Source organism: Anser brachyrhynchus, assembly GCF_964034855.1.
Source record: "Anser brachyrhynchus genome assembly, chromosome: 16".
Taxonomy (NCBI): Eukaryota; Metazoa; Chordata; class Aves; order Anseriformes; family Anatidae; genus Anser; species Anser brachyrhynchus.
In genome coordinates this window covers 12,901,952-12,972,373 of record NC_137734.1, presented here as the reverse complement: position 1 = coordinate 12,972,373, position 70,422 = coordinate 12,901,952, and the positions used below count along the sequence as shown (strand labels likewise).

The 70,422-nt window shown below is 49.4% G+C and overlaps 2 long non-coding RNA genes across 5 annotated transcripts; both read left to right on the top strand.

Moving 5' to 3' along the window:
• Positions 1-15,472: 15,472 nt before the first annotated feature.
• On the top strand, positions 15,473-69,535 carry LOC308178656. Of its 4 annotated transcripts, none has more exons than XR_013939879.1 (5): positions 15,473-15,608; positions 60,403-60,491; positions 64,912-65,059; positions 66,051-66,154; positions 67,137-69,535. It is a non-coding gene; the product is annotated as an uncharacterized lncRNA (long non-coding RNA). The 4 variants fall into 4 exon arrangements; XR_013939880.1 differs by lacking the exon at positions 15,473-15,608 and adding an exon at positions 57,231-57,520; XR_013939881.1 differs by lacking the exons at positions 15,473-15,608; positions 60,403-60,491 and adding an exon at positions 63,895-64,680.
• LOC308178657 lies at positions 37,899-50,202 on the top strand. Its single transcript, XR_013939883.1, has 3 exons — positions 37,899-38,039; positions 38,385-38,512; positions 46,582-50,202. It is a non-coding gene; the product is annotated as an uncharacterized lncRNA (long non-coding RNA).
• Positions 69,536-70,422: the final 887 nt, after the last annotated feature.

Below are 70,422 nucleotides of genomic sequence, written 5' to 3'. Positions count from 1 at the left end.
GGGATCTGTGGAGCTTGGGGATATGAGCACGAGCAGGTTTTCCTCCTTCCTTTTCACAGAGCCCTGCTTGAAAACCTTGTTCTTGTTTCCACTGCTCTGGCACGTTCACGACCACACAGGGCTGTGTGCTGTGGGGCTGAGGCACCTGGGGGGCTGCACGATGGGATGACGGACTGCAGGGATCACAGGCATGAGGAGGAAGGAGGAACATTTCCCATACAGGAGAAAACAGAGCTCGAGGGGAAAGGGGATTGCAAGTGGTCCATGAGCCCCATCCCGTCCCCTCCCTGCAGCATCCATGCCCCGAGAATCCTCCTCCCCTGCAGGGATGGAGATGTGCTTATCCCAAAGTGGGTCTGGCCTCTGGGGAGGACTTTATCATGAGACCCAGGCATCCAGGGTGCTGCAGGGACAGGGGCAAGGACCTGAGCAGCCGCTGCAGCACCGGAGCCCGGCGGGTTTGGCCGTGCCTCCCGCTGCCTCCCTGCCCCGCGAGGCTGCAGGACTGCTCCAGCCCGGGGGGATTACTGCTGCGATGGGAGATAAAGCCCCAAGGTCACCCGGGCTGACAGGCTGCTTACGCTCCCTCCTAGGAAATAATCCCAACACTTTCCGTAGGTTTTTGTCTGACCTTGTGGATAATAACGTGTGGGAATGGAGCTCAGTGACACCAGCATGCAGCAGAGCAGCTTCCCATGGGTTTGTTTGGGATCTATCGGGGTCCTGGGGGGCAAGGAGGGGTTACTGGCCTGTCCCAAGGTATTCATGGACAGGGGTTAGAAAACAGCTCTAATTAAATGCCTGCTGTTTTTGCTGGGCAGCTTGGAGTGTGAGGTGGGGAGGATATATTTGTATTCCTTAATATTTTCCAGCAAGCTGCCTAAAGGACACTGTGGCATTGTTTATGCATATTTTAAAAGACAAGCCAGGGGAGATTTCTGGGAAACTGGGGCTATTCCCCGTGCAGCAATGGAGGGAATACTCAATTCCCTCCTTTCTAGCACAAATTAGCAACTGCGTGGTGCCTGAGCAGGAGGGAATACAATTTGGATGGGAAAGTTTTATAAAGCAGGCGGCAGCTCTTCTCCCAGGGACTGCCGTCCTCATGGTCCCCGTTTTTTGGAGACGGATGTGTGCCTGGCTGCCTCACGGCGATGTGCCCCTGGAGCTGCTTCCCCAGCACCCCCGGGGCGAAGCGAACCCAAATCCCAAATTCTACCGTGGGCCATGGACAGGAGCGCAGGCGGGGTGTGGGATCTGCATTTGTGGGGTTATGTGAAAGCCTGCTGGGCTTCTCCCCCATCCCATGAGCTCTGGAAAAGTCTGATGGGCAGGCTTTTAACTCTTGGAACTCACCTCATTGCCTCCAGCAAGAAAGAATCACTGAAATGCACATTTTCAGAAAGGTTTGGGAAGGGGCACGGATGTCCTTCTAAGAAACACGGATGCTTTGCTTGGATGAGGGCTCATAAATTGTCTGGGGGATGGATGCATCTACTGGGAAGGAGGAATGTGGGTAAACCACTTGCACTATTTTCTGTTTTTCAGACTTATCGAGGACCCCAGAAACATTGCTGTTAGTATATGCAGTACGTATTTAACTCTTCCTTCGGCAAAGCTCAAAGGGAAGCTCAAAGGAAGGGAGCGGGCGCGCTGCGTGTCCCAGCACAGTCCTGTGGAGCTCAGGTCCCTGCTCTGGTCCCAGTAAGGTTCCTTCTGCTCTGCTGATTTCCTGCTCTGGATTTTTTTTTTTTTTTGCAAGGTCTTTCCCTATCTTGGAGATGTGAGGCCTCATGAGCTGCAGATGTTTTCCTTGCCACCCCGAGAGGTGTGTGTCCTCGGGTTGGTCCCACCACTCCTCTGGCAAGGCAGCAGCTGCCGAGTTATTTCCAGGGCAGGGTGTGAGAAGTGCCCTAAAATATCGGGTTAAAGCAGCCAATGGTTAATGGCTTGCTGGTAATTATGCAAAATAAAAATAAAGAAAAGAAAATAAAGCAGCAGAAGCAGCGGGTTTGCCAACCTGCCGCAGCAGTGGGAAGTTTTTGGGGCAGCATGGCAGTGACAGAGCTTTGCATGAAGGTTCAGTGCCCTGAGCTCACACAGGGAGAAAAAAATCCTGCAGCCACAGAGTGATAAACAGGAGGAAAACCAAACCGGAGTGTTTACATTGAATCGTAAATAAGCAAGCATGGGCGAGCTGTCTACACAGGTATGTAGCTTTGTCAAGAGACGCCGGTGACGTGCTGATAACGGCTTGCATGTAATAACAGGATTTAACAGCCACAGAAAGGGGGAAGGCAGTCCTCTGCTGTCAGGATGGCGAGGCAGGTTCTTCTTGCAGGTTCTTCTTGCATTACACCTTTACAAATCGCTTGTGAAAGGAGGTGCGGGGCAGGGCTGGCACCCTTGCAGCTGTGGGGCCGCTCCCTTGGGTGCACTCTCAGACCCATTCCCAGCTCGTACAACCCAAAATACCCGTCTCGGCCAAAGTGGGCGCTTGCTCGATATTTATCTCACTGCCCATGGGGATTTCAGACCTTCCCACCCTGCTATGCTATTGCAGGCTTCCCTCGAAGCTCTGCGTGCTCGGGATGTACAGACATCAGTAGCTCCCCCCTTCACAGGCCCTATCAAAGGGGTCTGAAGATATTGTGGTACCCACAGGGGTGAAACTTGATTAGCCAGGGCTGTGATCAATAATTAATGCTGGTTATTTATTATTTGTTAAGTGCCAACACTTGTGTTTGCTTCCAAATCCCCCGACGTATATATAGCCTTGTTCTGCATCCCTCGGTTGCATTTTTATACTGCTTGTGGGTCAGAAAAGATTTCACAGAAAGAATATTTAAAAAAAAAAAAAGGTAATCCTTTGTACAGAAAGAACAGACACATCCCACTACTGTAAAATGAGCTGTAAGCGGGGAGAAACGTTCTCTTCTTTTTCCTGGCAGTTGGATTTTAGAGCCAGCCCAAGATGGCCTAACCCGTGGCTCAGAAGTTGCTGCGGGAGCTGCACCAGTTCATCCCTGCCCTTCCCCTGCCTCACGTGAAGCCGGGGCTGGATGTGCCTCAGAGCAGGGCAGCGAGGGGTGTTACAGCTGGGTTTATAAGATGTGAGTCCTTTGGGTGCTGGGCAGAGCAGATCCGGTGCCTCTGAGGTCGTGCCAGTGCTGGGGGCTTGCGATTCTCCCTGGGTCAGGAGGTGCAGGAAGGATGAACAGGGCCAGCGCGTGATGGATGCAGCTCGCAGGTGCAGGACGAATGCGGGCTGGGCGTCAGAGATGTTTGTTACTGCCCGACTACGAACAAATCCCAATTTTAAGCAAACCCTCAGTGCTCCGTGGCCCTATTGTTATCTCGCTGGTGCTGGCGACTTGGACAAATCACTTAAGCTTTGTGCTTGTGGTTTATAGTTTGTGCCAGCGAGCTTTGTTAGCATCCCATCCGATCCGCGTGTCGCGCAGAGGCAAAGTTAATCTCCTCTCTGTAGAGAGAGCATTTGGTATGTACAGAGTATTATTTGGCACTGAAACACTCTATTTAATCCCTATTTTGCTGCAACAAGAGGGGGAATGAAGGGTTAATGAACCCTCTCCTGAGAGATTAGTCTGGCATTTTTAAGGCTTCATTAGTCCCGCAACATCTATTAAAGGCTCTTTTTTGTTTTATTGTTGTAATGCTCCATTCAAAGAAATCCCTCCTGGAGAATTCTTCCAATTTGATCTCCAGCACAGAAATAAACTAGCTTATCTGTGATCTTTTAATATCATATTCAGGGCTTTTAATAAATGTGAGTTTCATCGGTGCCTTTTTTTTGTTACATTCTTTTTACTTTTTTTTTCTTTCTTTCTTTCCTTTTTTTTTTTTTGGTGAGATAATTTAATATTAACACATCACACCTTATCACCCAATAACACTTAGTCCCTGTAATCTTATGACAGGCTAATTTCTGTAGCAACATCCCCTGTGTCAAATCTGCTCCGTTCCATTACTACCCCGGCTGCTCGCGGAGCCCGGGTTGGTAATGAATATTCTGGCTTCTAAGCTTTTATCTAAGGATTATGAAATGAATTTGGAGTTTAGCTTGAGGGAGTTACAGCTTCATCTTGCCTACTGGAGTTTGTTCGGATCGTTGGAACAAATGGCAGCTTTTAATGCTAAAAATATAAGATGGAGAACCAATAATATACATGCGCGAAATCCCCGGGACGGGCTGGGGCGTTGAGCGCAGGATTTGGGAAAAAGGGTTAATTGAAAAGAGAGCTGGGGAGGGGGCAGAAGGCGCTGCCTGGGTCCTGGGGAAGGTGAGCGCGGTGGCGTAGCCAAGCCGGGGGATGCAAGGTAAGGGTTTGGTGGGGGAAAGGAAGGGAAGAGGTTGATCCTGGCTCTTTCAGGCGGCTGTCACCCGTCTGGCAGTGGCTGCGTGCGGGCAGGGTGGTGGGGACCCCGCCAGTCCCGTCCCCATCCCACTGCGTGGTGGCTTGGTGCCGCTGCCCCGCTAACAGCTCCCACTTAATTTAATGCGTGCAGCTCAGAAGGCTGGGGCTGAGGTGAGCTCGTTTGGCATAATTAGCAGATGTGTCAGGGCTGTGAAATTCCAGGCGGCGTCACTGTCCTGGAGCCATCACACCTCCGCCAGCCTGTTGGCTGTTGATGCTGCGAGGATAGGAAATGCACCTGCTTCCTCAAGCAGAAAATAGACTGTTAAAAAAAAAAATTGGCGGAGGATAAACTGCCATCGTGTCTTTACATTCAGCATATGCTCCCCGCACGGCGCAGCGGTGCCACCACGAGCGGGAGGGGGGCTGTCCTTCCTGGCCTGGAGCTTGGGCAGGCACGGGGGTGCCCTTGCTGCTGTGCCGACTGGTGCTCTTCTTGGGACAGGGGAGAGGATTAAGCTGCTCCTGGTGTTTCTGTGGAACTTCTGGTTTTCCTGTCTGTGCCCCTCACCTCTTGTCTTGGCACTGGGAGCCACCCGGCTCCGTCCTCTCGCCTCCCTGTGGGTGTTAAGGGACATTTAAGACCCCCCCCCCCAGGTCTCGGTCTCAGGCTGAGCTGTCCCAGCTCTCCCAGCCTCCCCTCGGAGGAGTGCTCCAGCCCCTCAGTCAGCTTGGTGCCCTCCGCTGCCTGTCCCCACTGTGCCCAGTCCCTGTGGGCCTCCCCAGGACAAGAACTGGGCACGGGTCCGTGGTTTGTGGGGCAGAACGCCAGTGGCTGTGCGTGCTGGTGCGTGCCTCTTGGGGTTCTGTCGGTGGTGCCACTTCAGACCTCCCAAGCAGACCTTCCCAAGCTGGTGGATGTGCCTTCCCAATTCTTCCCATGCAAATACCCCACGGCGTGTCCCCATCCAGGTGCTCCCGGCCAAGGGCACCCATGGGTGCACGTTGGGGGTGAGCACAAGTGCTGCTGGGCACCCCTGCCTGGGAGCACCCACTGGCCGCCACAGGCAGGAGCAGCTCTGCGGGGAGATGAGGCTGAGAGACGGATGGGAATGGGATGTCCATGGCAGAACAGGGCAGGTTTTTGTCCCGTTTATGCCCAAGGTGCCAGAGGCATTAGCCAGCTCCGTCCCACTCATCCACACCGCGGAGTGCCCAAACCCACCGCTGCCTGCCTCTGCCTTCCCCAGTGAAGGCCGAATAATAAATTCAACAAAAAATAATTACCTTACCATAAATTAGGTATTAGCATATGAATTAGAGTTTAACATATGAAAGGGCTTTTGATGCCGGATAAAATTAATATAGAAAGCGACCGTGGCGGAATAAAAATCATGCCTTAAAAGCCAGCTCTGCCCAGCGCAGCCGGGGGCTGGGAGCGGGGGCATTGCCCCTGACCCCCCCCCGTGGGATGGTCTGGGGCTCGGTGCTGCTTTGGAGGTGGCCGTGGTGAGTGCATGGAGACACCCTCCTTAGGGCACAGCAGGCTGGAGATAATTCATGGAGATAATCCCCCCGTTGGTACTCTGGTGCTTGCTTCTCATTTATACGGCCACGCGGTGCTTTAGTTTTGGTCTGCAGCTTTTGTCCAGAGCAAACCAAGCTCTCGTTAGGCTCGGAAGGCACAGTGACCCGAGGTGGTTTGGGTATCGAGCAGTTTAACGCACTGCAGCGTGCTGGGCTGCACGTGGGCGCTGGGCTCGCTCCTAGCCTGACTCAGGTGGACGAGTTCTCCGCAGCTTCGGTTTCTGCTCTAAATTGCAGGAGAGGTCACCAGCTATTGACCACTTCCAGGCAAATCCCCACGTTTCTCAGTCCCTGCAGGGTTCTCCGCTGCATCTTCAGCTCCCTCGTAGAGTTTTGCAGTAGATACCAGCCTCCCTCCAGCTGTGAGCATCTCCTGGACATTATTCCCCCTCCGTGCTGGCCTGGGTCTTGTTCACATTGCAACAAGTTTGTGGCTTCATGGCTGTTCCTTTCCTCTCTCTTTATCTTCTTGTCTTTTGTTTTGGAGTCTGTGTGAGATCAGAAATCCCTTAGGCTGTACGTATGCCTAAGATAGTAACATAATTACACCTTCCCAGCCGCTGTCTCCAAGTGTGCTTGCCATGAGCATCCATTGAAATAAATGCAGATTTGGGGGAACTTAAAGGACAAACAAAGTGCTTTTTGTCTGGCTATCAGCCCGGGTGCCACATGCTGAGACCACGAAGGTGTTCTGCGTTTACGACCTGTATTGGTGCCCTTGGCAGGGAGAAAACCTCGGGGGCTTTGCTGGGATGGCTTTGAGAGGCTGGAGGGGGGTGTTTGCTGCCCTGCCCAGCCCCTCGCTTCACCTGGCGGGGCTGCCTGCTCTGGCGGCTCAGCATGAAGCAGGGATCTGAAGAGCTCACCTGAAAAATTCACGGCCAAGGCAGAGCAAGCCAAATAGAGACACCCGCCTTCTGCCCTCAGGGTTAACTGCCTGCCGCTGAAATACTAATTGCAGCGAGCTGTGTCTATCAGTTAGAGCAAAGAGGGCTCGCTTGCTGCAAGGATGAAGGCGGGGGAGAAGCTTGGATCCTCCGGTGAGATGCTGTGCAAAGGAGATTTCTGCTAATCAGCAGAGGGACAGCACGAGCGGGACCGAGCGTCCCTCATCTGCCTGCAACCAGCAGCTCCTCGGTCACCCAAAGCAGCCGGTGGTGGCCGGGGGCTCCGGTTCTTACCCGCAGGACCCTCGTCGTGGCTGCCACCAGCAATTTTAATTGCAGTAGGGTGATAGCAGTGGCAAAAAGTGGGACTTCACGCTCACGCCGGCTTTGGGGATCTGGTGTTCAGGCTGTTACCTCCCTTTTGTTCCAAGGAATGATTAATTGTCTCCTTGGACAAGGCTGTCCTCTAAATTATGCTAAATTGGTGGTAATTTTTGTTTGTCACTCTGTACAGCAGCAATTTGCTGTTTGCAGATGCTGCCGCCTGAGACTGCTTTCGGGGATGCTCGGCTCTGGCCGAGGGGTCCCCAGGGACCCCACCTGCATTTTTCTTTTGCAAGCAGGAAGGAACAGGTCTCTGCCAAGTTATCTTTTTGCTTTGTGCCTGCCTTGTTTCCCTAAACTCTTAAGTTACCCCTTACTGAAGTTACCAAAGCACTGTATAAGCACCGTGTGAAGTCACATCCCTGAGATACTTCTTGCCACCTGGTTAAATACTCCAGGATTGAATTTTTGCAGACTTTTACCCAAGCTCCTGGTCAACATATTTCATGGCAGTGTTGGGTGAGCATCACCTTGATGTGCACAGCCTGGTCTTCTGCTGGAAGGACTGTCACAACCACAAGACTGGGTCAGACATGGCTCTGTGCAGAGCATCCAACCTGACATTACATTGTATGTATTCGTATTTTCTTTCCTTATTTATTTTTTTTACTCTTCATTTTCTTGTTTGATCAAATATTCTCTGTGAAGGCTATAGGATGTTCTCTCTCCTTTGCTGCTCTGCTATTAAGGGTTTTGTTTTTAATTTCATTCAGTCCAGACTTTTTTCACCTAAACCAACAGGAGAAGTATCTTTGACTGGTGCTTGATTAGAGCGGCGTTGCAGTGAGACAAACCCTCTCTACCAAAATTCTCTGTCCACTGTAATTGTGTTTCATGCGGATGCGTGGCAGCCCTGTGTGTTCACACAGGCAGGCACATGAGCAGCCTGACTCTGCCCATGCAGGAGTTTCCCCAAATCCTCTTCATCCGATGGCAGAGGGTGTTTTTCTTTTCTTTGGCAGGGGATTTGTTTGTGTTTCCTCGTCCTCGTGGAGCTGTGACGGGGCTCACAGGTGAGTGATGGGTTGTGCTGTCCCCATTGTGCTGACCCCACGTTGGACATGCAGGTGTGTGGTTGTGTGGCAAAAAGGTACAATTACCTGGAGTTTAGGGCTACTGCAAAATATTGAGTTCTCCTATCTCTTGCCCCCTTTGGAAGCCACGGGCCACCCACAGGTCCGAGGTGGGACCTCAGCAATGCCATGGGGTGTTGGAGCTGCTGGGGGACTACCAACTCAACAGTCCAGGCACTGGTTGCTGCTCCTTTTGAAGACAGGGAAGTGGCACAGAGCGGGACTTGGCTGTGAAGCCTGGGGCGGTGCAGGGAGGTATTGAGGCTCTGGCACTACAGGACCTGCTTGTCCCTGTCGAGGAGGTGCAGCGTACCCGGGGGGCCTGCCAGGCACAGCCACCCCCCTCAAAGGCAGCCACCGGCTTTGACTCCACGACGAGGATGCTCTGCTATTTGTAATTCTTTTTCCTTTTATTTTTTTCCCCCTTTTCATTGGAGCCAGTTGCCCATGACGGCGTTTCTCCCGAGCCCCTTCCCACTGCCTCTCCCATCCTGCTTTTGCAGCCTTAATTCCTCATGGCCGAAAGCCGACGTTAGCAGCAGTCTCCTTTGATCAAAGGGAGCCTTATCTGCTCCCTGAGACAAGCGCATGCTGGGGAGATGACAGAAATTAGGTCAGCCCGCGTCGGGCGGCTGCGGCTGCCTCCTGCCTCGCCCGGGGCACGGGGCTGCTCTCCTCCACCCGTCGGCCTCCCCGGCTGCCTCCGGTGTCCTCGGGAGCTGGAGGCCAGCCCAGCTCTTTCCCTTTTCTCTCAGGGTTATCAAACGTCCTTGTTAAGGGCGATGCTGCGAGGTGGCGGGATGGGGCTCACTGGGCTGGCAGCCGGCAGTGGGCTGGGCTGGAGGAGGCTTGCGGGGGTTTAACGGGGAGGCTGCACGTCCCCCTGCCTCGCCCGTGGGGATTTCTGAGGCCCTGTGCTACATCACAGCTTTGACCTGAGCAAGCTGGGAAGGCCAGGGGTCTGATAGATACGGCTGTCTTACATCTGTGGGGTGGCCGTGTGCCTTTTGGGGTGCTGGGGCCTGCAGGGAGGAGGGAGCCAGGCCTCAGCTCCAGGAGCCCACCACAGCCCCTGACCTTCAGTGCAGCTCATTAACAGAGACTGCTAAAGAGAAGGAGGGCAGAGCCATTATGGAGCAATTTATATATAAATGCCTGAAGGATCAAATAAAAGCAAGCCCACTGGCATTGATTAGTGAAATAAAAAAAGGTCCATTATTGAATTTTCCTGTATGTATTTGTGGTTTCTGTTGTTTGTTTGTTTTTTCTCTGTCTTGGCAAGACAAAGCGTGCTGTCAAACCACCTGTACGGCTTCTTGATTCTCCAGCTGCATCCCGGCATGGTTTAGGGCCAGGATTTCCCCATGCTGGGTGCAGAGGGGAGGGTCCGGACTCTGGGCTCCCTCGTGTCCCCTGGGAGGGACATGCCACCTCTGCTGCCTTCCTGGGACACCAAGGCAAGTCCCCAGGGAGCTTTTGCTGGCCCTACACAGCACTGGGTGGGCACTGGCCTGGACCTCATGTCCCACTGGGAAGGGGTATGAAGCCTTCATCCCTGAGGGATTTCCAACCTGCGGTGTTTCTGCTGTGAGGTTTCACCTCGCAGCCGGGGTCTGTTCCTTCCAGCAGCGACACAAACGGGGTGACACACGTATGAGCTGTGAGTGAGACCATTTCGGTGATGGCCCCAAGTGGTACAGCTGGCGCCACTGCCGCTGGAGTAAGCACGCCTGTGTTGTGGTATACTTGATAAAGGAGCTGATTTTCTCCTCCCAGTGCTGCAGTATCTCTTGGCATGCTCAGGCCATGCACAGGTGAGTTTGGGGTCTCGAGCTTCAGCTGAGGGCCAGGGGAGTGCCTAGCTTGTGTCACAAGCCTGGATGCAGCTGGATTAGAGACAGAAAAACTCAGCAAAGACTATTTCTGGACTTGTACACAAGCAGAAAGAGCTTCCTACAGTAAAACACACCCGTAAGCAAATGCTTTTGCACCAGCAACTGTGTCAAAGCCCTAGATCCTTATTCATCCACCCCAGCTGCTTTGCGAAGCTGCCCAAACCCATGAACCCCCCCCACATCACCAGCACCGGCTGCAGCTGTGGTCTGGTGGAGCACAAGGACTGGCTGAGGAGGTTCGGGGAGGATTTTTGGCCTCCATCTCGCTGGTCTGGAGGAGGATGTCTGTCCAGCTGTGTGAATGCACTGCGGGCCATCCGCAGCCCTTCCCTCCCACAGCGCAGTGCCTGGGTTCAGCGGGGGAAGCAGCAACACAACTCCAGGCTTGGGACTGTGGGTAGCCTTATGCAAATTCATGTAAATGGAATGAGACCTGCCCCACTGGAACGGCGATGGGATCCGTGCCTTTGTCAAATGTTAGCTCCAACACGGTGTATTTCTATCACGCTTCTTGACACGGGGTGTCTGGAGGATTCTGAGGCAGACTTTCAGCAGCTGTGCGAGGGAAAGCTATTCAAATGGGAGTGCAGGAAAAATGGAAAAGCACTAACATTATAACATCACTATCAAATATGTAGGAACTGGAAGAGATGTGTTCATTATCTCTCAAACCATTCTCCCTGTATCAAACACAGGATCTTGCTCCAGGATTCTCATTCCCATGGCCAGGCACTGAACACCCCGAGCAGCCGTGGTGAGCAAATTCGTGACCTTGGCCCTCCCCATCCTGTCCCCCTAACAGCCAATTTACCTGTTTTTGTAGCTTGTACCAGAGCTAGAATTAATTCTCTGCCTCTCCAAGGGGTGTGCTGAGAGCGAAAGCGAAGCAGAGCCACTGTCCGGAGCTTCAGTTTGCTTCCAGGAGCCCCCACCTGCTAGGAAAAATAGTGAAGGGCAGGAAAAAAAGAATTTAAAACTTGCTTTTTGTGTGAATCTGGAGTGTGCAGAGCCCAGGGGTGTTGGCCTGAGCAGGAGGCAGGGCAGCATGCAGGGCTGGTGTGTTAATGAGCTGGGTAACAAGGAGCCAGATTTCTCGGGGGCTTGGGCACTTCTTCCCTGTGTACCTGCATTGAGCCTCAGAGATTAGCTAGAAAAAATCACAAGAATTCAAAGAACCCATCCCAGAGAGAGCATTCAGGGCAGAAGACTGAAATGATGACACATAATCATGTAAGGCAAGATGTCGATAAAGAATAACGCAACACAGATCTGGTGTGGTGAATCCATATCTGAGCACAAGCCTCCACTTTTATTGTGTTCTTAATATATCCCAATCGATACAAGACAGATATGATCATAACGTTTAATCCTAAGGAGATAAAATAATGCCTGTTGACAAAGTGGTGATCCTGCTGTGATTTCCGGCCGTCTGCCCATGGGAAGCGCTGCCCGATCCTGTCCTGGCACACTTTCTGATCCTAGAGCTTCCTCCTAGCTTAACTAAAGCTGAGCTCACCTCAGTGTTCGTGTAAGCTGAGTGACTGCTTGCATCCTGCTCTGTCTCCAGTGGTTACCTGACGCCACCTGCTTTATCACACCAAGTAAAAACCTTCGACTACAGACGTGGAGAGGATGAAATGCCCTCAGCATCCAGCTGAGGTTTGCTCCTGCCCTTGTTGTCCCTGGAGGGGTGGGGTGACCTGCTGCAGCATCCTCCTCTCCTTCATCCCCACCCCTCACCTCCCTGTCATCCCCCACGGTCTCCCCATTGTCCCCCCGTTGTCCCCGCCAGTGACAGGTGGCAGAGCCGTGGCAGGTCCCTGGGGCCACCCAGGTCCCAGGAGGGGATGAGGTGAGGGGAAGCTCCACGCTTTACTTCTCCCAGCTGATTTCCAGCCCACGGTGGGGGGACCTGGAGCGGTTCTTGTCCCCAGTGCGGTACCTCCTGGGGCACAACAATCAGTCAGTCCCCAGCTGCCATCTACCTGGGAATTAGCGTGTTTCCTGAGGATTAGCCTAATTGTCTAATTAAGTTATACTGTCTCTCCTCCTGCTCCGCATCCACTGTGAGATTGTTGTATTTGTAAAATAACTTCAATCTCTGGTATTTAAAGGCATTCAAGAGGCTTGTTTTGCTTTTACATCCATTCCTTTTCCAAGCAGTCCTTGCCGACACAAACCTCCCGAGATCCAGGGCTGGGGCTGTGGCCCTGGGGTTTTACCTCCCTCCCTGCCTAGGTGCCAGCCTCTGACCCCGTCTTATCTCCCTGCTCGCCTCGCCTGGCTGGCTTCAGAGAGAGAGCACAAAGGGGATGCTCCTCCAGAGAAGATGCTCTATGAAAATGCCTCGACAGGTGTTTTGGGGTTAGGGAAAATGCAATTTTCTCCTCCAGTGAGTGTTTAACACCTATATTTGCAGAATCCTATCCTGCAGGAGGCCGCAGCTGGCTTTTATCACATCTTATCTCTTATCTTATCTGGGAACTGCTCCGTGTTGGGATGGCAGTGTCCAGTTAAATGGGAGTTTAAATATGCGTCCTGGTGAAGACAGAGTGCTTGCTCTTTACTCTTGGCCGAGGACCTTTAGTGGTCGTGGTGACGTTGAGGTGGCAGCCTGGCAAAGCTGCCACTGTCACCCAGGCTGAATTGCTGCTGCTAATGATCTGTTATTGATTTTTGGTTTGTTTTTTAAAGTCATGTGAGATTTTTTCTCTAAGCAGAATGAGAAAATCTGACCCCCCAGAGGATTCTTCTCAGAAAAAAAAAAAAAAAGGCAGAAAAATTAAACCCATGAGCAAACCATAAATAATGGGGAGAGCTGGCAGAGAGGGCTTTGATGTTAAAATGCTCCAGATATTTGTGTTCCTTGCCTTGCAATTTTCCTGTGCTCCCTTTGCTAGCCTCTCCTGGGCAGGATTTCAGCACTGTGCATGGCTGGAGCGGGTGGTTGCATTTGTTAGGGGCGTGCTCCTGTTGGAGCCTTCTGGGACAGGCCAGTCCAGTAGGGCCTTACCTACGTTTTGACGAGTTCCCAAAATACATGTGTGTGTGCACGTGGCTGTGTTAGACTTGGATGTCAGGATGGATGGAGGCAGGGGGTTGTGAGTGCCCACCTGGTGGCTGTAACTCCGGCTTCTTGTGGAGCTAAAGGATTTCAGAGAAGGAACGAGTGTGTGCATGTGTGTGCGCGTGTCCACACACGTGGATGGGCTCTGCACAGCCTGTCTGAGTGCAGCCTCTGCATTGAGAGCCAATTCCAAGCTGTATTGGTGGTGTTCTGCTCCTCCGAGTTGGTCACGCAACTAAAAAGATGATGGCATTCAAAAGAAATAATTTATAAACAGCAGATATTTCATAAACTATGATAAAACAAACAAACAAACAAACAAACAAAAAACCACAAGCAGAACACCAGCCTTCCCAGCGTGTGCATGTGCCTCGACTTGGAAAAAGGTATCTAGACGGAGCAGCTGCTGAGCGAGCCAGGGGAGGTCGGCTCGGGACCAGCAGGGAGATGCTCACACGGTGCCAAACGCCTAATGAGAAACTTCCAAGTGATACAAAGAGGGCAGCTGAGGGAAATTAAATTCATGCTTTTTTTTTTTTTTAATAAGCAGTGGGGTGGTGGGAGGGGGGGATGATACGGAGTGGGGAGATGCACAGTGCAGAATGCGGAAGGATGAGGGAAACAAGAGCGAAGACCTTAATTTTCACTCCCCCTCTATGCATGCCCCGGGCCCGTTGCAGTTTTGTTCTGCAGGCTGTGCATTTGCAGGCTCTTTATTCACACTTGCTGCTTGCAGTTTCCTAGAAAGACAAAGGATTCCTACAAACCTGCTGCTGTCGTGCCCAGGGTCAGGGCAGAGAGCTCACGTTTGTATTCAGCACCGCTCCTGGGCTCCTGTTTTTATGGCTGAAGTGCAGATCGGAGGCTCTCCTTGGAGAGGTGCTGTGCGTCAGAGCTCTGTCAGGCAGGATTGGGGCTGTTGCTGTTACCCGCTGCTGCTTAGGATTCAAGCTTGGGCCTACATGGAAACGTATTTCTCCTGTTCTAAGGAAAACAGATTCCCAGCCTGAAGATATCTGTCATAACTCTGTCTGCTTGGGCACAGAAGGAATCCCTGCCTGCCTGCGACGCCCATGCGCGGGTTGCATTTTGCAGAGCTGCTGCAGGACCTGGAGCAGCTTCCCAAGTTGACAGATTTATTTATTTATCTATGCCCGTGGTTTTGTCTAATTGCTTTCTGAATTTCCGGATATCCATTTGTTAGCCTCAGCCAAGGAAAGGTTAATGAATTAGAGCCTTTATAAGCACCCAAAGGCCTTTAAAATAAAGTATTCTCTAACATTCGCTGGCCGTCATCAAGAGCTGCAGGGTTGCTTCGAGCCTGGTCCGTGAGAGTGTTGGGCTGCCAGCCCTGTCCCCTGCCGACCCCTTCCTGACCAGAGAAGTGGGGCAGGCTTCTCTGGATCTGCCCAAACCCTGCCATTCCCATGAAAGTCATTTTGTTCTGTGTCTGGAGCATTTCATTTCCTTTTATTTAGTTATTTTCTGTCAGACGAGAGGTTGGACTTTTTATTTATTTATTTTCCCCGCATATGCAGCCTGTAATATAACAGCTGCATATTATGGAAGAGTTTCACAGGGCCCAGAAAGCGAAGGGGAGAAGAAATCCAGAGTAGCAAAGCTTGGCAAGGGTGGGAGTGCTGAGCACGAAGGCAAGCCCACCGGAGGAGAGGGCTCCCGAGGGGATGCTTTCAGCCACATGGTGTCGAACACCAGAGGGGACAACTTACACAGGGAGCTCACGGGTGAGCAGTCAGCTCCCAGACCTGGAGGTTTGGGGTGTAATTGGGACGTTCTCCCGGAGCCCCCCATGATGGTGGTACCCTGGCTCCAGGGAGGAGGTATGGGCACACAGCCCTCCTGGTCTGTACAGCTGCAGGAACCTTAATTGCCTGTGCACATTTAAATCACCTTTAAATGCACTCTATGGCAAGGGCCATGGGTCGGGTGAGGTTCACGTTGCACAGCTCGTGCTCGGCTCTGTCAGCCTGGGCAGACAGCAGCGATGCCCCAGCACCACAGCGAAGGGGCACAAGCCCTCAGGACCACGAAGACGGCGTCTCCTGGAGCCCTGCGTGTCTCTCCAGGCTCTGCTCACCCTGATCAGCCTCACCTGGGCCTGCTGCCATCCACCCACCTTCAGCCCTTGGCCTGGGGCTGTATTTAAGCTCCCAGCTCTGCTCCTTGCCCTGGCTGGGTTGTGCTTGGTTGTGCTTTGTGGTTGCCTTTAGAGCTGCCTCATTGTGAGGGGTGCTCCTGGGGACTGTCACCATCCCAGAACCAGCCCTGCTTGGCTCCTGCCTTCCTGCAGCTGCTCCTTAGCATTTTATCCCCAGGTAGGTCAGGCCGGATTTTGTAACATCTGATTTTTGTTTGATACCTTTTAATGGAGCGACTGCTCGTGGTGCCCCTGCTCCCTGGAAGGAGGAAGCTGCCCAAGCAGGGAAAAGCTTTGGCTCAGGTTTCTTCCCCTTATTTTCCTGCTGCTGTTCCCAGCCTCTGAGGATGAAGGGGTTAGCTGCTCATTCCCATTCATGGCTAAAAATCCTAAATCAGGAGCTGATCTTCAGGGCTCAGAGAGAGATTGTGCCTCCTGACTCCAGCTGCTGGCAGAGTTTTAAAGCACCAGAGGCTGCTGGGACACACTCAGCAACATGGCTGCTGCTGGGGGCTGGGGCGCACCATGGGGAGAGAGCTGAAGAAGCACAGAATGTGACAATAAAGATGAGGAACAGAGGTACGGAGAGCTGGAAGCAGCTGGAGGAGAATTGCAATGAGGTGACAAGAAGCCAGCGCTCAGCAGCTGCTCTGTGCACCCAGTGGCCCAGCACGCTGCGTGAGGCGCTGTGTGCGTCTGGCTTGGTTACTTTAAATAAGTATTGTAATAATGTGGGGGACACTGCTCTGCAACGCACGGTTAGACATTCAGGTGGGACGCTGGTGTTCTAGCTGGGGTGCTGAGGTGCTGTTTGGGGAAACCTGCTGTGGTTTTCATGGCTGCACCAAGGCTGTGACCAGCCTTGAGAGTGGCCACAGTGGCTGTGCTCAGCGGCAGGCGACCCCTCTCCTGGGACACAACAGGCTTGGAGACCCCAGGGATCTTAAAGACAAGAGCTGGGGATAACGGCCAGGTGCCTGAAACCACAGGGGGAGGTTACGTGTCCCAGTAGCACAGCCACAATGAGAGGCAGGCCGGGTGCCTTGCTGCAGTACAAGTGTGGGATTGCTGCAGGCTTTATTGCTCCTCCGTGCCCCCTTGCAGGCTGCTGTCCTCCTCCTGAGCTCTGCCACCAGCTGCAAAACCACCTGCAGGGGTTGAGGGGAGCCCGGAGACCAGTGATGAGTTAACCACAGCTCCTGGGCCTCTGCCCATGAGCACAGCTCTGTAATTCTTCCCCTGCAAAGTACTTGTTTACAGCCTGATTTTTCACCACGTTATCTCTGGTGTCTGTGGCCAAATGCTCACAGGCTTTACTTCTCAGAGCATGGTCAAAGAGGTGATCCTCCTGTTTCTGCTCTCTCTTGCTAAGGTGACAATTTTCTTCTGTAGGAAGAATACAGGTTTCTGCTGCCAGGGATTTACTGGGAAACTGAGCTGTGGGTTGGCCTCCAAGAGCTGGGCAGGCACCATAAAATTCCTCCTTCACTGAAATCCCCATCTGATTCCTGCCAAATGCATCCAGAAGCTCGCCAAGCTTGCCTTACACTCCTTTCCATGCTGTGAGAGGTGTTTTGTTGCACAGAGCTCTGGATGCCCAGGGCCTGGGTAGGGATGCTGTAATGCCACCGGGGCTGAGGGGTGGCTTACCCTGTGACTTCAGATATTTCTCCTATGCCAGCTTTGGAAGTTCCATGCTACCAAGAAATAATGAGATACTATCCAAGTCCCTGGTGGAGGCAGGGGTTAAGGACTGTTCCTGCCCCAGCTGAGCCTGGAGGGAAGCAGGGCCCCCACCCAAACCCTTCTGTTCACTCCAAACCTGCCTCTGGGATGTGTTGTTCCACTCCTGAAGCTGTTTTGCCCCACTTCTTTCTGGCGCCTGGGCTCTGAGCTGGAGCCCTTGCTAGTGCAAGGGCCATGTTCTCCCCTGTACACCCCCATGGCTCTCTGCTGCCTTACCCAGGGCTTGGAGATGCGCCAGAGCAGCCTTAAAATAGAAGGTAAAAGAGAGAAGGTGCAAAAACTCTTTAAACCACTTCTGCGTAGCTTGATCTATTTTTAGTCACAATTTGATAAATGAATGTAGGTCAAAAAGTGGGGGTGTTCGCATCTTTCTTGCTTTGCACAAAATTCAAGAGAAGTGGAAGAGCTCAGGAAAGGACGAGATGCGCAGCAAGCACAGAGTCTGCTTCTGCTTGAGGAGCAGGTTCCTCATGTGGCAGGCAGGGATGTGTCAACTTGTATTTCCTTGGAAAATTTCTCCCTTGTACACTTGTGTATAAAGTGTTACCCAAACCACAGGTCTCTACCTCATTTATGGAGATGGTACAGTGGTGCAAAGGTAACTTTAGAGCAGGATTTGGGTCTGGTGCAGACCTGCGTTGCCTGTGGCCAGCAGCCCATTGCCTGACTTTTCTCTGAAAAGCAGACCAAGCTGCATGCACCAGGGTGGCAACCCCAGAAAGGGAGCTGAGGGTGGGATGTGGCCCTCAGCCACAGAGAGCTGCAGAAACCTCTCCTTGAGCCACCCCCTTCCAGCAGGACCAGGCGTTAGTTTGCACCAGCAATAGCTTAACTTGCAGAGTCAAAAATGAAGTTTCAAAATTGACCTGCGAGCAGCCAGACTGTCCCTCTGCAGCCTTGGGGTATGCATTTCAGTAAAATAAGGCAACCTAGAAGACGGAGTGCTCCTGCAAGGTTTGTGCCAGGCTGGTTCCCCACGCTGCTGCAGGAGTGCCCCCAGGTGGGGCTGGGACCCTCAGTCCTCTCCCGCAGGGCTGTGATGCTGCTGGAGGGACCTCAGCTAGTCCAGCCTGCGTCTGCTCAGCTATTAATGCAATTAACCATCTGGTGTCTGCGATGAGAGATCATGGGCTGTGTCCCTCTTGAGAGGGGAATGTCCTTTAGCAGACCAGGGGGGCTTTGTGTGCTCCTGGCTCTCCCCTGGGGGTGCAGGGCTTGGGCGGACGTTGCTCCTGGGTGCGAAGCCAGGCTGGGAGGGGGCTCAGTCCAAGCAGCTCTCCAGTGGCTAAGGAAGAACAGCAGCCTTCCCAGTACGCACAAGTGTTATGTTCTTTATTATACCTGTTAAAAGTTATAATTTAACCTGCACTTAAAAAAAAAAAAACAACTTCCTAGAACGGAGCTAGACTTGATCTCTTTTTTTCAACGTGTTATTACTTGAAGTATAGTGCTGTTTGCTGCAGAGTGTTGAGACACCGAGCAGAGCCCAAAACGTGCCGAGGAGCGTTCCTGGGGCAGGGAGGCACCAGAGCCTCACGGGGGGCGCTGCAGGGGGATGGATGGGGGGTACGGTCCTCTTCCTCTGGAGCACTGAAGGAGGGCCTCGGTGTGCACCAGGCTGGTGAGGGGCCTGCTGAATGCACATGGACATTCCCACCTGGTGGACACAGATATAAAACTGTCTGTTTTATTCCCCCGTTATATGTTTCTCTTCCCCAGGGAAGTGTTTGAGGGTTGAGTTTATGCTGAGGGGCAAGAAGTGGTAGAGGGAGCAGGAAGGTGAATTGCTTTGAAATGGACATGAGCTTGATCTAGCCTCAGCTGGGTATAGAGAAGGTTTTTCACCAGGTTTTCTTGGTCTTGGGGTCCTCTGGAGAGAAGGAAGAACAGCGGTATTGTGAGGGAGAGCAGCTGTATGAGGGACACCTGTGCCTCTTGGTCAAGAGGAGACCTGAGGATGGGTGTTCCCCTGAGAGGGCAGGGACCTGCCACGGGCTGCTGCAGGGGAACGAGCCCCGAGTGCTGCGTCCTGCAGTGATGCTCAGAGCTGTGTCCCTGAGCAGCCCTCATCCCATCGCCCCATCCTGCAAAGAAACACCTGATGAAATACCTCCTTTTAGCACTCCGTCGCCTTCAGGATGCTCGCTCGTTCCTCTGCTAGCTTTCAGGCGTATGCAAATGTAATTAATGTGCTCTAAATTAATCCTGAGCGCACACAGGAGTGAAAAGACACTACCTTCTCCCAGTTCTCCCCAGTCCCCTTCCACCTAATGACGGTGTGCAGTAACAGGGCTGCGGGAAGGAGCACCGACACCCAGCTGTGCCATTAGCAGGCGTGCTCGCAGCTCCCTGCGAGGCAGGGCAGTCGCTGCTCCGGCTGCTCTTGGACTCGGAAGTGGCTGGGACCTGCAGGAATCCTCCCGCCTTGCTCAGGCTCCAGCAAATGTCACCGCCGTGTGCCTGGGGAGCTGCGTGTCCCTTAGCACCTTCCCTGCTGGGGTTTCTCGGTTGATGAGGAGCCATCAAAGTGCTGAATGCCCCAGTCCAATGCACTCTGGCTGGGGATGCATGCCAGGAAACCAAAGAACAGATAGAACAGATCTTTTTTCATTTTCTTTTTTTTAAAAAAAAAAGACCATTTGATGGGGGCTGATGCAGTCCATTCCCAGCCAGCTCATGGCCACCTTTGCTGGTGGGCGCAGTGCCCAGGCGGTCACTGCAGATGTGTTCAGCCTGCCCTGAGCCTCCCTTCCCAGGTCAGTGCTGCTGCCTTGTGGTGCCCAGTTGTGGGGCCTCTTGTCCCCGCTCTCACAGTCGTGTCCCGAGCTGCCTGGTGGCTGTGGGACCGGGGAAGCACTGGGAAAGGCAGCAGCCACGTGAAGTTGGGCGGGAGGATTCAAGAGCAGCAGACTTCTGCTTTGTCTCATTTGTCTGTGGCCACTTAAAAATATTTACGTATTGGGGACATATATATGTCACGTTGTTGTTGTGTGTGCAAATTGCATGCTTAATTATGCATTAACCTGCAACAATGGCTTTCTATCTAGGAACATGAAAGCAGCTGGGGCGGGGAGGAGATGTGTGGCTGTAAGGGTGCAGGGTGGCACCGTGGGGACACGATGCCACACGGGGCGGCTGCTGGGGGCAGCCACCTCCTGCCCCCACGTGGCTGGGTGAAACCACTGCCCTCCGTGCATGCAGCAGCCTGGTGCTGGGTTGCACAGACCTGGCCACACAGCACAAGCGAGAGCCGGGGGCTTCCTCGCTAATCCCCCCCCTTCGAACACTCCCTCTTGCTCCCTCACAAGGTGTTTTTCCCCTTGAAGGGGCAAATACAGATGGCCCAGCCTGTGTGCAGCGCGGTCTCAATGCATCCTTACAGTGTTTTCTATAGATGCCCATACAACAAAAGCCTCTGCTCATGGATGCTCTGTGCAGGTGTTTGCAGACCGCTCGCTGGCCGCCGATGGCTAACAAAGGGCTCAGAGGTGTCACCAGCGATGGCACATGCCTGTCTGGTGGCAGGAGGTACTGCCTTGGTCTCTCTTTTAGACTCAGCTAAAGCAAGATGAATGAAAAATCAGTGTGTGTGCTGTAAATTCCATGTAGTTAATACGAACAATATTTAAAAAGTACCAAATAATAGAAAAGCAAGTAGGGTAAGAAGACAGTAATTGATGGATTGCTTTTGAGTTTTGTAGAGAGAATAATTGTGTGTGTGTGACTCCGAGATGAGGCACTTAACAAGCTGACATCATGTTCTGCAACTCTTCCATCCATTTAGTCATGAAAATCACTGTTTTCGGTGTACCTGGAAAGCTGCACCGGAGAACAGTGCAGCACATTCATTATCGAGCCTTGGAGGTGCTGCTGTGCACGAGAAGCAGCAGAGGAGGCTGCGGATGGGACTTGTAAAATGCTAACCCCGTGGTTTTTGGAGGCAGGTGCTTTGTCATGTCCTCGGGTGCTGGCTTTCTCCTGCTGCTACCAGTGCCTGCTAGGGGGTAGGGCTTGCTTCTCTTGGCGCTAGGAGATCATGCTGCCCTGGGCATCGTTTTCTTGAGGAAAGCGTGATGAAGAATGGTGTACTAGCTGCTAAATTCATGAAGTCTCGTGGGATCCGATGCTCTCTATGCTTAACGCTTTGAGCGTAGCCTACCGGGGAGTGCCTGCCCGTCCCAGCAGAGCCCTGCTGCGGGGTGAGGAGCATGATGCATCCCTTGTGTTGGGCTGTCTGCGGTGAGGGGAAACACCTCTGACCCTGACAGCCGGCAGTCTGGGTGAGCAACGGGGCGACGTGCAGGTGGTGTGGGGTGCTTTTATTGCCTGTGGTCCCAGGACCGAGCTGTCCTGAGCCAGGCAGCGATGCTCCCTGCAGGGATGGTGGTGTTGTGCTGAGTGCTTTGACGCCCAGACAGGGTAAGTGGCTGGCAGGGAGACTTTTATTTTATTTATTTTAGTTTTCCCCACCTCAGCTGTCCTCGTGATAGGGTGGTATTTACCAGCACAGGAGGACTTCGGACCTGCTGACACTCACATCCTCAGCCTCACTGAAGGAAGCACGGGCATACGTGCAGGCTCGCTGTGTAATGAATACTTAAATTTCAGGAAGAAGTTCCCCCTGGAGGCCCAATTTAGTCTCTAGGAGTTAGTGTACAAAATACCGTATTCTGTGATGGGTGGCAAATGAAGAGCTCTGACAGCTTGCGGAGCATGGAGGTCTATCAAGGGAAGACGCAGTACTCAATTTTCCCAACTTAAATGAGTTGCCAGACCTCCCGGGCAGTGATCTCGGTAACTGGAGCCACACGAGCATCCCTCAGAAGGCAGGGCCACGTCCTGCTGACCCCGCCTGAGATGGGCGGTGGGGTGAGGTCCCACCAGCACCTTCCCGTGGCAGAGGAGGGCTGGATGGGGGGGGGTCCTCCGAGCTGCCCTTCAACCTGGGCCTGGCTCCGTGGGAGCTGCTGGGACTTAGAAGTGCCGGCACATCGAGCCCTTGTAAGCGAGTGCAGGCAGGTGTGGGTGCTCAGAGGCCTCTCAGAGGTGTGGGAGCCAGGGCAGGGCCTGATCCACGTCTCTGTATAGGAGCCAGCAAGTTTGCATCTGTGGAGCAGGAGCATGGGATGAAGACCTGCTGAAAACTGCACTCCAAGGAGCTGCTTTTAGAAAAAAAAACAGGGCACTCTGAGAATTTCAGGCACAAGAGCAGCTACTGCACGGACACCGCTGCTCCTGGAAAGGCTTGTCTCTCTGCTTGAGATTGATTACCCCACCTCAGCAAGTGTTATTAAACACAAAAATACAAGGATGCGAGGGAATAAACTCTCGTGTAAAAAAAAAAAAAAAAACGAAGATTTATGCTTGAGCTTTTCCACCCAGCCTCCGTATTTGTTTTACTGCTTGCCTGAGAGGTTCAGTTATGGCCTGGGAGAGCGGGGCAGGAGGCAGAGGGTGGGGAAGGAAGCTGGCAGCGGTGTGACAAGGCACGGCGCTTCGCTGGGGCGATGCCTCCTGGCTGCCCTGGCAGCAGTGTGGGGCTGAGGGATGGCAGCAGCAGCCCTCCTAGGGCGTGTGGGGCAGAGGGTGAGGATCTAGGGCTGGGATTTGCATGCGGGGACACACGTGCCTTGTTACCTGGGTGCTCTGCTGTTCCAAAAAAAAAACCCAACCACCACCACCAAAAATAAAAACCCTTAAAGAACAAATATTAGCAATTCTTAATGGAAAAGAAGAAGAAGAATCTCTTAGAGTTTTTTTTTTAAGTAGAGAATTTGAACTTTGTAATAGAGCAGGTAATGGGGTCTGAGTTACAGACGTCCCCTGGACTCGGGATGTACCTTACTGCCTTAAAATCATCTCAGTCCTTCCTACAGCCGTAGGGGAAGGCGGTGTGCTCTTCCCATCGCAAAACAACCCCTCATGGCAGGAAGAAATGCTCTGAAGTAGCCAGGTCTGCGTGGGGAGGCGGCAGGAAGGGGCAGCTCCTGGCCGCTCTGCCCAGCCTCGGCCAGGGGCTGGGGGCCCTCAGGACGTGGCCCCACGGGGACGCATCCTGGGGCTGTGTCCCCCATTGCCAGAGCTGGGCTCTCTGTTCTCCCTTTCCCTTCCTCTGCATCAGGAGGAAATCTCTTTGGTGCAGCTTTGGGCTAGAGCATCATCTTGGAAGTAATATAGCCAGCCTAAGTGATAACGGGGAGGGGAAATATTTTTTAAAAAAAAAAAGCCAAAAACAAATGCTCAAGATAGGACTTTCTGCTGCTGTTTGTCTGCACAGCAGCTGCGTTTTGTTCTGCATCCTCCCGTTTCCCACCACCTTCATCCAACAGTAATTTTCCCGAGGTTAAAAAGGTGGTTGTTCCTGCTCTGTACAAATGTACTTCTGTCTTTCAGGCTTTCACTTTTTTAAAAAAATATATGTAATGGAAAAAGCACACGGAGTAATTTATTGCAGCTGTTTCTGTCCTGTCACCAGGGAGATGCTGTGAGAAGAGCAAGAGTGGAGCCGTGGGGAGGTGGGAAGGCTGGGGGAGAAGGAGAGGGAAGGAGTGGGTAAAGGGGGCCCAAAGCCCCCCACACCTGTGTGCGTGTGTACATACGTGTGTCTGGGGCTTGTCTGTGCCTACATCCACATACACGTGCGTGCTGTGTTGTATAACAAATATCTAAGCACGACAGGCCATCTCAGAGTGCGTTTATTATCACTGTTATTGGCAAGAACTTTTTCTTCCTCTGGTGCCTCTATAGCAAAGGGGGGAAAAAAATCTATATTATTGTTTCATGCCATGTTGTACAAGATGCCAGTACACAGGTTAATGAAAAACAGGCATGAGTTTGGATAGATAAATAAAGGTCCCTTGGGTGTTCAGTCATAAATCTTTGTAGCTGGCAGGCAGAGCAGATGTAAATAGGCCCGATATAACCAGCTGTTTTACATACAAATGAACGCTTGCCTTTTATTTAGGTGACAATATTATTATTTTGAATCCAGGAAGAATATTAAGTAAATTCTGTTACGCCGTCTCCATTAGGAGTGATCCTTGATCTCCAGACTGACTGTGGTGTTGCCTCTGGGCTCCGTGTAAGGCTGTACAGGGAGAGGGGGTGCGCAACGTGTGTGTGCGTTATCCCTGACAGCAGCAGGGAGCTTTTAAATATAAATAAATCCTCCCTCAACGCAAGCAGCGGGGAGTTGCTGGATGCTGGCATTCTGGTCTGCTTTTGGAGCCCCAGCCCTGCTCATCCCGCCATGGGGCTTCCCTGCGGTGCCACCCCGTTCCTTGTAGCTGCTGGGAGGCCCAGAAACAGAAGACGACCAGCTGTTTGCAAGTAAACCAGGTGTTTTTCTCATTGTCCCCTGACCCCAAAGCTAGGAAAATAATAATAATAAAGCACTTAGTGCGCTTCGCTGTGCGTGGACGCTCTAAATGTGTTTTACTGCAAAGGGTAAGCAAAGTGATAAGGCTTATTTAGCACGGCTTATTGTGTGAAACTGTGGCAATTACCAAGACAAGGGGAAAGTTTTTGTTTATTCGCTTTTTGTGGGTTGTTCTTTGAGCCATTTATGTATCTTTGCATAAGTGGTATTGAAATGACTCTAAACACTCTTTATTTTTTTAGTTTTTTGATAGCTCACTGACCACTGCTACTGGGGTTTTTTAATTGCAGGGCACAGCATCTCTGCGTGCTTTTCTGGGAGCTGGGGCTGGCCATTGCTCAACTTATTGTTTTAATGTGTTTGATGTTAGGTCACTCTAAGCACAGTCTGGCATTTTTGAGGCTATCTAATAAGGTCCATGGTCTAATATCTCTGAAAGATTGAATGTGTGGTTTCCTCACTGTCCTAGTCTTCATGCCCACGAAATCCATAGCAGGTAGAAAAGTTTAATTCTCTTTGCAAATAGCAAGAAGAAAAACTTGAGTGATGTGGTCGGGGCTGCCCAGAGGATCTGGGGCAAACTGAGGAGCTGAGCCCAGTTCCCCCCCATCCAGGGCTCAGTCCCTGCCCGTGAGCCATCCTCCACCTGCAGCAGTTTGTGTGATTTCATTTTCCCATCAAGCTGTCTTTGTCGGGATACCATGGTACCCAAAAGAACCCGTGCAAGGGACTGAGCAACCCAAGGAAAACTTTAAATCTAAGAATCTATTCTAAGCTATTGCTGTGTGCTGAGGGCGCTGCCATGTAGAAAGGATTTTGTTCATCCTGACTTGCTACTGCTCTGTTGGATAAAATAAAGTAAGCTGGGCTGCCTGAGACTCCTTGAATCCTCTCTTTCTGCCCCAGCAGTGCCTGCTGCAGTGAGCTGACTTTTTTTTTCCTCCTGCCCACACCTCTTCTTGCCCAGCTGATGCTGGGAGGTGGATGTTGTGCAGGAGATGCCCTCCCTGCTGCCTTTTTTCTATTAGCACTGCCAGACGCTGCTTTCCTTCCCCAAGCATAGTTCAGGCTATTTCTCACCTCTTCAGGTGCACAAAGCAAAGCCCAGCGTAGTTACTTTGCTATGGGACCTTGGGGTTATTTTTTGCTCTTGGCTCACCTGAGCCATAGAGATGTAGCTATTGAAATCTATATGAAGGAGAGCTTAAATTTAAAACAAAGACTTCAAACAGTCAGCCAGCTAGCTTAGGGGACTGTACTTTCAAAGGGGGGAGGGGGGGGGGGGGCGGAAAGCATTTGAAAGCAGGTCTCCCTGATTCTATATTAATCTGGAAAATCATGATAAAAAAATAATTCTGGAGAACTGCAGTATTCTGTCAGAGCTGAGGAGCTCAGAAGTGGAGAGTGCTCCTGAATCTAAAAGCCCTGGTACTTCTAATTTTTTCATTGGAATTTTGTCTGTTCAGACAGCACCAACCCGGAGGTGGGAGGCGGGCTGGGGGCTCGGCCATCGCATCCCTGCGTGAGCAGCTTTGTGCTGGGGCTGAGCCCCCTGCTAACAAATGCTGGGAGCTTTCCTTTCCTATTGCGTGGGGTCTGGGGATGCATCACCCACCGGTGGGGCTTGAAACCAACTGTGGGGCTTGGCCTCGGGGGGGTTGTCTGGTTTGGTTGTGCTTCGTTGGTGCAAGGGGAACACAAGCTGGTGATAAAAGGGCTGGCAGGAGGAGAGGATGGGGGAAGAAGGCTTCATATGGGTATGCCTAGCCTTGAACTAGTAGTAAAGTACAAATAAAGTAATGAATCAACCCTTCCTTCACCTCTTGCTGGATGCTCTTCCCACCTGTGCAGAAAGTTTGCAGAGCAGCTTCACTGAGCGTGCTGCAAGGGGTTGGTGGCCACAGCCAATGCTCTGTGTGTCCCTTGTGCAGTTTGGCAGCCGTCAACAAGGAAAACCCAACGGTGGGCAGCGTTGGCGCTGTGGCGTGTTTGCTAATGTGCAAAGTGATTATTTACACGGCTCGTGTTTGCAGCTCCGAAGGCAGAGGGAAGAGCCCCGGGAGCTGTGTGGTGCTGCAGGAGCCTTGGCGCTGTGCTGGGCAGTGCCCCCGAGGCCAGCACCACCTTCCTGGCACCGCCACTTATTCCTCCTTTATTTGCGTTTAATGTGCTATGGCTGAATAGAGATGTGAGTCTGCGTAATGAGCACAACTGCAATCTGTTTGTACTGCAAGCAGGAGGGGTATTTTTTTCCCTCTTATGGTGCCCCACGGCTTCATTGCACGGGGTGCTCCGGGACTCGGCTTCGCGGCTCCGCATCTTCTGCGGGTGCTTTTCTGTGTCTGTCGGCACTCTGGTGTGGTTTCAGCCCTGGGTTTCTTGCAGACTTCCCACAGTAGATTTCCCTTGGTGCCCAGAGTCCCGCCCCTGGGCATGTGGGGGGGAAGTCTGAGCATTGCTGGCGTGGAGCAGGCGGTAATTAAGGCATCGGGATCTGTGCAAGGGCTGCTGTCACTCTGCGGGGAGCATCTGCTGGCATCACTGGCTTCTGCTCTTCTCTATCACATACTCCCTGCTGCTGGCTTCATTTTTTTTTCATGAGGTGAAAAAAGCCCAAACACCACTTTTGGTGGTGACCCTTCTGTACCCCAGCAGAGCTCATCACTGCGGGAGCAGAGCCAGGATGGTGTCTGGGCGCTGTGTGAGTTATCTGCGGGTGTCCCCATGGAGGAGGAGGCAGGCAGGGCTCTCTGTGCCACGGGAGTTAAATGCTGCTCTCGTGCACGTCGCTGTGAGCACGTGGGGAAGTGGTGAAGGAGCTCCAGAAGCGAGAGCCTGCAAAGGGCTGCTGCAGAAGCCTGTAGCTGAACGGGAGCTGCTGGCATCAACACCTGCAAGTGGGTCAGATACATGGCTGGCTGATGGGAGGTGTCCCTGAAGGGAACAGCAATCAAAGCCTTTATCTGAGACTCAGAGGCAAGGGGAATCTCGATATCCTGCCCAGAAACGGTGAGAACTTCTGCAAGCTCCAGGAAGATCAGCAGGGCTCGCGCCACGCTGGGTGTCCGCACAGCCGGCGGGGGGCTCTGGGTGCAGCTCCCCTGCTGCCAAAGGGCCAGGACTTGGTTATCTCTGGCCGTGCTGCTGTTGGTTTGGCTGGGGTTGCCATCCATGCTCCAGAAGTGATGGGTGTGGATGAGTTCAGAAATTAGAAAACACACAATTCACTATTTAGTTTTTTGGGGAGTGGAAGAAGTCATATTTACTTGTGTGCTTTTCTCCGGCAGCAGCTTTTTTTGCACTGAAGATGGGCGCTCAGGGAAATGAGGGGCTCCTCCACAACCCCTGTCCTCCTCATAAGTGAATTTGGGTGATCTCTCCCGCATCCTGTGTTGCGGTGGTGCCTTTCACCAGGGAGTTCAGTGCCCTGATGAGAGGAGGGTGATGCTTGGCGTGTTTTGGTGGTACTGGAGCTTCCCTAGATGTGCACCAAGCCAAAGGGTCATTTGTGCCCCTGTGGGCTCAGGGGCTGAGTTAAGCAGGAGGGGAGGGAACACTGAAGTCACCAGAAATTAATTTTTATTTCTAGACCTATCTGGTCCCCAAGCTAGGTGACTTTTGGATGTTGTGCCAGGCTGCTCAGGACCTGGGTTGTAGGTTCTGCCTGAGCTCCCTTCCAGCCCTGTTTTTGTGGGTGTTACTTGAAAGGGCGCTATAAATTGAGCAGTTACTCATGTCCAAACCAATTTGCTGTACTGTCCATTTAATTTTCTCTTCCGAGATGATCAGCATTGATTTCTGAGGTCACCCTTCACTCCTCCAGTGCTGTGCACATGCACGTGCCTCCAGTGACTTCTGGAACAGGGTCTGAAGGAAGACTTCCTTCACAAAACCTTGGTTGCTTTTCTTTTTTTTTGATGCAAATTATTTTTCTGATAGATCTCAATGACCTGGCAAAAAAAGCTTCAGACTTCAATACCGTCGCTTAAAGGCAGCAACAGGCTGGTGCAGTAACAAGAGCAGAGTGCAGAGCAGGGCTTGCTGCCTGCCTTGGTTGCCCCTTGGTTTCCACCATTCTGCAAATTCAGATTCGGGCAGGCGGCTCAGCTGGCTGGAGGCCTCTTAAGAAAAATCTGGGGTTTTGCAAAAAAGTATCAGCAATTTGACACTGTTCCTCCTGGTCCAGTGTTGTAACGATGCATCAACAGTGTTGTTTTGTTTTGTGTTTGTATGAGGAAAGCAAAGCTCTTGCTCCTTGTGGTGTGAGAGGTGCTGTGGCTGTTTGCAGCAGTGGAGGCACAGGGCTGGGCATGTTTTTCCTCCCCTGCTCCAGCAATGGGCAAGCACCTGGCGGTGCTGCAGCAATAAAAACGAAACCTCTCCAACCTCCACTTCAAACAGGGAAAGGCACAACAAGGCTTTTGGTCACCTTTAAAGCACAAAGTGTGGGGTTGTCACCCTGTTGCTGCTGCCTGTGCAGGGCAGAGAGGTTGGGGACTTCCCGGTGCGCGGCGTCCACCCATCCTTGGTGTGATGCAGGAGAAACGTGGGGTGGGGGGATGAAGGTGGTGCTCTGCAAAGCGTTGCACTGCACAGAGGGAAGAAAGTTAAATTTAAATTAACTTTAAATTTAGCTATTAAAGTTTAATTTTCGTATATTAGGATTTCAGGTGCTTTTGCACCTTTGCCAGCCCTCTTGGCCTGGCTGGTAGAGTGGGCAAACACCCAAGGCATCCAGATCTGGGTGTTGGATTCTCTTTTCTTGACAGCCCCAAAGTGTGTTCTGTCTGCAAAGCAATCTTCATAGGAAATGTGGCAGATAAAAATAGATTACTATAATCAGATTAAAAAAATCTGAATTAAAAAAGTAAAAAAAAAAAACCACAACAAAATAAAACAAAAAATACACAAAAAAAACCCAACCAACCAAAAAACAACAACAACAAAAACCAAAACACACACACAAAAACAAATCCCTATTCCCCCAAACCAGGAACATGGTTTTCCTTCCACATTCTCTGAACAAAAACCTGGTGCAAGAAGATTTTAACTGTTAGCTCCAACATATTGGTAGTCTTAGCCCCACTTACTGGAAACAGTCAGCTCAATTTTACTGACTGCATATAATTATTCTTTCGTATAGTAAATCAGATTTAAATGCAAAGCATGTTTTAATAACAATATTTTTATTACCTAGCACACATGAAGAACCTCTAATAGAAAGTTATATGAAATGCTGATTTGTTCATTTGCATTCGGTTCCGGCTTCTGTCGAAATACAGTTTGACACAAGTGGGAAAAATAAAAATAAAAAATCATTTAGTAAATAGTAAAGGCATCAATTCGCATTGATTGTCATGGCAAAAAAAAAGGTAAATTCTGACTCTGCATGAATGCAGGTATCTTTGTTGGCTTAAATGCCTACAGGTGCAGCAGGCACTGCTGGCTAAGAAGCAGTGAATTGAGTGTAAAGGCAAGATTTAATTGCTGTTCATTTTAACGATTTCCCACCTATGAGAATAAGCCTTTCTGCTGAACAGTAACTCAAGAGTGCAAACAGAAAATGGTACTGAGACCAGTGATGCTTGCTGATTTGAAGCACTTTTATTTAAATCAACCCTCCCTGTCGGGAGGGAATAAAAGCTCTCTTGGTGATCGGTGCACGCCGAGGGCTCGGGACAGCCGCGGTGCCTCTGCGGGTCGGCAGGGGAGGGATGAGCCTCGGGGAGGATGCTCCTGTCCCCTCCATCCAGGGCTGGAAGTGCCACATTTTCCCCAGCTCCGGGACAGCAAAGAAGGGTTCCAGCCCTTCTGAGGGTAACCAGGGAGAGACAGCAACTAATCAAAGGGTGCGTGATAGATTGCTGCTAAAGGAATAGAAACCTGCCCGCACTGATGATGAATATTGCAGCTGCTTCCAAAGTGCCTCCCCAGGGCAGCTTGTGCAAACTTTAGGTATGCAAGAGAAATAACTGCGCCCAGCAGAGCCAGCCCATGTGGTAATACCCAAAATAAATAAAAAAGATAAAATTAAAATGATAATAATAAAAACAACCGAACCACCTCCACCAAACAAATGAACAAAGAAAAAAAACAAATAGAGATAAGGCAGTGCAGCAGAGTGGAACTGGTCTCTTATGGCTATTGCCAAGGACGTTGTGCCTAAGTGACCTGGAGGTGCCAAGATGGGAAAGTCCAGCTGGGTTCAAGCATCAGCTGCTCCATCCAGCTTGTCCTCCTCGTGTCCTCCTTCTGCCTGTTCTGGTTTTTGTGTTATGTTTGGCCAGAAATTTCTACATGTGTGCATAACTGGAAGGAGGAAGGCAGCCCATGGGGCAGCTCTAGCACTCTCTGTTGGTTGTGTACCCAGTGCTTGGGGACGCCGCCCTCGTTGTTTCCCCTTCTGCTCCTGGCTCCCTGCAGCATCAGAGGTTGGGATCTGTGTGCCTTGCTTTCCCAGATGGTTTGATAGAACAAATATCAGCTGGGAAACCTCCTCGCCGGAGGTCTGGGAGGCTGGAGATGCTTGGGGCGAGGCAGGGATGAGGCTTTGCAATGACGGCTTTGTACCTCTTCCAGGTATAGAGCAATTGGGGGAAGATCCTACAGCCCTTTTGGAGACTTCTCTTCAGCATCAAGAGTAAAAATGGAAAAGTGTCTGCTCGCCTGTCCTCCCAGCTCCTTTCCTTCCCGCAGCAAAGAAGCTGAGGGCTTTTCCTCCTTGGAGCCTCAAGCACCAAAAGAAGTGCAAAACGGAATGAATCACACAATCGTTAGGGTTGGAAAAGACCTCCGAGGTCATTTGGTCCAACCAGCCCCTGCCAATAGCAGGTCCCTCTCACCTGCCTCTCCCCCCCTCTTCAGGAGGTGTTTTTGGAGGCTCCTCCTCCTGCCCTAACAGTTCAGTCCCAGAAAAATTACATCCCCTAACGACGGTGCCTGTGAAATGCTATGCTTAATAAAATGTGTTGCACATCAATAATTTAGCTGCTTGTGACAACACAGCCTGGTATTCTTGGTAATTAAAAATGGATGAGATGGCAAAGTATGGTAGGTGTTACTTTATTTCAGATTTCACTGTATTTAAAACAGGGGCTATCAATTTAGAAATACCATAAAAATTGAGCAAGATTGCGCTATTTTAAACATATCTGATATATTGTCCCATATATTTTAATTATTAATACGCAACACAGCCTACAGGAGTCTAAATTCTACCCACCACAAGCTCTAGGCAGTCATTATAAGGTGTTCTGGGTAAGCTACGGGGGAATGGAGATAAACCTCAGCTAAGTAATCTGCTTCCCTCCCCAGGCGTGAGCCCCCTCTGCCTCGCTCCACGTGGAGCCGTTTACACCCGCACTAAGCGGGGATAAAGTGAAGCCAATCTGAATTCTGCTCTGCCTTGCCCTCAACGTTGCGTTTTACATCTGTTTGGCGTTTGCAGAGCCCGGCTGCAGCCTTATCTCAGCTGGTGGAGCCCTGGCATTGCAGCAGGGCGGTCAGATCCCGCGTTTGAGATTTGGGGCTGGGGGAACGGGAGTGGTTTTAGTGTGGGAAGAGGAAAAGAAAATCAGCTGCTCCGTGCCTGAGTGAATGCAAAGCCAGGAGCTGCTGCTGAAGCCCTGCTGAGGTGGAAAGGTAGGGAACAGACATGTAAACTGAATAAGAGAAAGTGGAGATTTGGGCCAAAACCAGAATTTCCATCAGCCACACAGAGGTGCAGCATGCACGTGGAAATGTGCAGAAATTCTTGGAGCTTGCTCCCTGTCGGCAGTTCCTCGGCTGAAGTTGTGTTCTGGGGTCAGTGCTTCTCCCAGGGTCACCGACATCGGATTCCCTGCGGTGTCTGCAGAAGGTGGAGGCTTGGCAAAGCCCCACGAGGTTCAATATTATACGAAGGGCTAAAATAAAACAGTATGTTTCTTTTTTTTTTTTTTTTTTTTTGGCCCTTGTTCCAAGCTGTGTCCTACTGCTGTGGCCCTCTGCTTTGGGGTGAAACACGAAATGAATGGGTATCTAATATTTCTTGGGGTTTTTATTTAAGGCTGCCCACGGGCTCTGGAGGTCATCACCCCTGCGTTAATTCAGTTTAGTTTTGCACGCGGGCCCTGGTGGTGCTGCTTTCGGGGCTGTGTGTGTGCGGCGCTCGGTGCGCCCAGCCAGCTGATTCCTGTGCTCTCCCCAGGAGAATTCGTTCCTGGCGTGATGCAGGTGGGTGCTTGGTTTATGCCTTCGTGCCCGAGGATTTCCAGGGCTGTGCTATTAGGGGAGCTGTGTGCGCGGTCAGAGCAGGCTGGATCCCATTGCTGTAGGGAGGAGCAGGAGGAGCCCAGTCCCACCTCTTCCTTTTACCCCTTTTCATATCTGGGGGGTGATTCGTGCCCTTTCCCCTGGGCTGGCCCAGCTGCACACATGCTACTGGCTCTGGATCAGCATGCCTGTTGCTCCTCTGAGAGCGCCGTCTGTAGGTGATGTTCTAGAGAAATCAGTATGGAGTGAAAATGGGTAGCTTTGGCTCGCTATGTGAACGACAAGTGCCTCATTATTGGCCCAAAGCTGCTTTATTTTTTATTTTTATTTTGGAGAAGGGGTAGAAAACGTCAATGTTCTGCTTTTCTTTTTAAATGGCCTCACATTACTGTGGCAGTTTTGGAAATGTATTTTATTTTGTGTTTAGCACCATCTTCATTAGGCACCAGAGCAATTCTCTCGATACAGCCGAGCACATCACAGAGAATTAATCGGCCTGTTCAGAGCTCGTATTTTCAGAAGTCACTAATAGTGATGAGTGTGATGCTTCCTTCAAATGGCTTTATTTTTCCTCTAAGAAAAATAAAAACCAATAAGATAAATAAAGAAAGTATAAGGTAAAGAGCATCCTCCTGATGTGCAGCGCACGCCTCACTGGGCGGCCAGGCAGATATCTGGGTGCAAGGCTGGAAGTTTGGCATCCTCTCTGGGCATTGGTTTTGGTACTATAAAAGCCCTCAAATTCAACAGGTTTTATTGACGCTTACCCTGAATGCACGTTGCTGCATTTCAGACGTTCGGTCTCGTTTATCATCTCGTTTATCGTTCAGTCGCCCGTTGCCTCCAGTGTGCTTGCAGCTCTTCCCCAGCTGACGTTGTCTCCAGACTGTTTTACCAGGTCAAACAGTGAAAACAGTGGCCCGGCGCAAATCCTCACCCAGTGCATGCCGCTGCGTCCCTCCAGTTTGAGGGAACATCATTGAAAACTGCTTTCTGAGCATGTTTTCCACCTCCTGCACAACCGCCCTAACTGTACTCCTGTGGCTTGCTTCAGACAACGTCCTGCCAGCCAGCCCCTGGCTGGGGACAGCGTGTGTGACAGCCACTGCCTGACCTCCCTGCGAGTCCTGCTGCCCTGTCGTAGCAAAAACACTCAATTGGCTCGATGTGATTTGTTCTTGACAAATCCGTGTCGGCTGCTCCTCATTGCCTTGTTATTTTTCAGATGCTTGGAGAGTGTTTGTCCAATGATTTGTTCCAATATTTTTTCTGGGAATTGGAGCTAAGCTGGCTGGCCTGTAATTCCCCACTATGTTTGCCATTCTCTGCTCTTCTGGGACTTGCCACTGTCCCTGAGCTTTCAGCGATAAGCGCTAACAGCCCTGAGATTGCCTCCGCCACTTCTAAGTACCTGGCAGTGAACCTCAGCAGACCCAGCTGATTTTGAAAACATGTAATTTATATAAATATCTTCCGGACTATTGCTTCCCCCTTGTAGTCTGAATTCTTACCTTCTTGTCATCAGTAACAACTGAAGTATCTGTATAAATGAATCAGTCACTTGTCATAGGGGGGCATTAGCCTTTGCGGTGACGGCTGGTAACTGAGCTTGGCTGAGTTACAGAGGAATTCTTCCCTTTGCTAATGCCTTATTACTAATTACTAACTTATTATTATTCAGGTTCCTTACAAGCTCTATAGAACTGTGTATCTGGACCTGTTTTTTTTTTTAATATATATATATTCATAAATGCATGTCCTATTTGTTTATACTGTCCATAGCCATTTGAATCAGTTTTTACAACCTATGTTCACCTGTCCTGCCTGTGCTCCAGGATGTCATCCTCGCCAGCCGCTTTTTGATAGCTTATATACAGGGTTTTTTGTACTGTTTTTTTAAGGTTCAGAAGCGGGTGGGCCTGAGGGTGGGAAGATTTTAGGCTGGAGTTGGCAGGAGTGCCCTGAGGTGCCCCAGCATCTCGGCAGTGCCCTGGCGGGTGCCGGCACCCGAAGGCTGGGGTGGGCTCCCTGCCTTACCCCACCAGCCACAGCACCTCGCGGGCAAGCTCATGGCAGCGAAACGGGCTGCTCTTCTCGAACACCTCACCTTTCCAGGTGCAAACACGCCTTTAAAATAGGCTGGAGGAATTTTCACTTTGGAACTCTTTGAATTTGCTTTGTATTTGTCTACTGTTTTGTGACACCGTGTTAATAGTACAGAACAGATTCCACCAACAACGGCGTACTGTGACAAGCTGTTAAGTGAATCACAGTAATGTTTTCCTTGCATTAAGGATGGCTGGGATCTGGCTTGCTGAATGAAACCTCAGCTTTTTCCCGTGTTTCAAGGCGTTTCCCATCTAGTTTGCAATGAAATGCCTTGACAGTTCTCAAGCAGGCAGCTCTTTGATCTGTGTGTCAGCTTGCTTCAGCTTGCTTCGTTGGAACAAACGGGAGATGTTTTGTTCTAGAGAAGCATTTGGTGTGCGCCATCCCTGATATTTTAGAAATTGATAAGTAAAAAGCCAAGCGTTTCAAGCCATACATTCTGTTATGGCAGACTTGTCAGTCACAGTAACGAGTAGTATAAGGTATAGTGGACTTGTCAGAAAACAGCAAAAATACAAACAAATCTGTAGGACAGAATGACAATGAAGACCTCACAATTCTGAAATGAAGTTTTTAACAGGAAATTTGAGACTAGGTGCTGCCATGTCATTTCATGATTTCTTAATGGCAGTGATAGAAAGGAAGATTCTTCAAACCGCTTCAGTTTCAGTAAAACTGAATCTTTTTTAACAGAAGAACATTTAGAAGAAAGAACAAAACAAAGAACAAACAAAGAACAAACAAACTGGTTCTTGCCTCCATCATGAGATGGGTTGTGACCACTGAGAGGCTATGGGGGTGCTAACGAGACTGGATTGTGATGGGAAATGATTTATCCTGTGGCTCACCCTCCTGCTTTACACGCTCACGGGAAGAGCCCAGCTCTCCATGGAGCAGCCTTGCTGGTGAACCAGGTGTTTCCTCACCCATACGAGTGCTGCCCTTGGGACAGAGCCAAAAGAAGGCTCAGGGCACTGACCTGGCTGTCCTGAGGGTGGTGGCACCATCATTTATACCTCTGAGGTTGGCAAGGTGATCGCATTTCTTTTGCATAAGTCTAAGGGTTGCCTGTAGCCACCCTTCTGCAGGAATCCCAGCCTCTGAACCGCTGCCTGCTGGTGCCTCCTGGGACCTCTCGGTGGTTTTCCCTGGTTGGGAGAGGCCTGGAGGGAGAGAGGAGAGAGCTGAGAGAAGGGGAAACATGAACACAGCACCCCAAAATAAAGGGAAATTGCCCCGTACTCCAGTTTGGTGCCATAGCAAAAAAAAAATAAAATCCTGATGTTGTTCTACAAAGGATGATGATCAAGTAACTAATTAGTACCATTTTAATATATTTCTACAAGACTGATTAAAAGATGAACCCCACAGAACTGATTCTTTATCTCTGCTTTTTGCAGCTCCTACACGTTGCAGAAATCCACTGGATTTGTTCGATCCCTGCCCCACCTGGTTGCTTGTGCCAGAGAAAATGTGTGTGTTTCTTTGCAAACGATGTGCATTGGAAGGTGGTGGTTTGATGAAATCATACTCTTCTACATGTGCAGCATGCAGAAATGGTATTGATTTGACAATTTAACTTCTCAGGAAAAATAAAAGGCAGTATTTTGGAAGTTGACTGGATTCAAATGACAGGTTTTGATATTTTTAGTTTGAAATAACCTTTTATTTCAAAATACAGGCAAGCGAGAGGGAGGAGTCGTCAAGAGCCAAAACTGAAGAGAAACATGTCAGTTGACATGAGATTTTTTTTATTCCCTTTGGAAGGTATTTCACCATTTAACAAAGGAAAATAAAAAGATTTCTAATTTTCACCTAGGACAAAAATCCCAGCTCTGTCTTTGTGGGGAATGGCCAGCCTTACACAGGATGTTAACCAAGAGCAAAAGAGCTGCAGATACAAAGAAAAAGGGTTGTTTCTGTGCTGTAAGCCCTTCCTTACCTTTGTTTTCCATGCAGTTATGGAGAATGCTTATTTTGAGAAGCCGTCAGGATGGATTTAGAGCTGTTGTGACCTGGTGGCCATCCTTGAGACCCCAAGCAGCCCCCTTTGCTCCGAAGCCTGGCATCCTGCGGTCGTGCTGCCAGCTGGATTACAACTAGTGCAAAAGTCTTCAGCTTTTTAGGCTTGGCACGTAGCGAGGCATTCTGGGGTTTGCATGGGAATAGAGATGTAGTAACAAGCGTGTGCGTGAGCATTTGTCTCGTGGGTAACCGCTCAAGCCAGCATCGAGCTGCCAGACGTGTGCTGCGTTCAGGTTATGCAGGGTTGGGAAGGATCGGGCCTGAGCACCACTGCTGGTGGGACTCCGCACGGCCCATCTTAAGCTTGCAGGCCGGCTGGCTCTGTAAGCAAAATAATAATGAAGATAATTGCTCATAATTTCCACTGTCTTGTTGGTATCCAGAAGCCAAGCTGAACAACCAGAGAATCCTAATTTCCTTGGTACGATGATGCCCTTGTCAGGATTGGGTAAGCAGCGCAAATTGGTTTCCTTTCCTATTCCAGTCAGGCTCCTAAAACAGCTCCTCTCTGCTCTTACCTTTGATGAACAGACCGTCGTTATTAATACTGATGCTTGTGGTGCCAAGGGGCTTCCGCCGAGCAGGGCTGCTTCGTGCTGAAAGGGGCACAGGAAAGCCTCCGGTGGCGCCTTATCCCTGTCCTGTCCGGGGCCAGGACACAGCAGAAAGCTGCCCCGCTGTTCAGAGGTGGGGTTCTTCGTGATGGGGCTGTTTAGCCCAGGCTCTAGCTGCGATTTGCTTGCAAAACAAATAGCGTGGAAAAATAAAAAATAAAATAAAAATGCACCCCTCCTTTGAGATGGGGATGGGGGATCTGGGAACGAAGCGGTGGCTGTGGCTGGCTAGGTGGGGCAGAGCTGGGACAGCTGGGACCAGAGGGGATGGGGCTCGTCTGGGTCCTGTGTGGCAGCACTGCAGAGCACACAGCTGCAACCTTTTTCTTATAAGGCCAGAAAGGCGTCCCCTTCTTACAGTGGGGAAGAGAAGCTGTGAGCACCCTGCTGCAGAAGGGCACGTGGAGATATGGCCGTTTGCTGGACAACTGGTGTTGGGGTGTGTTTGCTCTGCAACTGGGGGGCGCACAGCCGCTGGGAGCAGGTTTGCACTTTACACCCTTCCCCTCGGTCTGCTGCGATGCCAGCACGAGATCAGTTCCCTTCGGTCTTGAGAAAAGTGCTGCGGGATGACTGTGAGCCATCAGGAGAGCATCCTTCTCATAAGGGCTTTTCTTTGCTATAGCTCTCCAAATATATTTAAGATCTCTAGCTCTTACCTTTGACGGTCTGCCTCCAAAGCCCCAAACTAGAAAATATGTAGGTGTGTACACAGCCTCACCCACACGAGGACTTGTGTGCATTGAGACATAACCCTCAGCGAAGGGTTGGGCTCTGTTGGGGTGCTTCTGGGGGCCGTGGGCTGATGCACGGCTGTGTCCTGGGACAGATCCCCCCTGATTTAGACCCTGGTGCCTTCGGCTTGGTGAAAGGAGCTCATCTGATTTACGGTGCTGGGAGATGGAGCAGATAACCACAACGAATAAACAGGCTCCCCTCTTCCTTGCCTACCTGGAGGTATGAACTCATTTTAAGTTATGCTTTCACTGCTGCCACTATTTATTTTTTTTTAATTATTATTTCCAAACTAAAAAGTATAACAGGGGAAAGATAAAGCCTGAAATCCATTAAAAGCTTTTTTTTTTTTTTTTTTTATTCTGTGGACTTTTAAAATATTCTCACCTTGATGTTGTTTGAGTTCTTGGTGGCTAAGCTGAATTCTAATTGTGCTCTAGTATCTCTGCTGGCCAGCTATATCTTTCAGGCTCATATCACATGGAAGATTAAAAAAATCATCCCGATTTCATTTTTAATCTCCCTCTCACTTCAAACAATTCATCCTTTTTGTGATACCTAATTACCCAACCCCTTTCAGATAACCACATGATGTGTGTGTGTGTTACATCTGTGATCGCAAACAGAATATCCGATCCCCATGGAATAATCCATTGAGGAATGAGGGTAATTAGTCTCTAACAAATACAAATTTGGAAACATCTGTGCAGGCTTAAGCTTAGGGAACTGGACTTGGGAGCAGGTTTCAGCAATGGAAAGAGAGTGAGAAGGCAGAGCTGGAGGTACCAGGTAAATATTGCAATTAAATTAGTCAGCTTGAGGAAATTAAATCAAGGGAAATTGGAGTGTGTCATATTTTTCGATCTGGATTTCTGACTGTTATGAGATTTTGAAGAGAGGCAGTGAAGAAAATAGAAGCTAATAAGTTTTAATTCTTTTCCCAGTGACTCAGAGGAGGGCTGGATGAAGCCCTTTCTCATTTTGTGATAATTAATGTGACTCCCATGGCAAAGGGAAGTGCAGAAATTGCTCGCAAGTCAGCTGAACAGCAGATTTTCAGACAACTTCTCTTTGTTTCAGCTTGCACAACGGTGTCCTATCTACAGGGCAATCTTTGCTCCAGAAAGCTGGGGGCAAACTTCTGGCAGCTGGTGAATGTTGCTGGAAGGGGCAGATCTTGGGCTCAGGTGGAGGTCGGCATTAGCTAATAAGCACAGCTGGGAGATGGAGAAGCAGAGACACCTGAACCTTCTGCCATCTTTTAGGAACTGGTGACTGCCAGTAGGGCGGCAGGGTCTCAGTTTGCTGGAGTTGTGTCTGGGGGGGGTTTTGGGGGACAGGTCAGAGTTGGTTGCTGATGAAAGCGCAGTGCTGCGTGCACCCTGCCACCTCTTCCCACAGCTCACCTTGCACTAGCTCTGGGATGCATTGTACGCCTCCAGGAACCAGTTCAGCTCATTAAAACAGCAGGAAAAACTAGGGCTTGGCAGGATAGGTGAGCTGAATCAGTTGGGGAGGGTGTGAGGGCTCCGGGGTGTCCTGAGATGGAGGATGGGGCAGAGCAGAGGGGCAAGTCCTGTCAGACTTTAAGGAAAGAAAGAACTTCCCTGACGTTTAGAGGATTTAGATCAAGCTCTTTTACTTGTGTATCAGCATTACTTATCTGACTGTTTGCCAAGGTCTACATAGGGAAAAGTTGTTAAGCATGTGGTTAGTTTAAAGCGCGTGTTTAGGTATCGATAGATATGAATAGATGCCTAGGGGCGTTCATGAAAAGGGCACTTCCGAGTTGTGAATGTGTGGATCTAACTATCCCTTTAATAAAAGGTGTATAAGCTGCAACGAGTGCCTTTGTAGCAGTGCCCATGTAGCCATAGGTAAGTCATATGGTCAAAGCTGATTTTAAAACAGGCCGAGGAACTTCTCTTAAAGATTTCTGCTTTCAGTTTCTAATGTGACTGAAGTTTATGACAGTTTGGGTACAGCTTTGGTATCGTCTTGTAAGCCAAGAGGACCGTGGGCTCCCGTTGTAACCCACAGCTCCTGGGCTCTTAAACTCTAAAGAACGGAGCAACACTTCGTTAGTAGTGCAATTCATTTCCCTGGTGCTGTACAGGAGAAAATGGCCTGATGTCCCCAGCAGATTTCAATTCAGCAGCGAGAGAAAAGGAGGCCAAAGGGCTTTACACAAAGCAGAGGAGTTACTGCTTCATTTTTCATTATTATTCAAATAGACAACGCCGTGCTGACAGTTAATATAGAAAATGGGGCATCTCCTCCTCCATGGAGAGAGGGGCTGAGGAGGGACGGGATGTCAGAGACTCTGGCAAACCCAGAAAAGCAGCAGCTTTTCCTGTTGCTGTGCACTCTGGTTAGAACAAACGAACAAGAGAATTTGTAATTGGTATCCAAGGAGGTGTAAATTAGCCTTTCTGAAAAGTGTTACCACCAGCTCCTTCCTGAGCCTCATTTCTTTTTGCTCTGGGATGATGTGGGAGAGGAAAACCACTGATGTACGTCTAACAGCGTTGTGCCTCCAAAGACCCACAAGAACCAAGCAAAAGTAGCATGTAGCTATTCTAAAACTGCAAAGCTGCTTAAGTTAGAAAGTTGGCAAAGCCTGAATGAGCTTGCTGACAGAGCAGGGAGAGGAGAAGGTGGCAGAGCGAAAGCAAAGGCTTAGTGTCTCCCTCTTCCAAGCACCCAAGCGGTGGCACCCAAGAGCTACAGGAGAAACGCAGTGGAGTCTTGCTACCTATGCACTTCTTTTGCAAGAGGGGGAGAGCAATGCACGGAGATATTGGGTGACCTTCTGGTGGGCAGCAAAGCAGGCTGTTCTCCCTTAAGTGTTTTATTTTCACTTTGTTTGTTAAATCTGTTGATAATGTGAGTGGAAAGGCTTTCAAGACTTCACGTCTACAAAAGGGAACTCACGTTCCTTAGATGAAGCATGTGCTGGTGTTGATTCTTTGATGTTGCTCTTGTTCACTTCTTGACACAACCTGTGGGTAACTGTGGGTAAAATACCTGAAAGGCAACTTTGGGGTATTTTTGCACTCTAGAGGAACTTTGCTTTTGGGAAGAATAGGCTGGAAGAAACTTGAATTATTATTTTTTAAATGGTCAACTCAATCTCTTAGACTTTTTATTTTGAAAAGACCATGATTCCAAAAAAATGTGTGCAAAATCTTTCCAAAACAAGACATGACCTTGGCTGGGAGCCAGATTTGTCTTGCCCAAAGAGATTTATGTCATTGCCTTAAAATGAACTAGATATGTTGCTCCTTAATCACCAAGGTAATGAAATGCTCACTTCCACAAGGTGACGCTCTTTCTGGTCCTCAGCTGAACTTGCAGGGAGAGCAAATAGGCCCAGATCCCCTTTTAAATCGACGGCAGAGCAGATGAGGACGTCTGCTCTTTGTCCTAGTGTGGCACAGGGCAGCAGTGACGTCCCTTTGTTCCTTGCTTTTTTTATTCTTTGCTCTGGGGGAGCAAAGCATGGACTTCAATTCCACAGCTTCCTCTCATGTGCCCCTTGTTGGTCTCTATTGTGATAAATGGGGACAATCTGGGCTCTGAAGTGGGTTAGCACCTCATTTTGAGCAGCTGAGCTGGGGGGCCACCAGCTTGGTGGGGTGAGGAAGATCCAGGCTCCCTCCCCAGCCTTGGCTGGCACTTTTTAGCTGATCCCAAATCTTTGCAGGCAGCTGCCTAGGTGGAATCAATTTTGGTATCCATTATGTGCTAACTCCTGCTTGTAGAAAAAGAAAATAAATGCTTGTGGGATCACTGTGGAACAAAGTGAGGGGCTAAGTTTGTTTTCATGCTGCCCCAATGATTTAATGTTAATACATGCCATGAGATTGCTATTTATTTCTATTTGCACTTTACTGCATCTCAGGTATTTATTACAGGCTCTGAGAGCTATCTCTAGCTGCTTTGAACAAATGAATCACGCATTGTCTGTGGGATGCTCCCCAGGGTATGGAGCAAGCGAGGTACCATGTTCAGGTGGTGTAGGTCCCCGGGCAGCCCGCTGATTGATTTCTGCAGTGCTGGGGATGAGCAGCATCCCTGCGCTGCCAGCCGGGGCAAATGACCTGTCAAACTCGATGCATTACCTGGTGGAAATGCAAACCACATGGATGCGCAGAGAAGGCTGGGATGGTGCAGTCATCTGGGAAGGGCAATCTCGCTTTTGGAAGTGTGTTGTTTGGTTTCTCCCTGCAGGCTGAAAGCGAGAAGGTTTTCCTATGGTCTCTGAAGTTCTGCAAATGCCTCTGTTAGTTTGGGCCTGACTTTCTAGGCTGGAGGAAAGTTAACGTGTAGCGAATGCTGCACTGAGGAGACAGAAGCAGGTGAATTCCCCAAGGAGACAGTGTGCCTAAATGAAACCAAAGGCTTAGTTGAGACAATTAAATGGGAAAGAGGAGTCATCTTCATTACTGGGAGTCTTTAGCATAGGTGCCCTTTGGGAAGGATGGTTTAGTGCGCTGTCTCGCATCAGGGCATCAGAGAAGGCTGTGGTTCACATGGCTGCAAGCAGATTTTGTGCTGAGAACTGTTCTGTCCCACTATGAAAGAAGGAATTTCTGCTCGTTGCTGCTCTTCCCTTGTTCCTTGGTCTTTGGTAACTAAAAGTGGTGACATTGGGAGCAGGAAGAACACTGCATGCTTCCCATCTCCTCCACTTACAATGTCATTTCTTTGTGAATGTTTGCAAGTAAAAATAGAAAAATAAAAGATGTTGAAGCAAACCCTAGATATGATCTGTAATTAGATTAAGACCCACAGTTATGGAATAATAAATTATCTAACTACCACGGTACAGCTTTACAACGCTTTTAAGATTGATTTTTGCCTAAGGCCCTGGGAAAGTGACTTCAACAAAACTTAAAGAGATTAAGTCTGATTATTAAGTAAAAATACTTTTTTGATGCCCATTCCAGACTCACAAGCAACTCTTAACAACCCTGTTAAAAAGTGATGCTCTGTGCAACTTTGGCAGCCGCTACATTGCGTGGAGCATGGCTTGGATATATGTGGCCAGGCCATGGGGAAGCAGAAGTCCCTGGAGAGCTGGGCTAGTCATCTAAATCTGGGTGAACTGTAGCACCAGTGGGTGCAAGCAGCCTGTTTGGGGCTGGAAGGGGATCGGGAGACACGTGGATGGGTGGCTGGCTGGGTAGTGTTATTTCTTTTCAGATAAGATTGACTTGAGCCAAAGGGTCTAGTCTTGCTCTTTAGATAGAGATAATGCCATTTTCATTAACAACCCATAACTCCAGTCCCTCTATTTTTTTTTCCCATTATCTTTTATTTTTATTCTGCTCTGAGAACAAGCAGACTGGCTGGTTTAGGACATGCTTGCCATCCAGCTCCAGCCTAGACACTGTGGTGGTTACACTTGTCAGGGTCTCACAGAATTCATAACTCAGGGCTCTTTTACATGTGCCCACAGCAGGAGTTAGCAAGTCAAATGCTGACCTGGAAATGTGATGTTGAGATTTTTTTTTTTTCTCCTCTTTCAGTCCTTCTAAATTAAAATGCATGTCCTGGTGTTTCAAGTACGGGGACTCTGCAGTCCTGCCATTGTGTTACCTCTGTAACTCAGAAGTGATTTGCGGCATTGTCATCTCCAGCCTGCTACTCCTTTCAGGCTGAGCCATGCAGGGTCTGTGGCTCACCGTGAGATTTTGTTTCATCTCCCCTCTTTGTGGTGTCAATCAGCAGCACGTTTGTCCCCAGCTGCTTGCTCTCCCAGCCATGCCAAAGGAGGGCTCCTGGAGCACAAACGGGGAGCCCAAACCCTACAGGTCACTGCATCGCTCTGTGCATCGCTTCCCCCAGTCTCCATCCAGCTACTGCCCAGGCACCCGCTGTGCTGGAAGGGTGCTTGGGTGCTGCGTGCGAGAAGATAAGCCCCTACTTGGAGTCTCCCATTTTCTGGTGGCTTTGGACAATAGAAATATGTGCCTGGCTCATAGAAGTGTTAACAAGCAGTAATTAGACCATGTTCGTGCAGGGCTTTGAGAGCTTGGTGCTATTATTTCTCACCTGCGGTGTAGTTAACAATCCATACACTTTTTTTCTTCACAGCACACTGCAAACAACGTTTAGAAAGAATTCACTATCTGCCACGCAGGAGCATTTGGAAGCTATTATTATTAAATTAATCCAGATGGCTTGACAAGGCCACTGCGTAGTGCATTGGCCTCTTACCTCTGGACATGCAAGAACACTCAGTCTCATATAAAAACACATTGCTCCCTATCCATCTTCACTGCGAAACTCTTGGGTCTTGCCACTGTCCAAAGCCAGCCTGGCTCACAAGAGCAAGGGGAACCAGCATGGGGCAAGACACGTGGAGAAATGGTCCTGCCTGGGAGCTGTTAGCAAAACTCATCCTGATGTCCACACAGTGGTGACTTCCAGGGTCCTGCCTTGAACCCTGGGCTCTGACCACAGGTGCAGTGTCTGACAGCTAAATGCAGCTTGTTAATTGCCTGTCAGCATTCATTACTTAAAGGAGGTGAGCAAAGCTCGGAATAGCTTCTTCATGGAAAATCAGTCAGTAGATGGAGCTTTAAATGTACAGCAGGTATCTACGGGGGTTGGCGGATCTCTAGGAAGGCAAAGGGGCTTTGTTTTGATGATGCTCGCTGCAGAGTCTGGCAGGTGCTTGTGGCTGAGCTGTACGCAGGCTGTGTAGCACCTGGCAGCAGAGCGTGCGGGAGGGGACGTGGTTTTCCTGCTGGGCAGGGGCTGTTCTCCCGATCTGTAGTACTTAAATCATGGCCAAGGAGTCAGCAGAGCCATCTGAAAACAAATCTTTATCTGTGTATTATTTGACATTGGCAAAAGTGACTTTTACCACCCTGCACACCCAGCTGAGCTTGAATGGTGCCTCTGAAACTCCCTGGCCTTTTCCAACAGTTGGTAGCCCCAGCAATTCCGTGTCACCTCTGGATTTGGCCTCCCCAGTTGTAGCCCAGGAGACAAGCTTGGTGGTGGAGCACTGTGCTGTTGCTGCCCTGCCGTGGTCACTGCTGCCAGACCCGGGAGAGGAGTTAAAGTAAAATAAAGGCTGTGGCTGTGAGGGAGGGCAGTGGGCGATGGAGGGGTGGTGGGGCTGCCCCACGGCAAGGCAGAGGCTGGTTGGGCAACCGGGCCCTTTCTCCTTCAAGAAATCAGCTCTGGCCTGGGGCTCTGTACACCTGAGAGCCGTGTCACAGCAGCAGTCAGGATGTGGTGCTGAAGACAGTGTAGGTGGGCTCAGCTGGGTGCGCTGCAAAGCTGCTAGGAGCATGGAGAGGTGTGGGGCAGAAAAACCTTTGTGTCCTGGTGGCACCTCAGTGTCCTTGCCGGGCTTAGCAGCGGTGGTGGCAAGGCCGGTGCTGGCACCCCTTGCACAGCCCAGGCCAAAGCAACTGCTTGTGAAATGTGGGTGGTTTTCTTTGCTTGCTGGTGGAGAAGAAATTCCAACCTGCTTCTGCCAGGATCCACATCTCCCCGCCTCTCAGGCGGTCCCATGATGGGGTTGTACACTTGTCAGTCACAACTTGCAACGCCCAGAGTGCTTGAAATGGAGAAAAGTGAACAAATATCCCTCTGCAAATAGTTCCCAAAGGTGTTGGCAAGTTTGTGGTGAGAGAGAGCACGTAATTCAGGGGTATGTGATTCGGTGGTGTGGGATTTAGGTACAGTGGTCAGTACGCGACGGGCTGGGGCAACGAAGGCCCCAGGAGGAGTTTGAAGGCCTCGGTCCTACGCTGGGTGCGGCTTCTGCCCGCGTGGAGCTGGAGCGGGCGTTTCTTTTTAAGCAATGCTGAGGACAGGCAGGTGCTAGCAAGTCCCTATGTGCTGCCTCTCCCAGAGCGTGTGGCCTTCTTCACAACTTCTAAGGGCTGTCACAAGGTGGCAAAGCCAACGTGGAGGAGCGGGGCCCTGCTGCTGGCAGCGCTTGCTCGAGGCTGCTGCGAGCTGTCACTGAGACTCCTGCCTCGCTGCTGCCTGCGCGTGCGGGGGGAGGATGAATTGCTTTTTCTGTGAGTATTAAATATTTTATTTTGTGACCTTCCTCTAATCGGATGCTTTATCTCAACCATATATTAAAAGAAAAGTAATAAAAAAAGGATTTTAATAAACGTAACCTCCTTAAATTGTGTAATTGTCACTTTCCTAGGACATTAGGGAAGCTGTAAGGGGGAAAAAATATGTACAGAGCAGTTTTTGGTGCATTGATAATTTATTATCTAATAATCTCTTCTCTTTCTTGCTATTCCCAGTTTTCTCATTACGGGTACATAGCAGAAAGCCCTGTTGCTAGCAGCGGGTTGCCGTGCTCCTGCCGAGCCAGATCTGCTCTGTGCCGGTGTCAGGTGATGTCCAGCCTTCCTCCCCAGCCGTGAGCAGCTTTTCTGAGATGTAAAAAGGCAGCAGGAGGCTCAGCTCTGTGCCCTTGAAAGCCTCCCTAGAGGAGCACAGGTTGCCCCCGATGCTCTTGGGTTAAGATGCTCTCGGGACCACACGTGGTGGGGACTGGCCATCATGTGCAGCGCTGTGTCCAGGCACAATTTCCCTTCCTGCGGCTGTTCCTTGCAGAAAGGTTTTGCGGGTGCTTTGCAGCCTTGGGAGGAGGAGAGGAGCACTCCAAATGCAGACCAGGTCAATCTGCACCTCTGCAAGCCTTGCGGGGTCATGGGAAAGGCGAAGCTCGACAAGAATCCCCTGGGCTACATCCTAGTGTCCTGGGGCCATGGCCGTGCTGAAAGGAAGCACAGCTTGAACTTTGAAAGAAGTTGTGATTCAGGGGGTATAGCACACCCTGCGTGGATGTCACTGTATAGAGGGCAACTGAGCATGGAAGCAGTGTGTGACTCTTCATTTGTTCCATTCCTTTCCCCAGCACTCCTATCTGGGCATAAGCAGGGTAGAAAAATGTACCAGAGCAGCTCCAAGTGTGGTTAGGCTCTGATCCTGAGCTGCCAGCGGGCAGGACTGTCCCCAGCTGCGATGAGCATGCATATCCTCAGGAATGTACTGCATGCTGGTGGTTTCTGGGAAGCTGCTAAGCTAGTTAAGGCTTGGGTCTGGATCTGTCACTGTGGAGCCCCTGTTTCTCCCAAGGAACCTGTCCCAGATGAGACATCCTTCAATTTAAGGTGACTAATCTGACTGATAAGGATGTGAGTTTGTCTTCACTGTGTCGACCATTGCACAGACACATAGAAAGCATGACATGGCTGCTTGGAGGGCTCATGGAAACCCCAAGCACAGTCTGTGCATCTGCTGCAAAAAAGCTCGTGCTTGGGTGGAGGCAGAACCTGAGATAGCTGAGGCTAGCAGGATCCTGGAGGAGACAAGGCAACACTTTTGCTTTCTCACTGCTGGCTCCTGGAACTGCCTGGAGGAAGCTGGGATAAAAGTGACCTGCTTTGGTCTTCACAGGGATGTGGGTTTACCAAGTTGTCTTTCAAAATGTAAAAATGTGTCTGGTTTTGGAGTGAAGAGGTAGCTCCAAGACAGGTGATCTGACAGGAAACAGAGGTGCAGATTGCAGGTGTGACTTCTCTTGCTAGCTCCCCATATTTTAAAGTGGAGAAGTCTCTCCTTTTACAGTTTACCTTCATATGAGGATTTGTGTGACAGCTTTACCTACCCCAGAGAGCTTCTCCCAGAGTTAAATACATGCAGCAAGTCACTTCTAGATCAGGAGGTTATTAATGAAGAGTGAGCATGGGTCAGATAGCTGATGCCTGCTGCAATTTGCTATTATTTACTGCATTTGGGAACTTACATGAAAGTTTTACCATCGTTAAGCTTTGGGCTGGTCAGATTGATGGATATGATTTGATTGAAATTGTGTAGAGGGTGATTACAATAAGGAGCTAGGAAATTAAATGAAAATGCTACTGGTTAGAAACAAAATGCAAATGATTTGCTTCTGTTCTTCAAAGCTTTATGTAGGCTGATTTGCATCAGCATTGCCAGGGAAGGGCATGGTGAACAGGAAACAGAAGATTACATGTGCTGAAGGCAGATAAATGTGCTGCGGCTGTGAGTTATGGAGCAGGAGCTCAGCTTTGACTGCCAGGCAGGCAGATATTACTCTTCAGAGAGCAGAGCCCGATAGCTGTGCCTATCAAAGAGGAACGCAGGCTGGTGCAGGGGCTGGTGGGGGAACTGGGGGACCTGGGTTTTGGCTGTACCCCGCTATGTGGTCACCGGGTGCCCCATCCTCCCCCAGTGCCTGTGAGCGGCCTGCGGGGCTTGGTGAGCTGCCGGTGCTGGTGGCAGCCCCTTGGCTGGTCCTGAGGGACTGCAACCTGGCCCACACCCCTGCAAGCACTGGGCTGGGAGATAAAAGCTCACGGAGCCTTTAGATCAGGTTGTATTGATTCAAGGTAGCCATTGTCTATGTTTTCTGAGCAATATTAACGAATCGAGGTGAAGCGTGGCCGTGATTTGGTTATTCTGCTGTGGTCCTGAGATAGGAGTTAAATTAAAACAAAGTCTTTTTATTAAAATAAATCTCTGGATTTCAGGCGAGCAGAGATGTGCTGAAAGATGTGCCTAGCTCCGTCCTCAGGCTGACTTCTCAAAGTGGTTCTCAGTTTGAGATAACCCCCTGGAGGTACACAAAGGCGTGAGCTGGTAAGGACAGAGGTGTCCCAGCCCAGAGCTGTCCCATTGCCCTGGTCACAGGGATAACCAAGGGACAGGGTCTGTGTGTGCAAGCTGCTGGGGCTTTGTGGGGGTTTATTTAGGTGTTATGCCTTAAACACACAGCAGGCAGCCTGCCTGATAGCTGGGGAAATAGTTGTCTCAGGGATCTGCTTTGGTTTGAAGGCACAAGTGGATCAGTGGCCAAGTTCAGACCCAGACCTAAATTCAGCTGTGGGGTGAAAGGGCTTGGACCTTATCACTGCCCAGCCTGCCACAGAAATTGCTGCCTCTGCCCCTGCCCTGCTCTCCCCTCCGTTCTTGTGATTTTAAAGTATGAACAGCCTTATTATTCATGAGAAGCTGGGATGTCTCTCCCCACCAACAAATGGGATGCTGATAAAAGAGTCAATAAGGCTAATGTTGTTTTCAGTCACTAAATTTGACTTGAAGCTGGCCTAGGAAAAAAGGAATTCATCTCTGAATACATTAGTTGATGACTGACAGGAAAATATTGCAAATGATGTAGTTGGCGTGTACGACCTGGCCGGGCACCTCGCTGTGGGCTGGGGAGCAGCGGCCCCACGGCCACGTAAGGGAGGTTTGCGGCTGGCAGAGCCACCCTGCAGCTGGTCTGGAGCAGGGGAAGAAGTCTCCTGGAAGAGTCAGTGAGAATGACAGCTAGAAAAGGTAATAGATAATATCGGCAGACGAGAGAGCAATGGAGTAGGGAGAGGAGGAATAATCCATGAGGCAGCTTGTGATGGAGACGGCGGGTCTCAGGGGATGGCCCAGCCTGTGTGGGCTGGATCAGCTCCTTGCCAGAAGGACCCTTTATTGAGCTTAAGACTTACAGAAACAGCTTTCCTTGGACCCTGGCCCCATCTGCAGCCAGGAGGGCAGCGGAGCAGTAAGGTTCAGAACAGACCTGGAGACTTCAGGTCAGATTTTCGCTCGCTCCAGTAAGGGTTTGGTGAGCTGATTCTGGCTCGGTTTCCCAGAGGAAAGACGTGATGTTTCTCCCTCCCTTTAACCCACCTGCTTTGCATGCTAGGGCTATCAGAAGACCTAAGATTTCTCCAGAGAGCCCCAAGGGAGAGCCAGGATGGGCTGCATGCCCTGCCTCGTGGACCAGGGCACGCGCTCGCTCCTGTTCCTGCTGGCTGGATTCCCAGCACATGCATTCCCCGAGGCTGCTGATTTCTTCTCCGAGCTGTGTCCCCTGGATCCAAAATGAAAGCAGTGTAATTGGATGCACCACCATAGTGGCCAATGACAAAAAGCGTTTTTCTGAAAGCATTTTCCCCCCCTGTTGCTGAAAGATTACATCTGATGTTATAAACCAGCATCGCTCCCAGTTGGTACCACCGCTAAGTAATTTACCCTTCTGGAAAAGCTTCTTGTTATTGCAGCATGTTCACTGCAGCCATCTAGGTGAAATTATTTCTTTCAAGCTAGGAAAAAAAAAAGTCAGGATTTTTGTCTTGTATTGTCCAATATATAAAAACCCTTGGAGAAAAATGAGATATAGATCCAGACCAAGAGGGGTGAACACCCGTTGCTAAGTTTGGCTTTTAAAATAAGAGAGAAGCCAGGGGAGCAGGGTGCTGGGGGCAGAGGCGTGCAGGCAGCCCAAAGGGATGCTGACCCTCCTCGGAAGGAGCCTACGTCAAGAAACCTTGAATTATGCGATGCCAAGTAGGATTAGTGTAGGATTTATTCCTGACCACAGGTGGGTGTTTCAGAGGAAAGAAACCAAAATATCATCAAAGTTGCCTCAAAGGTTTGGTGAATGAATGTTTGTAGGAGAGGGGAGGTGTGATCTGATTGCATCTGATTGTCCTTAATTTCACCTTCCTTCACGCAAAGAGGAAACTTTTCTCTTTGCTGCAGACTCTTGTGCTTACTTCCTCTGGCTCTGCTTTTCCCCTGGGGACCTGGACGTGATGTGAGATGTTTGTAGGAGGTGTCCGGCCGTGCCTACCTGATGCTCACAAATCTGACGCTGCCCCGGGTTCTGCTTTGGGGGCAGCAACCCAAAAGCAGCTCGGTGCTCAGCGCCTGCTGCTGGTGCTGAAGTCCCCTAAATCTGGGAGTCCTCCAGGACAGGGCAGATGGAGCCAGGGTACTGGGGCCAGATCCAGAGGAGTGCAAGACCCAATGTCGATCCATATCAGGGTGCAAACTGGAAAGGCTTCCCTGGTGCAGAGCTGCTGAGGTCCCAACGTCTCCTGTGCTTCCCTCTGATTTGGGGTTGCACCCTCACGGGGCTGATTTCAGCTCTGAGCCCCCAACCAGACCTTGCTGCTCGGGGCTGCTGCCCCTGGAGCACCAGCGTCGCCAGGCTGGCTGGGAGGTGTGTTGGTTGTGGGTTTTGTTTTGCTTTTGGTTTTGCTATGCTTCCGTACCAGCAAGAACAAAGGCTGTGTGAATACTAAATGCAAGTGTGTCTGCCTGTCAGGCTGTTCTTGTCACCTTCTGAACAATTGGCCAATTTTAATGCGTTTTGACAGGCAAGAGCTCAGAAAGGTAATATATTTCTGAAAAGCTCTGTAAAAATAGCTGGACAGGTGAAGAGGCTCTTCCATGGGCTCAACAGAGAGAAAACCTGCAGCATGAACTTGTGTCTTGGGGGCTGCCAAAAAATCTGTTTGGGGCTTTCCATGAGAAAGTAGGACTTGGTCATTCTGCTGGCTATGCAGGACCGTGGTAGTTACCTAAATTAAGGTGGATACTGATAGGAAAAAGAATCAAGAAGGGGCAAGACCATGTTCACTGGGACGGGGAGGGAATAGTGGGAGTAAGTAATTTTAAAGGAAAATGAACATCTTGCAGTTCTTTAACCCTTCCCGTTCAAGGACTCTGTGTACCTGTTGTAGGAAGCTGCTGCGTATCTCTGTCACCTCTGTACAAGTGCAGAAATGGAGGCAGAAGGGCATGGAAAGTCTGTGCCAGCATCTGACATGGTTTCTGAGCACCCTGGTTCTCATCTCGGAGCCTCAGCCACAGGACACTGTTTTCTTGCAGGCAAGGAGAAGTTGGAGGTAGAGGAAATGAAGAAACTGTTGGTAGCTGCCATTTCTCATGAAAAAATTGAGTGGTGGTGTCTATTTTTATAATAGGTTTTTCAGAAAGTCTGCCAGGATTGATTTCAAAACTGTAGAATTAGAGAATCTCTGACATTGCCAGGTCAGTTGCTCCAAAGGTTAATAATTTCTATTAAAAACAACCCTTTGCTTCTCACACAGTGTTTGGGGATGGGGAATGAAGGCACGGGTCTGCTCTCCTCTGTGCTCTTTGCTTTGCTGGCTGCTAAAACCAGAATTTCTTCCAGAGCCTCCACATACTGACAGTGCAAGTGCACAATTCAGCACTGCTCCCAAATGCCCAGATGTGATGGGAGCTGACCTCCCCACCTAAATAAATCTAAATAAATCTCCTCTGCCCTGCTAGGAGCTCACATGTGAAATCCCTGCAGCAGGGCCGGTGGCAGCCTGCCCTCCTAGGGGAGTATTTTGCAAGCTAGAAAAGAAAAGCTTAAAACCATCAGGATGTCTCACTGTCTGAGAAAATCTATCTGAGATTATTCCGAGCCTTGTTCCCAATCAACCCGAGGCGACGGGAGAATTGCATGCTCCTGTGATTTAATCAAGAAGGACGCAGTGTGGTCCAGCCGCTGTTCGGCTGCTGCTCAGAGCACAGTTGTGGCAGCCGGGCAAGTCCATTCCCAAAAAGCAGCAAACAGGCCCGGGGGGATCAACCGCCTGAAAAAAAGCTTAGGCTGCACCCTGCTTAGCCCCTGTGCTCACAAAACAGCCAGCTAATAACAGGCAGATCCTCAAATCACCATTGAAGGTGTTGTGAGGGAACGGCCTCACTCTGCTAACTTTCAATAATCGGCGAAGCACCAGCAATAGAGTTTGTGCACTGCGGTGGAAGAGATCTATTAAGAGTACTTTCCAAGTCTGTGCTGCTGGGGAGAAGAGTTAATTGAAACTATAGTGCTTATTTTAATTGTGTCTGTCCATAAGCTTTAGCTGGGATTGCTGTGCCGAGCTGGCTTCCCCACTCTGATGGCTCCGGCTGATGGTACAGTATCAGCAGCTTTGGATTTATTTTCGTGAAGTGCAGCAGGACTTCAGGGCCGACCAGAAATCAGTCCTTGCAGAGGGACAGGGCTGCCTTCATCCTTTCCACAGTGGGCTCTTAGGGCCATGGGGTTTTCCTCCATCACCGCTCCCACCCAGGGGCAGGGGGAGAGGTGGGCAACTAGCACCGAGACGTGCCAGCCGGGAGCCAGGCACAGCGTGGTTCTGTGGCAGGTTTGGGCTCACCACCGCCAGCTTTAGCTGCTGGGTGGCCCCGGCTGCTCTTAGCCCAGCACCGAGCTGTTTGCCGGGTGGACGTAAAATAAAAAGGAAACCCAAGTTACAGTTCCTGTTGGGAAATCCCAGTGCCCGGGAGGTCGGAAAACAGGCTGCACGGTCCCTGCGGTGGGGTCCGGGTGGGGTCCATACTGATCTACGGGGAGAGGCAGCTGCTGCATTGTGATACCTACAGCGGTTACATTAACGAGTGGAGTCTATCAGTGTCCCGTGCCAGTCCGTATCTCCACGTCCAGCCATGCCTCCCTCCAGGTAAATAAGGATTTTGCCCTCCAGGAGGGTCTGGCTGCTGCTGTGCTGCCCAGGAGTGCTGCTCCTCATTTCCGGCCAGAAAATATCCACCGTGCCGCGGGGTGGCCTTTGCAAGTCACCTCAGCCCTGCCACCTCGCCAGGTGCCCGCCGGGTGCCTTCGTACCCCAGCTGTGCTCCTCGCCTCCCGTGCCCTGCAGGGGAGGCGACGCTGTGCAGGCAAGCCCTGTGCTCGCTCAGCCTGCGCCGGCACGGGGAAGGCAACCTTGTGCAAATCGCACCGAGTGTAAATTATCCCGATTTCAAAAGGGCTCTGCTGTGCTGAGAAAACATAAACCGGTTTTAAGGCTACACAGGAACCAAGCTTGCTGTTTTAAAAATCTGATCACCTTGAGCTCGGGACCCCTGGGAGGTTTCCAAAGTCTCCAGCAGAGCCTTGCTTTGTTTGCGTGGATTAAAAATGTAAATATATTTAGGCTATGAATGCAGAATGGGGAGAAAAGAAAAGATTAAAAAATATTATGCATTTCCGATTTTTAGATTTATGCTCTTTCTCATAAAAGCGTGAATGACATTTATTTGGCTGGCTGCATAATCCATGTTAACAAGACAATTAGTATGTGCTGAAAGTTATTATTTTCCTCGGCACGTCAAAGTCAGGACTGCTGCTGGATTTGGAATGGAGCCTTGATTCATTTCTTCTTTGTGGTAAAAGATAATATTGAATTTTTCTCCAAAGATCTTGACAGCATGTAATTAATACTTTTTTTTAACTTTTTTTTTTTTTTTTGGTCTGCCTTAAATAAAATGGAGCAAAACACAACAACCTAGCCGGGGAAAAATTCAGACCAAAACGAACATTTCTTTCTTAATTGTGTATTGAGTAAATTCCTTGCTTCCGAAAAGCAGCAGATTGGCAGCCACGGGTGGCTGCAACTCCCTCCTCGTTCCCTGTGCAGGTACGGGGCCCGTGTGTTCTCCAGACACCGTGGTGTCCCTAAGGGATGCCTTTGCTGGGGTTGCTTTGCTCTGCTGTAACCAGCTCAAAAACAATTCAGTGGCTGAATCTGGAGTCTGGAAAAAAAAAACAACTGGCTGCTGCCACGTTAAGTGATTGTGCATCATTTAAAAGAGTGCAGAAATCCTGCGGTCGCTGCTCGCTCCTGCCGAGGGGAGCAGCCGCTGCTGGCGTGGCCGCGGGTTTCTCCCCATGCCCGGAGATGCTGGGGCTGGATAAAAGGCCAGGCACAATGCCTGGGGATGCAGGCACTTGTCTGAGAGCTGCTCTGAGCAGAAAGGTGTGGGGATGCTGGAGAGCACCTGGATGTCTGGTCTGGGGGTTTCATGTTCTTTTTTAGTATAAGGCTTTGCTTCCTGGTGGTAGGGGGAAGCAAAGCCTGGCTTGGCTGGGGAGCGGTGGTGGCTGAGGCCAGGAGGAGGCAAGCGCTGGAAATCCAGACATGTTCCATTTAACTTCTGTTTGATCTGACAGCACTGACCCGTGCCGGTCCTTCCCAAGACCCTGCCCAGAGCAAGAGCGGCGGTGCTGAGGAAGGGAACCCAGCCTGGCCAGCAGGCGAGTTGCTGCATGAGAACTTCATATCAAAAGGTGGAAGGGGCATAGAGAAACAGGGGGTTTATTCTATGCGAGGGTCTCCCCCTGTCCCTGTTAGGATGCTGGCTCCACCACCACTGCTGGCTCTCCTGGGAAGAGGCAGCGCAGGGCACTGCCATCCTCACGGCTGCCAAAGCAGGGCGAGATGGGGCCAAGCGCCTCTGGCAAACAGCAGCTGTGGTGGGGAGATCGATGAGAAACTTCAGGGAGGTGAGAAGACTTGGGGTTAAGGATGACAAATGGGAGTGCTCCTGGCAGCACGTCAGTCTTCACAGCCATATTTCAGTTCCCAGATGGGCGCTTTTTATTTAGGGCCACCGGCATTTCCCAGCCGGCCACTGCTGCGGCTCGCGTGGGGCTGGGTTTGCCCCCTGGACACCCAGAGGGGCAAGCAGAGTTGCAGCCTTTGTTTTCTTGTGGGCCCAAACCAATTCTTTTATCCATGTTCCCTGATTTTTCTGTGAATCGTTTGTTGATGAGGGATTTTCGTTGTCCCAGAGCGGGTGCCCTGGGCGCAGCTGCGTTCCCCCACCTGTCCCCGTGCAATGAACTCGGTGAGGCCGTACCCCATAGTGGGAGGAGGCGCCAGCCTCTGGGAAAAGTTGAGGGGTGACAGGCACACATCAGCCCCAAACAAATGTTAATTGCATTCATCAGAAGATGAGGTTAAGCCACTTCAGCTGATACCCATTGTTCTGGGCTGTGTCCACCCCGAGCATCCACACAGACCCTTTCAGGAGGGGTGATTTCTATTTTCTCTTGCTGTCCAAACACAAGAATAAATTAGACCCCAACAACCATAAATGTAAACAATTCCTCCAGTGTTTTTCTCATACCTCAGCCCATCTTTGTTATTATTTCCGTAACGAGCCATTCTCTGCCTGCTGTATGGAGCTAATGCCTCGCTCCATCAGTCGCTGTCCCACCGTCCTGCAGCACCTCGGCAGCAGGAGCCTGCACGGTGAGGCTGTTCTCCAGGCGTTTAGGCACCAGCTTCACGTGTCTGTCTGTCCATCCTCACCTGGTCCGCCCCTGCCTCATCAGGGGAAACCGGGGTGCTGGTGGGGATGAATCCTGCACCTTGCCACGCCGGTGTTTCAGGGTGTGCCTGGGCAGAGCCACAGTGGCATGGAAATGGCGGAGGGGGGCTTTGCTCTCTGGTTCCTCTCCTCCCCCCAAATCTGAAACGTCTCTGCAAAAGGAACAGCCGAGGAGAACGCTGCAAGAGCAAGGCAGCCACTTGAGCCATGCTGAGGGGTGGGCAGGGGAAAAGCCCCTCTTTTCCCATTTATGTGATGATCGCTTCCAAAGAAAGCAGGGTGGGGGCAAAGAGCTGTCAGGTCCCTGCTGGGTGCTCCAGGAAGGGTCAGTTGTTGTTGCTGCAATTCTTTTAAATGAGCAGAGTGCTACTAGCGTATTTTTTTCCTTTTTTTTTTCTTTCTTATATTTTCACACTCTGGCATCACTGTAAAGGAGATGACCAAAAGCGAGGGCAGGGTTGCCATGCAGGGACCCTGTGTGGGTGAGCTGGGTTTAAACGTGTTGCCAGCCACAGAGCCTGAGCAGCAAAACCTGCTGCAGATTTGGACAAAGAAAGCAGAGCACGGAGCAGCCCTGCTCTGCCTGCCCGGCACCCAGTGGGGCTGCTCAGCATCCCCAGCAGCTCCTGATCCATCCCACCTCTCCCCAAAGCTCGTTAGCGCAGCACCCAACCTGGCTCAATTAAAGGCACTTGGAGCAGCTCTGCACAGATGTACCCTTAGGGGAAAGCACTGCTTAGTTGTTCTGTGCAGCAGTTTGGATACCTGTAAACAGGCATGCATCCTGCTAAATGCATCCGTGGTAATGAGCTCTTACGTAATTAATATTTCAAGCATTCCCATGCTGGATTGATATACTGTAAATGAACAGTGTCAGATGACAACGGAAATTAGATAAGGAGCAGCTGGAAGTGATCTGCATGTAGTTAAGATCTAGCCCTGCTAGGAAACTGCTTTTATTAGCAGCAACCTGAAAAAAACTTCAGGGATTTTCGGAGCGGTGCCTTACCTGCGGGGCGAGAAGGGGGGCTCGTCGTCTGGCTCCCCAGTGCCCATCATCAGGACCAGATCCTTCATTAGCACCAAGCAGCATCCTTTGCAGCATGGTGCCAACCACGTTCGTTAGCTGCTTGTAATTGGCCCATGATTTGGAAATTGCATGCAGGATATGGGGGCAAAAGAGCTTTTTCTGAAACTCATGGCGAAATGAGGAACTGGGTAGCTGAGTGCAGGGATTTGAATTTCAAGTGTGGATGCTCTGCTTAACGAAAGGTAGGATTTCTTCAGTGACTACTGAGGGTTACCATCCGTGGGTTCCCTGAGCAAAAAATACAGCTGTGCCACCCGCATCCCAGTGACAAATTTGCCCATTTCTCTAAGTTATTACCCACCTTGGTGTATGGTTTGCAGTTCATTTTTGACATGTTATTTGTAGACTGTGGGTTTGGTTCTAGATCTTTGATTGCTAATAGATTATTCGGTTTATTATCGTGTTTTATGTTGTGTGTGTTGTGTCTCCCTTGAATATTTGCCAGATTTCCATTATTTATTTCAGAGGAGATGCTATGGTCACTTCAACATGAGTGGTAAACAAAAGTTTGAAGGCTGGCTGATTTGTTTCTGTTAGGATGAGAAAGCAGAGATATGTAGCAGCTTCATTTTTTATGTAGCCTTCTTTTTAAATCATTCATCTTTTTTTTTTAATATAAAAAAAAAGGCACATCAGTCTTGTTTCCTTATGCACAATAGGGATAATTCAAGCAGATTTTCGAGCCAGAATTCAATGCATCTGCCACACCAGCGAGTTCTGTGACAGGAAAGTTAAATGGCTCATGCCCCACACCTGGGACTTCCCTTGTCTTACTGCCCCTGAAGCGCGGAGCAGAGGGGCAGCATCCTGCCCCTGCCTGCCTCCTCCCACACCTCCGGTGGTCTCCTGGCCTGCAGGCAGCCTGGCAGGTGAAGAGTGCCCGGCATAGCCTGAGTCTGTCTCAGAGACAGGCTTCAGGGTGCTCGTTCTGTCCCAGATTTTGGAAAACGCAGCTGGAAGATGTGATTGTCCCATATGATGCCATCTACAAGATGAGATTTATGTCTCAGTGGTCAGACCTGGAATATACGGGAATCATGATCGTTACAGGAGGCTAGGAGCTGCCTCCCACTTCTCTGCTGATAAAATATATTCTGTTCAATCTTGGAAATGTATGTATTCTATGCAATACATGTGTAACATTATGGGCTTCAGGTGTCTGTGAGTATTCCTGGGCCCAAAATATACCTGGTAGCAGCCATTAGCCACCTGGAGCTCATGTCCTGGTGGGAAGCAAAACAATTCTTTAGTCCTTCACAAGGCATGATATCAAAAAGAAGTAATTTATTTTCAGTTTGGATGAAGAACGCTTGCAGAAGAGAAACCCCTGTGATAGTAAAACTCATTTCACCAAAAAAAAAAAAAAAACAGAGAGAGAAAAATGTTCCTTGTATAAAATGTAAACTCCTTGCTGTGGAAAACTATTGAGGCAAGTAGATGAGTAAGATTATAAAAAGGATTAGATACGGATTATCCAGGATTAAAGCAATGAACTCTCTTGGATAAAATTCAGAAGAGGTTTTCATCCTAGTGTGTTTAGGTCCTAGATAAGCTATTACTTCACGTTAGGAAAAAACACACCTCTCCTGCATGGCAAGGATCAACAGATTGTTTGGGTTTTCTCCGTTGCCTCCTTGAAAAAAAAAACACCAAACCCTGAAGTGAACAAGGGCTGAGTATGAAGAGGCAGAACATGAGTGAGTGGCAATATGGTACCTGGTGGCATTCAATGTAGTTCAATCTACAGTGAGCACATGGGGGTAAAAATACTGTTAACTGTATGTGTGTGGGTGTATACATGTATATTTACACGTGTGTATGTGTAGCGATGCACTCTGATGGGCCTGGACCCAACCAGTGGCCTGGGATGCTGCGTGTAGAACAGGTTGTCCCTGAGAAAGAGCCAGCTTGGTGCTCAAAAGCAATCAAGGAGGTGAATCAGGTGCAAGGTGTCATTGAGGAAGAAGCAGAAGGAAGCAGGAGGTCTCCTCCACACTGCAAGAGCTGCTGCTTCTGCCCCTGTGCCCAGCTCTGTGGGGTGCCTGGTCCAGGAGTGCAAAGGGCACAGAGGGGCTTCTTCCCCAGGGACTAGCAGCGAAGGGGCCAACAAGTCCAAGCTGGGAACAAAAAGGTGGAGGGGAGATCACGGTAGTGCTTGAGAAAAAAAGTGGCTTGACTTGGAAAGAGAGGGTCGCTGCCACTTCTAATGCTGTGCAGACTGCAGGTTCCCAAAACCCCAAAGGAGGGGCTGCTGCAGGCTGTGGATTGCTGCGGTGTGGAGCTCCTGAGCACAGACATCACGATGTGAAAACCTGGCACTGAATTTAAAAGGCTGGCTAGCAAAAATGTACGGAGGAGATAAATCACAAAGGATTTCCCAGCCTAGAGGGCCGCGGCCCCTGGCTCGGCAGTCCCTTGAGCCAGAGGTTCAAATAAGCCAGAGGCTTTGCATAAGCCATTCTCCAAGGCTTCCAGCACTGTCCCAGTAGAGCGAAGGATGGTTTTCTGTGCAGGTTGATACAGAGCTGTAGTCCACAGCATCATCTTCCCCAACTGTTTGCTCCTGGAACTGCACTGGTCCAAGCCATCAGCTCCATCCCCCTGTCTAATAAAGGAGCTGTTGCCTGGTTGTAGACAGCGAAAAATAATTTTCAGATGTTGCTGCTACTCTCAGCAGGGTGTAATAGAAACTCATTACCGTTCACAAGTCTAACTTAATTACATTTTTTCTTGAAGGATGTTATGCTGGCTCAGCAGGAAAGGGGGACTCATCTGCATACGTTCAGGGTCTGTCTTCTCAAAACTTAGTAATATCCATGGTAAATGCTGAAGAAAGGTGGGAAATGACTGTAGGACCTCCTTTGATCAGTGCAAACTGTGGCATGGATCTGCCAGACTTACAGGAAACAATATCCTGTACCCAGATCAACTGAGAATGAGACATCACCTTGCTTCTTCTATGGTTATTGTTTTCATCAGACAGTCACAAAAACTGAAAATTAGTGTTTTCTCCATTGCTTAAAACTTGAAGGCTTAACCTGGTTTATTCTTATTTCCTTTGCAGATAGAAATGGTGCTATTGAGAGGAGAAAAGAAAAGAATTGGAATTCCACCTGGGGTGATAAAAGCAATCTCAGGTTACCTATAGATGATGTGAGTATAATTTGGCTTTGTGTGTGTAAGGCGTGTTCTGGCATCCTGTTGGGCACTGACCATGGGGTGCATTGCTGCAGGCCCCTGAGCAGCCGGGAGCGGGGAGCCCTTCTCCACGGGCAGCTCCTCCAGAGGCTTCACCTCCAGTGCTGCTGCGGCATCTGGCCCGGCTCGCTGCAGCTGGGAGATGAAAATTCCTGTGCTCACACTGCCTGTGAGCATTTTATTGATGGTTGCCTATTCTGAGGGCCGGCACAGCCCCATGAGGAGCTCTCAAGGTCAGCCCAGGAGGGCTCTGAGGTCTGGCCTCACTCAGGGAGGCGATTGCTGCATCACAGTGCATGGGGCGCAGGAGATGAGCTTTGCTTGCAGGCTCCAAGACAGGAACAGAAAGGAGGTGAGAGGGGAAGAACCCACCCCTATAATTAGCTGTGTAATTAAGCTTCCTCTTGGGCAGGGAGCGCTGGGCCAGTTCTGCCTCCCATGAAGTGCGGTGACACCTCCGTCACCCCTCACTTAAGAGAAACAAGTCGGTGCCCAGAAGGCTTTCTCCAACAGGGGACACGGATACAAAAACAATTCTTGTTGCAGGCTTAGCAAGTGTATTTGGGGTTAAAATGGATGGATTTAGCCACTGATATGGGATAGGGGATTGCCTAGTGATGCATGAGGTCCCAATGGGGAAGAGAGAGAAAGTCTGAAACAAAGCAAAAGTAATTAAATAGAGGCAGAGCAGGCAGCACTTCTGTGCTTGATAATCTATGCAAACTACAAGGGTTCTTGTTCGGACAATCAATAAACCAGCCCGTTTCATTTTATTTTTGTGTGGTTGCATGTACTGGCTATATTGTGGTGGAAACATTGTGAAGAATTGATTCACAGATAGAAATATATGTGGGTTGCTTGTGGTTTATTAAGAAGATCAAGATAACAAGTGCTGCATTATTGATCAAACCCAGAGGGACACTTCCTTTTTTTCTTCTTGTCGATGAAATCCAGTTGTAATTATTTTTTCCTTTTTCTCATTCTTCCTTTCCTCTCACCCCTCCCTAACCCTCTGGAGATGCAGTAATGAAGTAAGTGCAAAAAATGTCAGTCAGGGCTGGCAACGGGCAGGAGAGGGGTAGAAAGGAGACAAGCAGAGAGATTGGGAGGGAAGAAAGCATTTGTCAGCGTGTATGAGAGTGCTTCGCTGCTAATGTTCCTCACTGAAGCTTAACAGGGACAGGAGCTTAACAGGAGCCCAAGCAGCCTTTTTTATTTGCACTTTAGGAATCTTTTACCGTGGATTTAAATCGTTATTTATAGCACAACCAGGCCTGCCCACTGGCTCCTGTGCAGAGCTGGATTTACCAAGGATGGGCATTGCTGTGGGCAAGGGGAGGGGACAGCTGGTGTTTCGGCAGAAGAAAATGGAAAGTCTTCTCCTGGGGCCCTGCAGAGACTGGCCGGTGTGTGCTCACCCCTCCCGTGAGCTGGAGACCAGCAGATCAGAGCAGGCAGACCCTACAGCTTTTCCTTTTCCATCTCTAATTCTTGCACGTAGCTGTGGGTACCTCGGCTGCTCTGCAGTGATGGGCACTCCTCGGGGACAGCGTCCAGCTCAGCCACAGGGCTGCTAAGTGCCAGTTATGCAGATCTGCTGTGAAGAAAACCATCAGGCCTTGGGACAGACCACTTGTTCCTTCTCTTCTGTCTTTGCTCCCCCTTGCCTCCCTCTCCTGGAAGCAGAGGAGAGCCTGCAATTCTGCTGATCTGTCACATACCAGGGACACTATCAGCTGGGCAGCTCACTGCTGCTGTACAGCCCCTGACCACATCAGTGCTGCTTTTCCAGCTCTCATGATGAACCTGGAGCCACAGGTGGCTGGGCACTTCACCGTCACATCCCACCAGGACTGACTGCTATTCCTTCTGCTCCTCTCTTTGTTGCCCAATTTGTACAGGTTCAGCTCTCTCACCGCTTACATCCCACAGCCCCCTAAATTTGATGAGACTTGGCTGGGTGTAACTGGGCTGAGTGCCGTTTGTATGTCCGCACAAGCAGTACATGCAAGATACCAGGGGACCAAAGTCAAGTGTAGCGGTGACAGGAAAAGGCCAGAATTAAATTGGTTTATATGCCTGCCTCGTTCACTTAAGTGTTATGACCATGGTCATGTTTCAAAGCTCCCTGCTAGCACTTTGTGTCCCTGCCAGGAAGGATGAGATGCTCTGACACTCCCAGGGAGAGCATCACCAGCTGGTTTGGGTTTATTTTTAGCTTAGGAGTGATTCTGTTTGTTTGGTTTTTTTTCTTGTTTTCTGAAATACCTGACTCATTTTGGCTGAGCTATTTCAAACCTCTTCAGCCTGATCTGGGCACTCAAGATAGAAAATGTTAGCCTCGCAGAGAATTTGGCATTGTAATGCAAAGCAAACAGGTCTAGCAAGGGGCACTTCTACCGGGGTGGTGGTTCTGCTCCTGGTGATAATGCTTGCAGCCGAAATATGTTTATGTATAGAAGAAAAATAAAGGCAGATGTTGGTCCTTAAAGTCCAGAGTTCCCTTCTAACTTGAGAGCAGACAGCGAAGTAGCCAAATGCTAGAGTAAACCAGTGGCCAGGAGCTCATAACACGACAAAGACAGATGGCACTGCACGTTAACCTTTTTGTTGGGCTCAGCTTTGGCACGAACACCTAAAAGGCTTAGGAGAGGTGTTAAGACCCAGTGGTCACTCGAGGTTTGTCCTACTGACAATGAAGAACAAGGCAAATCCTGGAAGCATTTCAGGCTTCCTCTCCCCAGCACATTTACGCTCCTAATTTAGGTTGCAGTCCCAGGAAGGTAGACTTACTTTTGCCTAAACAAAATGACTACAGCATGTCCTATAGAAGCTCCAGCATCACTAGCAGAGGTGGGAGAGGGCATGAATCAGAGAAGATAAATTTTATATTCAAAGGTAGTCTAGCAAGTTCTTATGGCACTTAATAGCTGGCATACTCCCACTGCAAGGGAAGCAGAAAGCAAATTCAATCATTTCTGTTACAAAAATCCCACCGCTCTTTATTATGTGCACAGATGGTGTCTCAGGAGCTTTGCTGCCAGTGCTCTGCATGCCTAATGCCAGGCAGGGAGCATTGCTTTTCCAGCCCAGGTGACAGTGGGAAAGCTTTTTTTTCATTTGCTCGAAATGTGTGGATTTCCATGCACTCCCATTTATACATTTAATCTAAACCAAGCAAAAAGTCCAAATATTACTGCGGACCATATTTAGTGGAGATGAAAGCAGAGACACAAATGAGAACCGATTATGCACCATGGAGGTGAAAAGCTGTTGCAAACAGAAAAACAAATAGAAGGGTATTGCAGGACAACCAGTACAATGGGAAATGGAGTTGCTTTATCTTAAATCCTTCCACATGTATCCTACCCGTAAGGGTAAAATGTGGAACCAGCTAGACCTCTGGAAATGTTTCTACTCCAGAAATGGAATAATCTCACTTAAATGCCTTCTTGTTTTTGATGGAGGCTTCTTAATGCAGCATTGCCTTTTGCAAGAGCTGCATTTCTGCAGCTATTTATAAATTCCCCTAAACTGGCCTTTTCTAAAAAGCACCATCTCTTTTGAGCTGGTCACTGTGTGCTGTAGTTGTGTGTCATGAGTTTGTGTTACTTCACTGCCAGCTGGGCTTGGGATCTTCTTCTGAGTAAAAGTTAGAGGACTGTAGAAAGGTCAGATCTGCTCAGCCTCTTTTTTTAAGTGCCGTACAAAGACTACCATTTACTTTAAGCAATAAAACACTCTGTAGGTTTATGCATTCCCCCTCCAGCCTGAAGCTCTTCTAGCACTTAACAGCTGTTGTGTTATGATGTACAGCACCACTAGGACACAGCAAATCACTATCCCAGGTTCAGAGGTAGGAGAAAAAGCCACAGAGGACTTGACTGACTTTTGAGAATCATGGATCTTATCTCAAAAATGCTTTGGGCCAGTAGGATCAAACTCCAAGGTCCTCCAGCTGGCAGAATTTGCCATAGCTCCATCTAATTGTGTGCTGGTAGAATAACTACTGCCAGCTGAAAAATGGGATGGGCATGGCTTTTCTTCTTTTTTTTTTTTTTCTTTTCTCCCTTCTCCTCCTCCTCCTTTACCAGAGGAGATAAATACCCTCATGCTGTAGTTGGTGGGCTTTGCCCTTGGCTGTGTAGGTTGTGTGTTGTTGAGTGGAAATATGCTTTAGAGGGGAAGATGAAAACAGTCAAAAATCCAGGCTATATGAGTAGATATTTTGGGTTTTATGCACATGCCTGGAGTATCTTTATATTCAGGAGCTGGACTCGATGATCCTTGTGGGTCTCTTCCAACTTGGGATGTTCTATGATTCTATATTTAATATGTTGGAGGTCATACATTTAATATGTGTGACATCTTACAGGACCGTGGCCCAACTGAGATATACTGACTGCAAATGATTTCAGGTGGAACAGCTTCTGTTGCAGAGCTTTTGACCCTTGGTCAATTGAAAACCAAAGGATGTAGCACAGAGCCTCTGAGCTGCCTTCATCGCCTACAGCTGGGCCAAGGTAAAACTGAGCTCCTTGGGAACTTTAGATAGAGTTTGAAAAACAGACCTTGAGTTTTTGATTCACCAGGACCAGTGCCTCTGCTTCCTTTAGCATGCTCAAGAATTCAGGTTTTTCTCATAAAGCAGGCCTAATGGTCTCCAGGTTGACCAGCCAGAAATGGCAATATTAGAACTTCCTGAGAATTTTGTCCTAGATATTTTACTACCAGCATTTGCTTCCAGATTGCTCTGCTGATCTTAATCAGTTAATCAGTTCTATTAGACAATTGCAGAGCACACTATGGCTCTGCAATCTTTTTGTGTTTACTGCAATGTCATTATGCTCAGTGCTTTATTTTCCTCTTGGTCTTTCTTTTTGTTTTCTGTTGTTTGTGGATTAAAAGGCGTAGGACTTGTTAGCTGTGCTCAGTTTGCCCTGCCCTGTCTTGGAAAACTGAAGTGGATGCTCAGGGAATTGAGGGGCGGTCATTTGCCTTAGCATAATTCTGCTGACTTCTGAAAGAAGTTTAACATTCCTCGCCTTTCACCTTCAATGCCACTAGCAGAGCTGACCTGAGATGCTGGCCCAGAAGAAGTTAATAAGATAGCTTGCACCATGAAGCTAAAGGAGTCGATAGTAATGAATATTTAAGTGGTGGAATTTTCCACTGCCATCACTGAACTTTTTTTCTACTAATTACTGCCATTAATAAAGTCCTGCCAACACCTGACTAATGAGGACTCAGCACCAACTTTACTTAATCTATGGCCTTTTGTCTTCTTGGTTGTGCAATGCGTGTGACAATTGCCAGGTTGCTGAGATAGCTTAAGGAGAGTTTGGGGATGGAGGTTTTTAGAGAGTTTAATAGAAAGCAGAAGCTGTCTTGCAAGAAGTCTATGTTGATGAAAATTAAACTTAAATTAAAGCTTTCTAGAGTTCAAGTAAATGCTAGCTCTTCTTGTCTCCTGTCAGATGTTCAGAGAGATGGCTGATGTTTTCTGCTTTCTAGGATGACTCTTGATGTCTGAAAGAGGAAGAATTTCCTGAGTTTGCTCTCTGCTCCCGTCCTCTCCCTGCAGACACCTGTGAATATCTGCTCCAGGGAGAAAAGAGGTGAGGACACGCATGCAAGGTTGGTGGCTCTCTACTGTATGGTAGCAAATGGTGAGGAGATGGAGCTCTGCTTTCTGCTGTCAGAAATCAGAATGGAGTCTTGAATTCTTTCGTTTCAGTTTGATTTACTGTACGTGCCAGTTAAAGAAACGAAGTGCTCCCAGGAAGAAACAATTCTCCATTTGCTTAATTCAGAGCTCTAGGTTGAAGCTCTTATTTCATTTCCAACCCAACTAACTCTTTTTTTTTTTTTTTTAAGAGTGTTTAGGCAGAGGTGGAGTTCCTATAGTGCATGCAAGATCTTCCCCTGCCCCTAAAGATGCCTTACCACAAAAGTTGGTTTGTTGTGTAAAATTAGCATAGCTGCAGTTTATTGGTGAATCTTTTCAAAGAGGCAGTTCGTAGCTGTAGGATCATGATTTTTCTCATGCTGTTAGCTGGTACGTAACACACTACATGCAGTCAAATGCCTGGTATGTGATCCTCATAGGGAGGATGCTCTGTTTTGAAGGATGTGGCAGCAACCTGGTGGGAGTGCCTTCCATCTGAATTTTGGATGGCTTTAGGGGAGGCTGTGAAGAGCAAGCTGAGAGATGGAAGTCAAATCCTTCACTCAGGAGCAGGTCTGAATCGTCTGAGTATGTGGAATCACTGCCACCTTTGAGAAAAGCTGGGGGTGTAATTGCAGAACTGAAAAGCCAGCCTGACTTCACGAGATGGGGTTTGGGACTGTGAATTGCAGTCGACACCAAGCTCTGACTCCTATCATTTTAGAGTTGTTTCATGTTTAAACACCGCAATTGCTGTTAAATGTGAGTTCTCTGAGCTTTAATAAAAATAGCATCACATTAACCTAACGAGTTTTTACAGACGAGATTGATAACATTTATTAAAGGGCTTATATAATGCATTTGTCTGCAATAAAGGATGATAGGACTCTATGACCTGAGAGGTCTTTCTACTCCCAGTGTTTCTCTTGCAGGTGGACCAGCCACGAGAGGGCAACAAAGGCTTGTGGGCTGTAAACAGGCTGTAATTAAAAATAAATTAACATATAACAAACCTGTCAGCTCAGGAAAAAATATTGCTACTGTCCACTGGAAGCTGGCGTGACAGCCTCCCTTATCAGCACCTCTTCACAGAGGTGGTGCCTTTGGAGAACGAGGCTGGGTGCTGTCTGGAACTAAGAAGGAAATGGGCATCAGTCATCCTTTTCGTTGCAATAATTACCACTGGGAGCTTTGGAGAGAAATGCGGTCCCTGAAGTTGTCTTCTCCTTTTCAGGGGGTGACCAGAGTAGTGTATCCCAGCTTGTGAGTCATTGCCCTTAGAAAGCAGGGGGGCTAGAGAGTGGAGAGCCATGAAGTGTTTGTGATGATTTCCAGCCTTGTTTTCTCTTTAGTAATAATAATCAAAAGTCAAAAGACGCTTGTAATTGAAAAGAGCCTGACGGTGATGGGAGATTTCGCTGGATGCAGTGGAGCACAGGTCAGTGGTAGCAGTGCGGTTGTGGCTGGACCCTGTAGTATTGCCTCTATAGCAATCATGTAAGGTCTCCCTTCACAAATGCATTGGATGTTTTTGCATCTCTGGAGTCCTTGGAGGTAGCAGTTAAAACAGCTTTCTGCAACTGTTGGTGCTACAATTTCTTTAATCTCTGGATTCGTCTCTTCAGGTTAACATCCATGTAACTTTTGGGTTTTCTTCCCTGGATTCAGGAGCCCCATATAATTTCAGGAATTCCCTCCTATACTTGCCAGCGATTTGTGTGGGCTGCTGTGATATTGCAGTTGTTCCAAATCCCCATACGGGCTGCAGTTGCCAGAGATGTTACCCTGAGGTGCTGAAGGATTTTATGGGGTTTAATCCTATGCATCCTGTTGCCTAGCCTAAGCGCTGGAGAAGTGGTCAAAACTTGCCTCTGCTGTGCTAAAATACTCATTGCTAAGGCATGCACTGCTACTGAGAGTTTGTGGCTTGCATCTTGCATTTTTCTCTGGTGTGTTTTGTTGTTGTTTGCTTGGGTTCCCCCCCTCTCCCCCCCCTTTCTTTTTTCCATTTTTCATGGAGCTCAAATGATTATCTCCCTTTGAATTTCATCAGCAGTTAATGTACAAGGGTTGCCCCACAGTCTAACCACCTAACAGCTCCTTGCTCGTTGGTAGCTAGAGTAGTGGCATGAGGCAGGTCAGAGGGTTCCTTAATGGACTTAAAATCCTTTTTTGACAGAACTGAATAAAATGTACGTTAACATAAAATCACTGGAACAGCCCCATAAGGGCTGTGGTAGAATCCCCATCACTGAAAGCTTTCAAGATGCAATGGGACAGAGCTGTGGAGAATCTCGTCTAGGCTTCTTTTTCCCACAAAAGATTGGACTTGATGATCTTTTGAGGTCCTTCCAACCTGGGCTGTCCTGTGGGAGAAAGGGGGAAGATTGTAGTGAAAGGGAGGACAAAGAAAGGGTGCAGAGGGGGAAAGGTGGGGACTGTTGCTTGGGAAAACGGGGAAAGTAGCTGGAAAAGAGGTGGCGGAAAGTTTATGCATCACGTGGTGGACACTTTTCTGTCCTTGGTGGTCCAATGATGAGCAAAGTATCTGTAAATATTTAATATGGAGGGTCCGGGGGGGAAATTTTCTGCAGCCTGTTTGTCTGGGGCAGTATTTGACGCTCTCCTAACGCGGTATGAATGCAGACAGCGTACTGTCAGTCAGCTACCCGCGGCCAGCAGGGAAAGGACGTGACGAGGATTGTAACTGCAAAAGCTAAAGATGAAAAACTACTACTTCCACAGACTTGGAAATAAAAGCTTCATGTGGCGTTTTTTATTTCCTTGTGCTGTGTCTTTGTTTTTAGAGGGAGAGAGAAGAACAAGGTTATTTGTGGAGGTGTTAAGTTAAGCAACTGAAAAATCTCTGACTTGGAGTTGCTGCTAGTTTCTTCTCATTTTGTTTTTTTGACCCTGACACATTCCTCTCCAGCATCTTCATAGGCTAAGGAATAAAACATGACATAACTAAGATGTACAGTGTGCTTTTTGGCTAAACCGCGGGGCTGGCAAAACATTACCGTCATTTTTCTGGCTTTTATTTGAAATCATAAAGAGTTAAGCGCATCAGTTTGCTGTGGTTATTTTTTCCTTCCTTTCCCTGAATAAAAAATGAAGGAAGAGCTTGGCAGTTAATTTAATAGTTTGTTGGGAAAATATACTGATCTATGACATCATTAATTGAAATGAAGGGCAGAGAACACTCAGAGCTGCAGGAAAAAAATATAAAGGAATGTTTGGCAAATGACATAAAATAAAAAATGAGATCTTGGGGCTCAAAGTTACTACTAAGATAGTTTCCCAAGACTGTTCAGTGCTGAATGTGAAGGGGCAGGAAGCAGAACAACAGGAAGGGCTTTGGTAGAGGTTCTGATTTTGAGGTTTATTTTTTTTTCCACAGAATATCACAAATTAATAGATATTTGTCAGTTAATATTCACAGAACCCTTTCAAAGTAGCAGCCTTTCCCTGTTTTAAGGATTACGCAGTAGTTGCTGAGCCAGTTCCAAATGCAAGCATTTATTAAGGTAGACACTAAATCCATATGTAGATACTCAATATCTATTTTCAGTATTTTACCTTCGAAGAATGACTGCAAATAAATGATAAAAGGTATCTGCAGGGGGCTGGGATGGTTCTTTGAGCATAGCTTTAGACATGTCTGAGGACCTCAGGTGCAAGATAGACCATGATGGGCTCATTTATTATAAATCACATCTGACTAATAGTACTGTAAATCCAAAGTGCTGCTGTTAAAGCTGGCTTATTCATCTTCACTTCTTTTGGTTATTCTTAATGGTGCTATAGGACTAAACAGAGAGTTCTGTGGTTTCACAGTACCTGCAGCCATGTAACAGTTCTTGTTTTTCCATTAAACGTCGTGGAAGAAGGTAGCATCTACCCTTAAGACTTGATGTCATTTTCGTGAGTGGTATCTGAGCTCAGGGAGAGAGGGAGGAATATTCACGTGGTGTGAAGGTGAAACACGTCCCCATGGGCCAGCAGCCCGGAGCATTTGTTGGAGGTTTAACATCGCTGCCTGCGAGCTGAGTGCTGCGACCAGAGGGGCTGCTTGGGGGAACCAGGTTCCGCGATCGTGTTCCCAACTCTTCTGACTTTGAGGGCTTTATTGTCCCACTTCGGCGATTACTGGCGATGCTAGATGTCTCAATTTGTTTTGATAAGTACTGTGCCTCATACTTCAGTGGCACTTCTTGT